Genomic DNA, 65,148 nt, shown 5'->3' on the forward strand with positions numbered 1-65,148 from the left:
TTGTTTGGGAAAGAACTGCTATAGAGGGATAGACACGTGTTCAACTTTTGCCCTGTAAAAAAAAGAGGCATTCAAAAATTAAAATCAAACTTTAAAGAATTGTATACGTTTCGTACAAGAATAATTTGCTGGTAAAATGGTGGACAAGAAAGCTATAACACTAAGTATCGTCTTTACTATTTCAATAAGTTGCATAAGAAACTGTATAAATTAAAATGTTTTTAGAGGACAATTAGGATCCGTTATTCATAATAATGATGAATGATTTTAAAACTATAAATCTCAAATAGACTTATGTTCAAATAGATTGGTGTTATTACAGGATTGCACAAACAGATTGGTTTTATAAGTCAGTTCCTACAACTTAAAATTTATTTAATAATGTGAGGATATGTGTATTTGAACAGATAATGAAACTTTTTATTTCGGACTTTGGGACATTTTAAAATTCTATGCAGTAAAAAGCATTATCGTTTATTTAAAGTTGAATCACTTTTCTTTTTTTCTAAGTTCATTTACTTTTCTTACAAGAAAGTTTTCTTGCTGTTTATCAATTTCTTCAACACATGTAATTTCTTAATCAATAAAAGCGACAGATTGTTTTCCTGTCAGCATTCCAATAATCATCTCACCTTTGGTTAATCTATGAGCACGCACTTTTCATCGAGACTGAAGAAATAGTCAACGACCAAGGATACTAACCCGAAAGAGACATGGAACAAAAACCATTGAGAATCTTTTGGAAGAGGTAGTCCGGATCGTATGAGAGACGAGTCAACATATAGGAGCACGAACCACGATTCCGAGTTTACGAGAAGTTTACCTTGCTCTAACTTAGAGAGCACTTTTCCTTAGCTCGCGTTGTAGCTATCAGTTACGATGGATAATCCGTTAAAGAGCAATTTTGACTTTGATTAGATTTACTATATTCGCAACGTTAATTTCCTGCCCGGGGTTCGCAAACCCTTAACTCTCAACTACTTGGACGACCAGCTGGCCAGAGAGAAGGATGGACGGACATCAATCGAATGGGAGAATCATCGAGAAGAAAACACCGAGATTTACAAGTAAGTGCAAGTAGATTAACCAGTCCTAAAAGTTACCCCATTCTCACCCTTTTCAACCCCTTCGACATCACAATCTGTTTCTTTTGTATATTTTTGATTTTATTTATATTCAACTCAGGTCGGATCCTGTACTTTACGCTTTACCAAATTGAATGTTCACAAAATCCTGGGTGCAACTTGTCAGTTCTGACATTCCCAATTACACAATTAATTAGCACATTATCTGAGCTTTCAGACTGACAAGGGGCGATTGCACATGGCGGAGATGTGGTTTTAGCGGTTAACCTTGTGTGGATGCACACATATTTGTAACCCTCGATGTTTCTCATCTAGCTGAACATAATTAAGATTTATTTTTGCATTAGTTAGTTCGCCGCCCACCGTTAGAATTTGCTGAAATTCTATTTGTTTTACCACCCTCTCTCAACTCTCTCAATCGTTGTGTTATTTTGTTTTTGTGTGCATTTTTAGACATACTATTTGGAGATATTTAGAGAAAATGGTGAATTCTGGCATTATGGCACAAGCTCGACTTACGTCTCTAGATTCGATTGTGCGCTCCACATTTTTTCACGGCAAGTATGAAGAAGACGTTATTCTTTTTGTTGTTTTTTTTTTAGTATTTTCAATCTTACTGCGTCATTTATGAGTTCAGTACAGTGAAGAAGCGTCATTTGCTTCCATATTTATTATAGGACGGGGCCTTGGCGTGGATTTTAGCACTAACTAGGACAGTCGAATTTTATGAACTTGTCGTATGTAGACATAAAGAGACGTATGATTACATTATTTGGGGGGGGGGTTGTAGTTAAGAAGGTTACAGGACACACAATTCGTTCTAGAGATGAAAAAGAAGGGGAACCCATTATGCCATATATTTATGACAAGCTAGATCTCATGTTCAGTTTCGATAAAGCTATGCCAATACAGCAACAAATTAATTTCCTAGTTGAAGGATTATTGCCTCAGTACTTTAGCAATTTCCGAACCAACAGCGAACTTAATGCAAATCTGTTGCTTTAACACCAAAATCTAGTGTTTCAGCGCCTCTTCGTAAGATTAATGATTTAGTGGGAGTTAAGAACATTTTCCAACCAAATGAAAAAATCTGTCCTAAAGCTGAAATTTTTGTCAATGAGTCTAGAGTGGATTCTGTCTATCCTGTGATTAGAGTAGTCAACCCAACCAACAAAAAGTTGTGTTTACAAAAAAATCTTCACTTAGGTGCAGCTATTGACATTAGGCCGGGTGCACATTACCCAAATGATGCAGATAATGCCCAAAATTGTGATTTAGCCAGTAAACAAGACAACAGTAACTTTCCTGCTGGTTTTGACGTCACGCGTGTGGACATCCTAACCCTCAACTTCCTGACGATCAGAAGCAAATGTTTTGTTCTTTTATAGAGGAGTATAAGGATTGTTTTTCTTGGTCAGAGGATGATTTCGGAGTGGCCAAGGGCTACGTACCTGAAATGAAAATGCTAGATGACGTCCCAGTATACACCAATCAGTTTCCAATTCCCTTCCACTTAAGACAAGAAGTAAAAAAACAGGTTGATACCTTGGTCAAACAAGGAGTTATTAGGAGCAGGGGCGTCATTTAGGGGGGCAGACAGGGGCATTTTGCCCCCCTAAGTTTGAGATGTATATAGATTTTATCAATATAATAGTAGTAAGTCACTGAAAAACGCGAAATTTTACTTATATCAAGGGGTCTTGTCCCCCAATCCAAATCTGAAATGACTCTACTGATTAGGAGGTGTGTATCTAGATATCAGGGTTGATATGTTTAAAACAAAATGTTTAAAACAAGTGTTTAAAACATGTTTAAAACGAGGGCTGTTGTTTTATTCAGTTTGTTTTAAACGTTTTAAACAAAATGTTTTAAACGTGTTTTTTTTCGATGGTGGTTGAACATGTTTAAAACAACTAAAATATCAGATTCAGTAAGTTAATTTAATTTTCTAACAAACAACCCATCCTCCGCAGGATTTGTGCATGGAGTAAATTACAAGCAGAGTTATATTCTTATTATAACAGCAATTACTGAACGAAATTCTGCACATCAATGTGCGTATAACTAAACCAACAGAAATTCAAATGAAGTATTTCAACATTTCTTAATTTCCAAGAATAATGGAGGTTAAACACACTATATACTATTCTAAGATCCAAATTCACAAATTCAAAACTTGTGGTATTTTTTGATCACTATCGTTTCCATAATAATGAAGAGTTCTCACATCATAAGCTAGAAGAAATGCTCTGACAAATACAATATAACTCATAGAAAAGAGCAGTGACTAGCCTACAAGAAGCAAATGACATATTTTAACTAAACAGTTTTCAAGATACATCTCTATTTGCAACATGGATAGGTAACAATGATTAGTGCCTATGGCATAACAACACAATTAACTTTTAGACGCCCCGCCAGGGATTTTAACAAAATGGTAGACTCTCACGTTCGGAGCTCTGGTGACCTCCCTAATTATCACAAAGTCATGAGTTATACACCATTGGAAAGCTTATAGACCACAAATTCCAATGAGGTAACATTCGTGAAATTCCCGCCGTATTCGTAGTAAAAAAAAGACATAAAAAACATTAACAATATGAAAATATTGACTTTGCGGGGCCCTGGCAACCCTTGCAGGCCACCCTACGCTGACAAAATGATGAATGCGTAGGCCACATACTTGTGACAATAATGTAAGAAATGGTAGCCATTGCTGCCATTGCGTAATGAATTCGTTTTATGTAGGAAATATTTTCAAAAAAAAAAAAAAAATATGCGCAGAAAACATTCATTGAATTAGACATTCTCTCCCCTCCCCCACTAGTACCACGTCCATATGCAAATCATTTTTGCTGCACACATCATGTATACGAACAAGAATTATGCTTCTAGACCACTTCAGTGAAATATATCTTGTGTTATATGGGACCGTCCCGAAAATAAATGTAAATTAACCAAATTTGACCCCCTCTTCCTCTATAAACAACAAATACACATACAGGTTAGTATCATGTAGGGGACTACCTCATTGCTTCACATACCAAATTTTATGGATGTACCACAAAGGGGGAAGGAATACCCACCAAAACCTGATGAAAAAAAAATTGATGAAAAATTAAAAAACGAACTTCATCCTCCCTTTCTCGGCCGTACATACGTACCCCCTATATACATAAAATGCAACTGAATGAAAGCTTCATCTCTCAAAAATACTTTGGTGCTAAATCATCTTTCTAGCTTAATTATAGGCTGAGCTATTGATGTTTGTTGTAAAAATAAATGATTTTACGTCAAAAAACTTAAACTCCAAAAAATGGCTAACTTTGCCCCCTCCCTTCTCCCCCCATATAAGCAAGAAGTACAAATACACGATATTACCATGTAGTGGCCTACTTGATTGCTTCACGTAACAATTTTTATGAATCTATCCCCCAAGAGGGGGAACGGCCCCCCCAAAAAAAAACTTGAAAAAAAAAACACAAAAACACGATATTTACCCTCCTCCCATATACATAAAATGCACACCAGCAAAGCTGCATCTTACAGGAATAAATTGGTACTAAAACCATCTTCCAGCCTTAATTAGGAACTGAGCCATTGAGGTTTAAAGCCCTGACATAGCAGTTGCGTCAATGGGCGTTTAAAGATTAAGAATGCAGACGACCAGTAGAACGTAACACAAAGAAACTAAACTACATATTCCGTGAACGGAGATCGGGAAAATCCCGATTTGTTTATCCGGAATTGAACATTTGGGCGGATCGAGATTAGGGAAGTTCCCGAAATTTGATCTAGCGGTTGAATATAGATGGCAAGCAATACGTAAGAGTGTAAAAATGTAATATATATGCGTACTTAGATTATTGTTTTAAACAAAATAAACATTTTAAACATGTTTTTTTTGTTTAAAACAAAGTACTTTGTTTTAAACGTTTAAAACGTTTTAAACAAAAAAAACATGTTTTAAACATAAAAAACGTTCTTTTTGATTTTTTTAAAAAAATCATGTTTTTTTTCAACCCTGCTAGATATAATTCACCCATTCTTCATGTGAAAAAGAAGTCTGGATCTTTCAGGTTTCTTTTGGACGCCAGGAGCATTAACCTCCATATAGCACCTGACGGGTTTCCAGTACCATCGGTAGAGGACATTATTTCACATCTTACTAAATGTAGCTACTTGTGCTTCACTGACTTATTCAGCGGTTTTTTCAGTTGAAGGTCGCTTAGGAATATCAACATGTCACTACCTTTCAATTCCAGGAATTGGTTCCTTTTGTTTTACAGCCATCCCACAGGGTCTTGACACTAGTTCCGTTGGTTTAAACAGATTAGTGAAAGTGACATTGGAAGGATTAGAATCTGAACAAGATTTTGGATATCTTGATGATTTTTTCTGGAGTGTAAACACTTTTGAGGACGTTATCAATCTCACCAACAAATCATTTCAACGAAATAGAGAACATGGTCTTAAACTTGCACTAGAAAAAGAAAATTGGCGTATTTTTCATTAACGATTTTGGGACACGATATTTCGTACTATGGCTTGCGAATTTCCAAAAGAATAACTGACTCTTTAAGTAATGATAGAAATAATGCTGCACAGTAATGATAAAATTAATGCTGCTCGTAGATTTATATTTCATAGTAATCCAGGAACGTCATCAAATTGCGGAGGTAAGGAGTGACGTAAGAGTCGAAGTCACTGCGAAACTGGAACAGTTAGTAGCAGTCTTGTCGATTTTTTTAAAACTTAACTCACTCAAATTCTTGTACAAAACATAGTATGGCTGAGTCTCCTAATCAATTTATGTTGAATCCTTAATTATGAGAGACTAATTCTGTACGATATTCTGTTCGTATATTAAGGCGGTATGTTGTTTGTTTTGTATCAAATTATGCAGAGATGTTTAGAAATAAAACAGGTAAAATTAAGGATATGGGCATGACATTAGTGTGAATGACAAAACTCCTATACGTAAGAAGGCTGATGTCTTTTGACTTGGAAAGATCAAAGGTGTTTAGATTTTGTATTGGGCAATCTACTAAAACAAGACGATATTCAACATTCTTATAGTAATTGTGCGCTTCCATGTATTTAAATAAATACTAAAACATGTGATAACAGAATAGTATTAAATTATCAAGAATAAAAAAAACTAGGAAAATTATTTTAATTATCGGTAAATACTTAGAATAAATTATGTTTTGTCCGAAATTGTATTTATGTTGTACAGTTCCATCTAATTATCCTAGTGCTGTATGAAACTTTGTAAATAAGTAAGTAAGTAAATAAATAAATAAATAAATTTGAACGCCTGTAAACCATATCTGCACATCAAACTGACACCTCCACACCATATCTGCACACAATTCATAGAAACTCCACTTTCGTAGGTTTACAGGAGAGAAGAAAATACGTGCTTTTAAAAGTAAAATTTTAAAAACATTAATAAGATGGTAAAAATATTTTTGAATAGTAATCAAGACATTACAAAATGGATTTCAATACTACTCAAATGACAGGATAGGTTACCAAAATAATAATTCACTTTTGTGCTACACACTATTGAAATGAGACACATTCCTGAGACTCTGAGCAAAATGTTTTAAAGCAATTGTTCTTGTGGACATACACTTAGCAAATTATAATAACCTTCAATTTTCTTATTGCAAGCTCTAACTAGAAACACTAAACACTGACATCTAAATTTTAAAATACTAAATATCAAAATAACATTTAATCATTATCACCATCATCAACACTATCACAGCGATGCACGAGCTGCAAAAATGGTATGAGTCAATGAAAACTTGACCCACAACTCACTGACCCACCACCTATTGTGATCCACGAGCCACTTGACCCATCACCAGAACACTGCACGGTAGATTACCCGGCAGGCCCTGCCCGTTTTAAGTATATCAAACTGGACCAGGTCCTAACCGGGCCGGGCACATTCCGGGTCGCACACAAATGCTAGGGCCTGCCCGGACACTGTGAAAGACGAATCGGAAACTAATGTTGTCAGGCTATGTTAATCGTAATATGTTTGGGAAACTGACTCTTCATTCACTACTTCTTTTTCCTCCACTACCCCTGCCTTAGCCACATTTTGTGATCTTACTGGCAGATGCATCTGCCCCTAATTCTATTTAATCTATCTTATTACCATAATTCATCTATGCTCTCTTTCGTTTCCTATTTTCCCAATGAAGTATGGTGCTTATTTTCTTTTAGCCTGATTCCATAGCATTTCATAAGATTCCAATTATTATAGCAGGCTGTAAATTCCTGTTTTAATTGTACTCTCAATATATATATATATATATATATATATATATATATATATATATATATATATATATATATATATATTATTTATATATAGTAGTAATTATACAAGTACACATACATACTACACTGCAGATATATAAATGATACATAATTTTAACAAAACAAATTGACTATAATTACTACACCAAACAAACACAACACACACCGAGTTACTCTTCTTGTAAAATACTGGTAAGTTAAAGACTGCAAAGTACTGTCCTACTTCTACTATTATTACTACGACCACTGCTAATACTACTAGAACTGTTACGACTTCGCGTCAGAGTTGACATGTCTGGTGGTAACGAATTTACCTTCTAAGTACAGAAAAATCGAACAAATGCTGGTAATTATGGCCGTTTTGCGTAGAATGTGAACCAATGCTTGTTCTACGAGGGGCAACGGTGGCTAAGTAGGTAAAGCACTCACATCTGGTGCTAGAGGTCGTCGAATCGATCCCTGATCACGCTATGTGAGCTTTGTGGTGGACAAACACCGTGTGTGTGTGTTCGGGGAGGCCCCGTTTCCTCCCACTGTTTTCATTCCACCAATTCATCCCATCATCATTCATACGGCTTGAGTCGTAGTTATCTAAACAACGTATGATAAAGTGAAGTTCTTGACCTACTAAGTACAATTTGAAACGCTAGTTTTAGACCAAACAGGACGAAACCATGAACTGGTCTGTTCATAAAATCAGCATTTGTAGTAACGTTCAATTAGCAAGGCAGATATTACCAAATGGTGTTTCCTGTTCCTGTATTGTTTATAGTATTATACTACAAATAGGCTATTATAAAACATATAATGATCAAATAAATCACCAAGACGCCAGGGTAGATTAGGCGTTCCTGGAACGTGGCTCAGCATGAGAGCTTTCACCTCTAGTGCAATCTCTAGTCCTTTCACCTCTGGGGTCCCTGGTCCGATCCCAGGTCGCGTTAAGTGAACTTTGTGTTGGACAAACACTGTGTGCATGGTTTTCCTGGGGTTCTTCCGTTTTCTTCCACTTTATTCTTTCCCCCATGCTATTTATCTCTCATCATTATTGTCTCCTTTAGTTTAGTATAGCCGACATAACCATGGGACGTAAAACTCAAAGATTTCATTTCCATTTTTTTGTGTTCCTATTACTGGTAATAGCAGTAGTTGTATTTGCCGTCTTATTAGTATAGTAGTGAGTAATAGTAGTAGTAATAGCAACAATAGCGACAATATTGGAATTAGCACTAGTATTCGTAATCGTAATAGTAATAGTAGTATTAGCAGTAGTATTTGTAGTTTTAGTATTACATAATGTGTAGCAGTTTTACATATCTTCTCTGTTACTCATTACGCACTAAGGAGTGTAGTATAAGTCTTTTTGGTCCATGAGCTGTATTATATAATAAACATGGCTGGGCAGAGCAAGCACAGATAACAAATAGTCAGGCAGAATAAGGATATAGAAAGCAACTCTTAGGTAACGTTTCACGCTGTTTTCTCATTCGAGAAGGACAAATAGACATTGCAATAATATGAGGAAACATTTCTCATTTTCCATTGCATATTGAAGGATTGACTTGACTTATCAAACTTGGTTGTTCTCAGGCCGGTTACGCCCGGCCCGTTTGTGCCCTGCCAATTTAGAGTCCGTCCCGGGGAAAGCCTAGCCCCTTCTCCGACCGGCTCGAGATTCTGGCTGGGCCGGGCCCGGGAAGGGTCGGGTCGGGTCGAGTCGGGTACAAAATACAGATTCAACCGGGCCTAGCTGGGCCATCTTCGGGCGTGGATGTGCAGAGCTTTATCCATCACCCGTCGTGACTCATCATGACCCACTCTGACCCACCAAAAAGCGTCGTCATCAATTCTGACCCATGATCCACGTCGTCCTCTCAACTGAATGAAGAGTTTGCACTTGTAATAAAACAAGGTTGTGAAATTCTCACTAATTGGAATTTTAATTTCTATGGTCAAGCGTTCAAGCAACGCTTTGTTACAATACCGGTAGATCTGACGTTTACGATATAAAGTGGTAAAGTGTTTGTCATGCGCCAAATAAAGATGAATTTCAATTTAATTTTCAAATATAATTATTTTCTTGTTGAATTACAGATAGTTTTCAGTGGAAAATAGGATGAAACTTGAAAGTCTCAAAAATCAAGGTAAATTAGGCTAATGTAAAGGGAACAAAATACTGATAAAATGTTTCAAATAATTAATCATACCCCACAATCAAAATTTGTATGTAAGTTTAGAGTACAAATTGTACGCCTATTTTTTCACAATTCTATGGCTTGATTGCCTTGTGCTCTGAACGCTCTATAAAAAAATCACAAGATTAAGCAATTATTATAATAGAAAACAATTAAAATGCGAAGCACTGTAGTTTTTGTTTCTCAATTCTATTACAAATGGGGCTGACCCGGTCCACCTAACTTGGTTATCCATAGATAGATGATATTTGTGATCGGCATACGAAACAGAAGTTTTCGTCAATAAATTCTTACAATTCTGACGAATGTTTTAATGTGATACAATAAATTTCCAGAATTCAATTCAGGAAGTTTGTTGGAAAACACTAAGGATAACTCAGAATAGATAAAAAAATAACTTAGTAGTTATTAGATAAAAATTGTAACTTCCTACCATCTAATGCTAGATAGTCTCGAACACTATTTCTGCGTTTCGATACAATTAATCTTGAAAAAACATTTCAAAGGCATATGTTTCACCTAAAGAAAAGGCATTCCAGTTAGAAAAATCTTGTTTTGTATGAGTTGTGTCTTAAAACTTTGTAAAAATTCAATCACTTGGTACCACGATAAATCTATTTGCTTTATACAGTCTTAATCTAACTTATTCCAATGGATACTAGGGCTTGATCTAGCTACCCTTCGTTACTTCAAGCATACTTAAGTATCACCAAGTTTCAAACTAGGAGGTAAATAAATAAAACTTTCAAGAAAATAGGCAAATGAATTATAAGACTAAGAAGATAGGACTATCAATAGTTTCCATATACCCTATGCTTAATAAAAACAAATGTAGGTATTCAACTGTTTACAATTTCTAATCAATTCCGTTCTTCATTCAGGGTGTGTAGAAAGTGTGAGATGTGATTCTACGTATGAAAAAAACTAGGTAACCTTATTCTATTCAGAGATCATTGAAATCATTGGAATCATTGCTCACATCTTACGGATCGATTGCCGCATTAGTTCCCCGAATCGTAGTTTTGTAATAGAGTGCTCCAAACTGGAAGCCGTTTTTAGATTTTGTTGCATGAGCTTTCCTGTTTCCTTTCATGCGTAGAGGCACTTAGTACTGCTGTATACTCTATCTAAAACTACTTTATCTACATCATTAATATTTTTTCCATTGCTTTTGTACGAAAAAATTGTTAAGAATTACAATAAGACATTTTTGTAACATTTTTTAATGGCAGCGATCAGACACGTACCCATAAATTCATTTCGGGGAATATTCTGAGCTTTTGCGGACGTCCAAAAATCAAAATGAGGGTAAATTTTAGATGTCAAAAATTTTACGTAAAATTGTAGTACCGGTAGGCATATATTTAAAAAAAATCGGAATTTCAAAGAGAAGGGCTGCACCCAAGTGGCTAACCTTGTGTGTACGTCACTGATAGCACTATCAAACAAATGAAATTATGGTTTACATAGTTCCGTAATCTCTCTTACCTGTTCCTCCTAGTATTGTCTCCTTTACAATTTATTTTGGATTAGTTGCCCTTCATTTCCTCTTGAGTCTAGGGGTGCCATAATCTGATGTTGATGATAAAGTTTTCGGCACTAGATACGTGATCATCACTTTAACATGAACTCAAATGATTTTCGTTTATCACACCATTAGATTCAGCGTTTTCTTTACCCATTTTCTTGGCGTTATTTAACTCTGATGTTGAAGGTAACGATTCTGGGTCAGCAATAGGCATACCCGACTCAGTGTCTCTTCTCCCGTTTTCTCAGTGTTATACTTTTTGATTAACTTGAGAACTCTTCTTGCCCTCGAAGTCATCTTGCATTTCATAAATGAACTGTGTGGGACGACGTGGTAATCAGTAGCTACGCTTCATTCACTACTCTTTTATTTTGTGACATTCTTCCTGAGGAACTAAGAAAAACTACTAAACAATCAAAAGTCGGCAACAAAAGGCTGTCCAAAAATAATTTCCATTGTTGCGGACTAGTACTTGACAAAAATGTAATTTTCACATTTTGCTATGGAGTAAAATGTAGAGCAGACTGAAAAGTCTTGTGATTCGACATTTTATTTTCTAATGTAATAATTATTTAATATTTTATTTATTTGTTTTTAAAATAACGAAACAGCATTGTACTTTTAGTATAAAAATTTCTTGCCCCAACCTAAAGCAATGTTACTCACTAAAGCGTATTTTTGAAAATTCACTTGAGCTTTCGAGTCAAAGAAATATATGAGCCAATACGTTTCTTTAGTTCTGAAAATTGAATGACTTCTTTCGGAACAAAAGAACGTATTGGGTGTAATTCTCCTCTGACTCTAACATCAGTTCGTAAATGAGAGATACGATACTGGCGTTTAACGGCAAGGAGAAGAGATAGAGTTACGTAGATTTGTCTTCTAGTGGGCCTTTCAAAATTAGATAGATGTATAAAGAAAAACGAAAATCCGATTTTTGAAGTTGCGTTCCTCTCATTCTCATATAACGAAGTGTGTACATTTTCATTCTGCGTATTAAGTTGGAGAAATAAGTTCATAAGGCAGAATGTACGCAGAAAGTTAAGCTTTATGTATATATATATATATTGTTATGTATATATATTGTTAGATTTCTTCCAGTCACGTTGCTGTATCATATTTTCAAAATTAATAAAATGTGTGAATAATTCCCACAATTTGGACAATTTTCTCGTAGTTAAACATTGCGTAACAGACACGTTTTCTCGTTATATAACCTGTATTGCTCCACTTGTTACGAACAATGGTTGATACTCAATTCAAAATTCACTACTTAACGCACTAAGATGAGCAAAAACCAAAACATTATATAGATATTCTTTGTCGTGCAACAATTTAATGATTTTTTAGCAGCTTGTATAATGTTTTACAACATTGTTTCCTGCTTTATTATTTCTCAATATTAATAACTTTTACAGTCATATAGTCATATATGTTCTTGTATTCGAGATTAACGCCACATACAACGCCAAGATCGTCAAAATGGTAATGTAAAAATTAAGAAACAGTTTGCTAAACCCCTTTCAAAATAGAATTACTGTATTTCTGTTTAGGTCTGGAATAACAGTGTTTCATGATTTAACTTACATTCATCTCGAAAAACCCATTAAGAACAGTGAGACATATTCAAGACAGTGAGTCCGAGCTCAATCGACTGGAAGTCTCACCAAGCGTGAGTTTATGATAGGTAAACTTCAACAACTCATGGAACTCATTGAGTCAAGGCAGAACGCTGTCTTTCCCTGATATTGTGACTGTTTGAGACCGTCGCGAAACAGTGTAGCAAACAGCGTAAAGGAAAAAAATCGTAAAAAGATGTAAGCTAGAACATGGCTGGGCTTTCTCATCCGGACACACTTTGTTTCACATAGTGTTGTTTAAACAAATGTGGGCCGAAATGTCCCTTATTCACACGAAACAGCCAGAAAATTTGACAAGAAACGTACAAAACGTCGTCCAGAAGTGGGCTTTAATCTCAGTAGATCGTGCTTTTGCTCACCAATCCAAGATGATATCTCCTACACTCCGGAGCGTGCTGCCGAATTGCTGTTCCATAAGAAATAGTCCTTTGTCGTTTATGTAGTCTCCAAACGAGTGTTCGTATCGCGGGTTGCAACTGTGGTTTTTACTGTCCCAAAAGGAATCCCAATATCCTCAAAAAGCATAATGTGTCAAAGCGGATGCACTTCCATGCACAGACACTGTTGCAGTTACTTGTCGCGTAACATGGTCGTGGGGTCTTGCCCTATTATTCTGTTATTCGATTACATGTTCGTTTTGCCCGAGTCTTCTACACTTCGTCCCGTTCATACCATTACACATATGATTTTCGCAGTTACATCAAAGGTTTTCTTTTTGCACTTTACCTTACATTGATATATCATACACACCGCTTCTCATTTTAATACTTTAAGCTATATCCAAGATCGCTGCTTTCAAGATGGTCGCCAAATCAGCGTATCAAAAATGTTGATGTCATTCTCGTGCTGACCATCCTTTCTGTTTTAGACGTAAACGGATATCTTGCAAGGTTGCCTTATACCATATTGTCTCGTAGTACGTTATGTTGCAGAGCATATTTCCGGTGTTTCTGAACGGGGCAGTTCTAATTTGGCATTTTTAAATTTTCTATTATGTATCCTCTGGGCGAAGTTTGAGTCGGATCTGATCCTGCCTTGTTCTGTACGTTGCTAGTGACGTGGAAACTTGGTTAAAGTCGTTCAAGAAAAATGGGACGAGAAATCGAAAATGCAACTTAGAGCGACTAAGAAATATCGACAGCGATGCGAAAGAAGAGATTGAAGAAAAATTCTGTTCAATGAGCGATATGGTCGGCAATGTAGAAAATAGTTGGGGAAAAGTTAAATAGATTCAACTAGATGAACTCCACAATAACATTGGCAGGATAGAAAGAGCACCGAGAAAACCATGGATAACTGAAGCGATGCTTAAGAAGATGGAGGAACGCAGAAGGACAAAAAACACGGATATCAATGAATACAGAATGCTAAATAATCAATTGAGAAGAGAGACGGAGAAAGCCAAAGAAAATTACATTGAACAGATATGAGAAAAAATAATAGAACTTCAACGGTGCGGCAAATATGATCTCATGTATCAGAAAGCACAAGTATTAGGAGGGAAAGCTAATTCCAGAAAGGATAAGGTATCAGAGATGTTATTGAGTTGATGAGAATTATATCAGAACGAGTTCTTGATGAGAAAGAAGACTTATATTTGTGCTTCGTCGACTGGCGAAAAGCTTTCGACCGGGTCAATTGGACGAAAGTTTTGAAATACTGAGAGACCGACTACTCATACGAAACTTGTATATACATAGGATAATGAGTGAAGTTGCGCTTGAAAGAAAAAGAAACCAATGGTGTCGAGATCGCAAGAGGTAGTCAGACGAGGGTGTAGTACGTCGCCACAATTATTTAACATTTACAGTGAATGCCGAAAAAGGAAGCATTATTGGGAACTAGAGATTGCAAAATTGGAGTGCAGTTCATTAACAGATCAGATAAGCAGATGATATGGTTATTATAGCAAAAAAAAACTACAGGAGATGATTGACAAAATTGTTTACAAAGAATTTCAAACCATAAACTGTGAGCTGTGTTCGTAAGTCTTTTTCTTTTCTCATTCCTTCTCCTCCACTCACCCAGAATGCGGTGTTGCCAAAGTTACAATTTTAAGGAATTTTATTCGCACATTTATACATTGAAAAAGTGTACAATTTATTAATAAAATAAAACAAAATTCTTTATACAGAGTTTCTAAATTTACTCTTTTACCAAGGTGTCTCTTAAGACGTATTCTAAAAATATTATTTTGCTTTGTAATTATGGTGTTTCGTGTATCGATTAAGTAGCACCCCAGCTCGATATACCGTCATTTCATATATTCTGTACAAGAACATGATACACTGTATGTAATATTTCCAAATTAATAACATTCCTTAATAGGACAAATTTGTATGACTGTTTTCTTAAAACTTTAGTAAGGTATTCTTACGCTTTTGCATTCAGTTGGAATGCTTTCGTCATCGTTTTGAAGAAAGAAAAGAAATTATAATCGTTAATATGGGAAATATAGCTCACTGGTAGAATTGAGAGGTATCTGAGAGGACGACGAGCGTTTTTAGTCTGTAGAGCATGTGGGTAGAAATAAATAAGAACAAATATTTAAAAAAAGAGAGTCGAGGGTCTCTGTTTAGGAAGAAAGAAAAGGAAGGGGTTAGGGTGTTTAGGACCTTGGATGAGTATTCCGTACTTCAGTTCCTGGGCGTCGACTGGTCGTCTCCATGTCTCGGCCTATGTATAGAATTGGCGTGGGATTTGGTATAGATCTCTCCGGCCGTTGTTCACACTCGCTCCTCGTGTACTTCACCGCTTCTCGTGTGCTACTCTCATCTTCCGGGTCCTGGAACGTTTTTATACCAACCAAAGTAGGAAGATGGCTGTCGAAATTACGGAACACATCCCAACTACGCACGTGTAAGGTTCAGGAAAGTGGAAGGTAAGTTGAATTCTCGATTTATTTAATAATTTGTCAACAGTTACAGAACTACAGTATTAATTTATACGACAATTCCACTTAAATGTTTATCAATGTTTATTCTTAATATTTAATGTTTACTTTCCTAACAAGATTTTTACAATGATACCTTGTAGTACTTTCAAAATTATGCAATTTTAGTGCTTTATTCGTTGCCATTCGAACAGAAGTAGATGACAATGTCAAGTACCTAGTTTTATCAGCATTTAGTACTAAGAGAATATTAATGTGTCATATACGTAATTTTCTCAGCTCTAATTCCACTTTTAAAAGTGTTTTATTCCATGTCCTCGATATAAGTATATAAGAAACAGAACTGACCCTAAGACTGTTTCTTGTGGAATGCCACTGTATAGTTCTCCATTTACTTCGAAAGTTTCCAGTTTGGACAATGTGATTTCTGTTACTTAAATACTTACCAAACCAAGATAATGCTATTTCTCGTATTCCGTATTTCTCAAATTTGAATTTCAGAAATATTTTGTGTGATACTGTACCAAATGCTTCAGCTATATCTAAAAATAATGCAATTACCTTTTTTGTAGAAACATTTACGTATATTCTATAGAAACATTTATAATATATATATATATTATTTCGTATGATATTGAATCAAATGCTTTAGCTATGTCTAAAAAAATGTAATTACGCTTTGTGTTATTTTATCAATGGTTTACTCGTAAATTCTGTTACTTATGTAGCATCTGATGATGTTTCCGAAGCGATAGAAAAACACACTGATTCGCTGAGAAAATGTTACCTTTTCACTAGAAAAATTATATATATATATATATATATATATATATATATATATATATATATATATAGAGAGAGAGAGAGAGAGAGATTGATACTAATATGGAATAATAAATTTGTTCTATGATTATTTTCATCAATTTTTGTACAGGGTCTTTTAGTCAAATAACCTCTTTATTGCTATGACCAAACGAATTAACGTATACATATAACCTAACCACCACGGGAAAGAGTACTGTTCTAAGTTTTATTCCTGGCAGACAGAATTATGACACGTTAAATGTGACTTACGCCTGTCGCGAAACTCCAGCATGTGAACTGTGAAGAACTGGAAAATTTGTGTACAGAAGTTTCTATCGGTAAGTGTCCAGAAAACAAATGATTCCCATTTGCAACTCTTCCGTGTACGAGGAGCACTAGCGAACACATTCTTTTCCAGGAATCTCCATAGGAAAAATTGCAGGGCTTCAAGTCACAACAGGGTGTGTGGTCAGGAACATCCGCAATCAGGGTGCCGGAAATTGACTTGACAGGATTCGATCCTGAAACCTGGAATGGAGATAACTGGCACTCATGTAGTCGAGTTAGGTCTTTTTCTTTCCTGTTGGAACCACTGTGGACGTAAGGGGAACTCTTCTTGGCGCAATTCAGGAAGAAGAAATGTCGCCAACATTTTCTGGTAGTTTTCTGACAGTGATATCATCATGGAGGAATAAGGATCAATCAACCAGGTTGGCTGACAGTGCATACCATGCTTACAGTTTGGCCGGGTGAAGGATGGCCTCCCCGATAACGTGTTGATTTTGCTACCTCTAGAATTGCTGAATCTCAACATTATTGAGCTTGTATGAGGTTTGTTAGAGGATAGAGTGAGGAAACATTTTCCTCCAACATGTATCAGTGCTGAACTTGTCACTACGTTTGAAAATCCCTCTACAACTGGAACAGATTTCTTCCTATCCTTCCCTAGTTGTATTTCTTCTGTACTAGCCGTCAAAGGCGCCACAACACTTTATTGAATACAAAGTGTTTCAGTTTCAATAACGACTACCTGTATCACCTTCTTTAATAGAAGTTCTAGTTCTCTACAGACCTGTTTATGTAAAAACAAACAAACAAAAAAAAAACATGAAACAAGAGTATTAATGATACGAGTTTTGTATTCCAGTAGTTCTTGAAAAATATCCTACACAGAATTTCGTTTAGAGGATTAGTAACCAAGATGATAAGGTACCAGGAAGCAACATTACAATTGGCAAAAGGATTTTGGTATTTTTTCGGTACAAGGCTTACACAGGGATCCTGATTACTTTTCAAACCAGTCGAATTTGATCCAGAAAGATTCAGTGACGGAAACTAACCAAGATTTGGAAATATGTCTATATGTCGTTCAGAGTAGGTCTAAAGGTGTACCTTGGTAAGCGCGATAAACTACATTTCATAGACTAGTTATGATTTTTTTTTCATTACCAACCTGCAATTTTAAATATAGTTAGCTGTTGAAACATTTACTTGTCATGAAAGGGAACTTTTTGGATATACCTTTATTACTGATATCAATAAAACAATTGTATCTTCTTTGACTTTTCCTTGTATTAACAACATCTCGATATCCTTCCCTATCCTGAGTAAGATGTCTTCACTTTCATATACCCCTATATCTTGTAATTTTTTCGTACATTTTAATCTTCTAGATATTTTTCTTCCTGCCATTCTCTATAGGTCATAAAGTGATTCCTTCATGTCTTATAATATTACCAGTCATCTTATGTTGTTTTAGCTACAGTCTTCAGTGGACTTCTTTTGGTTTACTGTTTTCTAAGATTACCCGAATTGGACTTAGAAAATTTTTGATTCAAAAGAGCCATAATCAGTGAGCTCAATCTTTTTGGGAAAAGGTGTACATTAGGGTGTATTGAAAAAACGATTTTCTCGAAAACTTGTTACCATTAGTGGCCATTTTTGGCCAAATGTGTTTAACGTAACAGAGAAAAATTTTCAAGTCAATATCTCAATTTTTTGAGGTGCCGCCACAGGCTTGAAATTTGAAAACAATGATGAAATCGTAGATTTTTAAAACAATAAATGAAATGTTTATTATTTTATACAGTATTACATTTAGTAATAATTGTTTTCTAAATAGTCCAAATATAATAAGGACAGAAATTTAAAATCGTTAGCTCTTGATTATAGGTGCCGCCATCGCGTTGACTTAGAGGCCTAAGGGAAAAATCGATAAACTTATAATATTTGAGTGTGGCAGCTGCCTCCCCTGCACCTCAATTATCAAAAGAAACGGATTACTAAGACATAACAATCAGTTTAAGGTGAATTATCACACTTGAGTGTTGGACTTTAGCAGGTTTGGTACCGTTGATGCGTGATACTGTTTTCTTGCTAGATCCTATTGATTACAAGGCTTTGTTTTTTTATATATATATGTTAGTAAGTGCGCAATTGTTTTGCTTGCAACAGCATGGAATTTGAGAATAAGACTCGATTACGGTCAGAGAACATAACAAACATTATAAAATTATTTACGATGTTATTGGTCTCCAGAAGAGTTTTGTTGTGTTCAACGGTCTAAATTGAAAGTGCGCTGAAACAATTTCTGTGGGAAAGGAAAACAAAGAGGAGGAATTCCAATTCTAAAAAAGATACTCAAGCTTAGGGCAATGCTTACGTAGTTGATTTTAAAATAATTCAAGTTTGGGAGAAGTTATTCATATGTGGAAAAGTTACTTTAAAACAACAACGAATAGTTATCTTAATTTTTCACTATCACGAAAAGATTTATCAGCTCCTAAAATGAGTTAAAAATCAAATCCTACATGTGATGCTAAAATAATACAAAATTTCGAAAATTTACCAGAGAGACCTTACATGATATTGTTTGGTGTACATGTGTTGATCCACTAATTCATTGTAAATGTGAAAAAGAAAGACGACTGCCAAAGTTAGAAGTGACATTTCTTCTTGACTAAAGAACAAAAAGTAAAATGATTATAGGAGGAATAGACAAAAGTGAATCAAAACGTCTAATGAGGCGGTATGAAAGAGACAATAAACGTGGAAATGAACATTTAAAACAAGCTGAACACGCTTTAAACGAAGACACAAATCTCTCTAACAGTTATCACAATTTAGAATGTTTGGGTTCACTTAAAGAATTTCGTCCATCTCCAAGAACTGAAAAAAGATACAAGTTAACCAGCCAGGCAAATGAAAGTTAAACTACCAACGTTCTCTTCTGCGGTTTGCAGGTCAAAAGTGTGCCCGTCATGCTGCGCTCCTAGCTTCTTCATTTTTAGATGTTGGCTCGGTCACTTCTCGGCAAAAGAAGAAAGTTATTGATCCCAACAAGACTGAAAGAAAGAAAAATCATTCATGAAAAATTTCACTGAAGAACTAACTTCTTTTGTAAAGACTTCCGAAAATAAGGGGGTCTTATACCTCTTCGCTCAGGTATCTAACTCTCCATTTCATAACACGGAAATTTTAATATGGTAATTTCTAACAAAGTATTGCAGGTAATGACTTGAAATTTTTAATAGATATAAGAAGACCCATATAAATCTAACCACGGTCTCCAATTTACGTTACATGCGTTAGATTAATGAATGATATGTCCTTCATTAAATTTGGCAAAAGATAATAAAAAATATGCTGTAAAGGGAAGACGGGAGGTTGCTGACCATCTGTTTGCTTGTTAGCAGCATTTAAAAGGACGATCTGACCAGAAAAATCATGTTGTGATTCTCACTTCTCAATGGTTAAAATGGCCTGGACTGGAAGAGCCCAAAACTACTTCTTTCTTTTTTCTTCGCTGTTTGTTTGTTTCTTCCTTGCCCTACAGTTACAAGAAGAAAACTTGTTTGGGTGAGAATTTTGAATTAGCAGCCAAAAAGCAAACAGTAAACGACAGAATGATATCACGGACGGATTAAAGGAAGGGGGGGTCGCACCCTTCAAGAATTTCAATACTTTGAATATTCGGAGTAAGAAACGAGAAATTGCGTAATCTAATAAGAAAAGTGATGAAGTGTGCAGATCAAAACACGTTTCAAGGTTCACAGCACTGTACTCCCCTCCCCTTTCAATCCCCTTCCGAAAGAATTCTACGGGGATTTACGAGATAGATTTCTGGGTGTCGGCATCTATGGCCATGTTAACGTGTTACGTATGAGTATGACGTACCTCGGCGATCAGACGGAAAGGGAAGTAAGAGAACATGGGTAACGAAGCGGCCTGGGAAGTATATATCAAGTTCCACCCCGGCAATTGGCTGGTGTGAATGAAGAAAACCCAGGACAACCTCATGCATAGTGGTTGGCCTGAAAAAGCTTTTTACACTTTCAGGGAAAAGTAGAAGGAAAACAAGGAAGAGAAGGTCGAAGAATAGAAAAATCTTTGTTCTACGTCCCACGTTTATGCCGGCTAGGATAAAGGAGGTGATGATGATCAGAAATGAAGGAAATAGTGGAATGTAAACAATGGGAGGGAACGGAAGCACCCCGATAAAACCCATGCACATGGTGTTTGTCCACTACAAAGTTCACTTGGCGAGAGTTGAGATCGAACCAAGTGCCCCATGCACTAGAGGTAAACGCCCTACCACTGAGTCACAGAGGCCCGACCAAAGATAGAATATCTAGATGTAGTTAAGAAGAAGAGATCTTATTAAATTATGAAACAGATAGGAGAGAGATAAGTTTTAAAATGTCCATGATCAATTGGTCTAATTGGTTTAATTCAATATTTGTATAAATAGTAGTAGTTTTCAAGCTACATATATTGTTCTTTGACTAAATGAATAGTGCAGGTCTCTTCTGGCTCACTCACCACTATTTAACATTAAATTTCAGATGCTCGAAATATTTCTAAAATATTCATTTGTAAGTTTATCATTTGTAAAATAAACATTACATTAATGGTCTATTTAAATTGATATCAAGTTTTTATGACATCCATATATTACGTGTATCTTTCTGAGTTCGCATTACTTACATCACCCCAGAAAACGAACAAATTTTAAAGTTCTGGTTTGAACTTCTCTTACAATAATAAGTAAATACACAAGGAACAAATCCACTCTTATTGACGATGCGGAAGGGGAGGAGATTTTCTGCACGAGGAAGGAATATGTGCGGGTGCAGAGGAGTCTCAAATGGTGGGCGACTGCCCAGGCCTTGCATCTTTAGGGACCTCGCAAAGACCAACGAGCCTAAAACAATTTGGCACTGACTTTTGTCGATGCAACAATAGAAACAATTATGAATTCGGATTTATTTACAGTAAAAAGTACATAAGGCTTCAATAGGTCGCTAGCATAGACGACAGATGGTGAGTTAATTTTAGGATTGCAATAATGAATGTGCATAATCTTTTCTTTCCTTTAATACCAATAACATCGTTGAGACTAATTGATTTCCATAATTTTTTTTTAATCAGCAATTTTTAAAAAGGGGCCAGGGAGGATTCAAACCTTCCTCATCTAAGGCCTCATCGGAATTTGCTATGGTGCTGTGCGAGTGCGATGGTCAAGATTAAGACTAGATAGTAAAAGTATAGATATAACTCAAAGGCTAGGAAACCATCCTCAACGAGAACTTCTTCGGAGCCGTCCCGGTTTGATTCCCAGTGGGGGCACTCGTTCGAAAATGTGTAAAAAGCTTTTTCAGACCAGGCATCTCGAATGAGCTTTTCCTGGGTTATTTTCCCATTCACACCAGCCAAATGCCGGAGTGGTATTTGATTTATAGGCTCCAGGCTGCTTCCTTCCTTCCCATTTTTCTTTCTTCTCTTTCCGTGTGATCGCCGAGGGACGTCATCTCTCATACGTGACACACTAACATGGTCATAGATGCCAACACACAGAAATCTAACTCCTAAATTGCTAAACCCCTAAACCTAACAAGCAATGAGATGGTCAGCAACCTCACGTCTTCCCTTTACAGCATATTTTTTTATTCTCTGTTGCCAAACATAATGAAGAACATACTGCAATCAATCTAACGCGTGTAACGTAAATTGGATACCGTGGTTGGATTTATATGGGTCTTCTTATATCTATTAAAAATTTCAAGTCATTACTTGCAATACTTTGTTAGAAATTACCATAGCAAGTTTACGTGATATCAAATGGATAGTTAGAAACCTGAGCGAAGAGGTATAAGATTCCCTTAAAGGGTTGTATTTTGAAGGAGGCGAGACCAAATTGATAGCTGCTATTGCTGAACGAAATTGATGGCATATCACATAGGATATTGAAGAAAGAAGAACATGTCGTTTTAGCTCAAGAGAAAGATTATAAATATACCGGCCATGTATGCCCATTCTCAGGGACTGGAGACAGCTTCAAGTTAGCAGTTACTCCACTTCAGTAACCAAAATATTGAAATATTGAAACTTGTTGTAGGCTGTGATGGAACGCCAATTAATATTGGAAGACAAAATAAAGTAATGGCCAATATTGAAAATTATTTGGGAAAGCCACTTCAAATAATAATTTGTCAAATGAACTTCCACTTCCACTTAGACAGTCCGTCCATGAAATCGATTGTAACACTACGAGGTCAAATTCATATTAAGGACAAATTGGAATGGCTTTACAAAACTGCGAGTCCTTACACTTGTTGATTTTGATTTTCACTGAATTCAGAAATTCAGTGTTTTGAATTTAAGCACAGTTCAAAAATATCTTCTGTATATTTGTCAAGCTGTTTCTTTGAGTCATTGTTCTGTAAGTTTGGTGAGTCAAGATCCTAAAAGGCTACATCAGGTGAGACAACTGCTAGTAGAATTTTGCGCCTTTACATCAGAACAGAAACTCCGTCAACAGAGCTCAAGATTATGGTTTCTTACATAATGAATATTTATGCTCCTGTATACCTGGTTAGGGTATACCAGTATTAAAAGCGAACTATCGTGCACACAAGCAGCTAAACATTTATGGAACTAATATAATTTTCTAGATTTACGGATTCAGATTCTAAATGAATTATAGATCCAGTGATAATGCGAAATGCATGGTTTAGTTATCCCGAGAATTTACTTCTGGTAATGATATCGGAAACAGATGCGAACATAAAATGGCTCGGCTAGAGAAGGATTTTGAAAGCAAGAACTTTATCCTTATCTGTCAGTGTGAGATAATTCTAAGTTCCTGAGGTCAAATTAGACGCGAAACCCTTATTGACATGGTAAACCGGTCTGAGTGTGTCTTGACGGAGCCACAACTAACACAATAGCTACGCAAAGATGACCTGCAACATAACATACAAATTGCCGCAGTTAAGAGTGAAGAAGTAACAAGTTTTCCTTATCACACTCAACAGTAAATTGGATTATAAAATTAGTGACAGAAGAGGTTTGTTCTGTGCGGGGTGTAGACATTCGCCATGGATTTATTTTGGTAACTTTAAAATCTCGGGAGCGGATACCACTGTTCACAAAGAAATTAGAATACAAACTAAAAATGAAAAACTGAACGTAAATATTAGACAACATTTCAGAACCAGTAATCTGCAAATACTAAATTAAAGATAAACCAGGAGTGAAAGAGCGGGCGGAACTCGAACTACCTCGTGGTGAGTTCTGGGTTATTTCCAATTCAATAAATTTACTTGGAAATAAGTTCAAAGAGCTGCAGGAACTATAACAGTGTATCTCAGTGAGTTTTCTGTAACTTTTAAAATGTTATGTTCTCCAAATGTATAAAAATTTAAATATATTTCATTTTATTGATTTTTGACTCCATTGTGACTGATACCTGACTGAAAAATCACTAACATGTCTAAAAAGTATTTTTACGGAATTTTTAAAAATCACATTAATACACAATATCATGACCCCGACATATATAATTCAGAGGGATGGTGACAACTCAGAAAAATGAAGTAGAATCTTGAAATGTTTTTAAGTTATATTGGGACTGTCTGGAGAACAATTATTACTACGTAAGTGGAGCATGTTGCAAAGTTATAGCTTTTTCACTTGTTGTCCTAAAAATCTACGATTTTATCATTTTTAAGAAAAAATATGCAACCGATGGCGGCACCTAAAAAATGTAAAGTATAGATTTGAAATTTTTCTGTTTTTTATTAACCACATTTGTCCAAAAGTGGCCACTAAGGATAACAATATTTAAAAAACAACGTTGTTTCCGATACACCCTCGTCTACATACATGGAATTAAACCAATTTGTCGAATTGACTGCGGCGAATCTGCGAAAAATGATCCAGACCTAAAGGTAATTCGTACAGATCTAGGTTATTTTTTTTGCGGACTTAGACAGTGGACTTCAGTCTAGGGTTTTGTTCTCAGAACTGTACCATGTCATGAACTTCCAAAGAAATTATAGAAGTTAATACAATATTCATTTTAATCTAATATACTTTTAGACTATGTGGTTCCAATTTTGAAAGCGGCGGGTCTAACACTTGTGGACTTTATAGAGGCATAATAGCATAAATTGAAACTATTCTTCTGACAATGAGTGCACATATGGAGACAATTGGACACAAAACTGAAAACATTCTATAGAACTTCTTATCTTTTTACTATCATAACTAGAAGACTAAAATTACAGATTTATAGTCCTTAATTTTGACAAAGGCTTAAGTTTGAACAAATCACGACTCTTGAAATCATATTTTTAACGAAAGATTCTCATCACATTCGAAAACCTATGAATACCATTCAACTATTTATTAACCACTACTAGTAAATTTGCAAAGGGTTGTGTTGGTAGTAGTATTAGTGTTGTTATTAGATTATTATTTGTAAAATTGAAGTAACAGTTATAGATTCTTTTACTGGAAATTGCATGATTATAGTTTCTATATATTTAACATATTACTTTTCTATTTCAATAGTTATTTCAAGATTTTTGGAGAGAGAACCTCATTTATAGCATACAACGAGGCATTAGATTACATGATATGGATGTGTAAATGTTCTTTTCTTCTGGGCTTTTGAAAAACGTATTTTGCAACCAGGATACAGATTGACCCTTTACGATAGTGATTATACAGTGTCAAGGATATTTTCAACGAAATGTTATATATTAACGCTAAGGACACCAAGAGGTTAAAAAAATTTCACGTAATTAAAGAAACACGTGTATGTTACCTCAAAATTGGTCACATAATTGTTTGTTTCTACACACTAAAGAGCTAAAAAGAAATGCATAAACAGTCAGACTATTTTATATACTACGAAGCGTTTCAGATGTTTGCATAGTTACGTTGGATCAAGTATTTATATTTACTTGTAAGTATATATTTTTAGTCAGGTGTTGCTAAATTTGACAATAATCACTAATTATGATGTAGGTTCTTATTTTCACTCATTATTTAGCAATCATATATAAGTAAATCTTTATTCAAGGGTGACATACGTTGATAACTAATTGAAGGAAGGGTAAAACATTGTTGAAATGAGTCAATGAATACGGGATTAAATTGATTGTTATTTTATAAAGAAATACATAACTACTTAGACACATTTTTCGTAAAGGTTAGAGATATTATACAGATTTCTGTACATGTTTCTGTTGTGCATCACCTTGTTAGGAAACTACACAAGTGTGAAGTTGCCTTCCCCACTTTCAAATTTCAATTCGAAACCCAAATCAATCGTTTGTTTTTGATAGTTATTCATCGTTTCGAAGAAAAAAATGTTTGTTTGGAAGATTTTCAAGAGATATTAACTCGTTTTGAAGAAAAAATTTATGTTTCATAAACATAAAAGGATAGATCTATTAAAAAGTAATGTTGAGATGGGTTCTTGATACATGTTTATTGTTGATTATATTGAAGAAAAGTAGTTGATTTCGAAAAACATAATGATATATTTGAAGGGCTCAAGAGGAAAACATGCTAACTGGCAATTGTGCAATTTTTGAATCTGATACAGTAGTTTGAAGCGTTAAAAAGATAAACGATTAACTCTGCTCCATAGGCCCTTCGCAGACTACGCGACTTCGTGTATCGAAGATACGCGACAGGCTGTCGCTGGACTACACGGTTTCGTGTGACTAAAACAGGCTGAGTCGTCGCATCGCTAATTTTCGACACATGTCTCGTGGAAATGTGACACCTTTTTAGCCGTAACAAGAGGACAATGCACTTTACATAGTTTGTATACATGAAGAGAGAAACGTAAATCGTGAGTGGGAACGAGGAGTCGCTATATATTAAATCTTCAATCCGGTAATTTAGTAAATATGAATTAAAATGAATTAAATTGAATTAATGAATTTTGGAATTCTTGTTTCATATGTATGTTTTAGGATTAACTAATTCATATCGGACTTCAGAACATAGACATCAATGAAATTTAATGACCGTGTCTATAGCGACAACTCCCAGTCACGACCCCTCTTCAGTTTTATTAGAAAGAAGGAAAGAAAGAGTGAGAAAGAAGAGATGGAGGTAGAAGAAAGGAGGGAAAGCGGAAAAAGGAGAAGGAGAAAGGAAAGAGGAACTTTTGATAAGGATTACTGAATAATTATGGAAATATGATAAAGGAACTTGAATAGTTATTAAAAGGTGATTCATATTCGAAGGTTATTACTTGAGGATTAATTCTGAAGTGATCCCGGCGAGAGAAATGTTCCTTAATACCATCCCGAACTGGATCCAGGCAAATGCAAAAGTGGGAGTTGCCCTAACCCATCCCAGGTGACGAGAGGTTCCAATTTAATTGTTTGTCTCTTATTTCGAAATGTTAAATAACCTGTATCCAATATTTAAATATTCAAAATGGAGATCGAACACGCATCTGAATCAGCCAAGGAAAAAAAATAATGGAAAGTATATATTCTCCACAAATAGAAGTTTTGAGATTTCTGAAAGGAGTGTCGATATTCAGGTTTATTCTATTATTTTGACTTTTCTCTCAGATCCGATTTAGACTACTTAAGAATTAGTTATCTTCATGACCTCAGTCATACACTAATACATATAACATGCTATTACACACTAATTAAGAACACTATCATAATAAATCAATATTAATCGCTACCACTTAAAACAAAGTTTATCATTCATTCTCACACATGCACATATATACAGGACAGCGTATCGATATGGGTAAAAATGGTTTTGAAACAAACCATCTAACTAGAATTTAGTTAACATTTATTACATCTCCTGAGAAATTAAACACAGAATTTTATGAACATGCAATAAATATACATATAAACATTTCAATCCACATACGAGATTAAACAATAGCAATGTAATGATGTAAATATATGCGAAAAGTCATGATAATCTTCTTCTAGTGAATGCTATTGGTTGCTTTCAACATGATATTAATTATAGAGATGAAGTGATGGTAATAGAACCGTTGAATGATGTGTACACAACATTGATTCATGTAGCAAAGAGAAAATTGATTTCAGTATTCGTGAAATTCAGAAAGAGAACGTGTGTTCCCACCAATGCTTGTAGTGATTGGCCGATTAATTTAAATCCGTTGAATCGTTTATTCAACGAAAAGACCAAAATGATAGTAGTTAACAATCCGACGGTGCTTTTACAGAATGTAACGCAGTGCGTTGATTTCAATCATCTAAGTGTGACATTGCAAAATTTTGAAACTCCATCAATAGTGCAATACAGTACTATCGTGAACTAAACTAACCTTAATCGAAACCAAATGCAAAACATTCGTGTGAGATTACTGTGTGCCCGATGTAAAAAGTGATGTTAAATTCACGTATATCGGTAACGCAACCGAACCTAATTACAGAAGAAACAAAAACCATGGCAGGACAAATTACCGTGAATATTGTGGAAAGAATAGGTACAGATATGCTAGGAGACACGACATTTCGCCACCAGTAAAACGAATGAAAACTGAACCTAACTAATTGAATTAACTATATAGAAATAAAATTGATCGGGATTAAGTTAGAGCATTTGATACCTTTTGATTGCGAACAATCATTCTTTGATCCCAACACATAGTAATATAGTATTCATAATATTGTAGAATTATTAGCAACACATTAGCCTCCATATAAGCAAGATTGATCAAAATTAAATTAGGTCCTTAGATCATCCTTGATCACCAAAAATCATCACATAATCACCTCATTATAGGAAAATTGATCGAAATAGAGCCAGATCACTGAATTGTCATTTGATCTTATTTGGTCGCCTACAAGCATGATCGCAAAGCGCCTAATGTTGTAGGGGCGCTATCATTCTCCAGGGAAACAAAATAGATCAAAATTGGGCCAAATCGTTCGTTCGGGTTTGACACAATTAGAGTTTTATTGCTGTTCTGAATTCACTTTCGGGCTGTCTCTTTCGTGCATTTCAGTTCCCCAAACAACACAGTTGTGTCATCATCGAGTCATTTCAGTATCAGTTTACAGAACTCTAGTCTCGTGTCTTGATCCATTGTCAGTTCTCTCACATATTTAATCTCCAGCGACACCAACGGAATTAATTTTCTTGGACTTTTCCTAAAGTGTTTTAGTGTTTTATAACACAATCTTATCCCAAATCCTTCATATATATATATATATATATATATATATATATATATATATATATATATATATATATATATATATATATATGTATGTATGTATAATCAGAGAAGAGAGGACGCTACATTGAAATGCCTTGATAACCTTGATAACTCTAGTGATATTATCACGTTTAAGTTGTCTCTATTTAAAGAACTAATTACTGCTAATGGTATGGTAATGCTAATAGCATTACTAATTACTGCCATGAGAACCACGGGGAATATAATTACAGCCTTTCTTTTCATTTTGTATTAACAGTACAGTTTTTATTCCGTACCAGAGTTAGTTGGCGTTGCCCAGTGCCACATTTTTATCTGTTAACAATAATTTCAACATTTTAGCATATCAATCGCTTCTGCATATTTCAAAATATACTCCTTAGAAAACTTTTAAAGCATTCCGTCCCCTAATTACATCTCCAGAGTCCTTTGAACAACAACACATTAATATGATAACCTAATATATTTATTGTTCGACACATGGATACATACGTAGATTTATGTTAGCACACAGCTAAAGATCACACACACACACACACACACACACACATATATATATATATATATATATCAACTGCATTCACTTCCACTGTAAAATTAATAAATGGAATACTTCATCAAAAAAAAATGAAAAAACCGTTAAAGAGCAACTTCGAAAAAAATAAACTGAATATAGAAATGAAATTAACTTTTTTTGAGTAAATAATATCTGATCTGGATTTAATTTTAAACATATGAGTATTACAACGGTTTATAATGGTATTGACAATCTGTACCTATTTTGTTGATATATGATCAGAGGCGTAATAATCAAACATATATACAGTTTAAAAAAGAGAAAATAAGTAATTAAATTAATCGGTTGTCATGTTAAAAATTATTATTGTCACAATATACACGAAAAGAATGGCTGTTGATGTAATATGTATATATTGATAGAAGAATAAATCGACGATATCTGGACACGATTCGTATGATTTAAAAGGACTAAAACGGAAGATTTATGGTCAGTAATCATTAGTTGATGTGTTTAATGTTATAACTCATTAAGATAGATTTGGTATATCAGCGGATTAGGGCTAGAACGAAAAACAAAATAAATCAAGTATTTTCGTTTTATCTGGTGCCGTAGACCCGAGAATCTACTTTAAAGTTCTGAATACAAGTAAGGACGAGGTAGATTTCCAAACATATATCCCTTTTATGAATTTCACCGTTTTGAGAAGTGGGAAGAAAATACAATGAACTAGCGATATGCAAAATTCTGACATAATGGATGATTTAGTGGAAACCATACCCGAAAACACCGAAACCGTGTTTGAACATGGTCAGTCTAATCTTGTTAGCACGATCAGTCAACTACTAACTGCTAAGCTGGAACAGATACAAAAATCGAATGATGAAAAGCTGGAATAGGTACAAAAATCGAATGACGAAAAGTTAGAACAAATATTGACGCAACACAAATCTCTTACAGATAAAATGCAAGGTATACAAGAGAATTTTGATCGCTTGCAACATAATTTGAAAGAGAACTTGCAAGTATTGTTTGAAAAAGTGAATGGTACTGGTGTGAATATGAAAGTAAAACCGGAAGAAGGTTGATGGACGAAATGAAAATATTGAAGAACAGGATGAAAACGATACAACTGAACCTGTGGTGAATGGTGATGCGGAAGATGCTACAATTAAAGAAGAACCATCATCTCCGGCCAAGGAGACCACCACAACTACTACTACAGACGTATCTAAAATTGAAGTGAAAGGTCTGCCGAGATTATACAGGTTAGGGGAATTGAAGAAATTGTTGACAGACGATTTGAAGTTGGGAAGACATACTATTAGGTCACCAAAAAGAGCGAGTCCTTGGATTTATTTGATCTCCAAAACTGAAGAAGACCAACAGAAGGCAGTAAAGACCTTGAATGGATACAGTTGGAAGAAGCAAGTTCTTTCAGCCGAAGTTGCCGAAACCGATCAACGTAAGCGAAAATTGAAAAAGTCTGATGATAAGGATTCTAGAAAGGCGAAGTTGAGTTACCTGTAGAATAAAACAGGCTACAATACCTTTGTGGGATGTTACTCATGAAGGGCATTTGAAGAAGAAGACTGAAGAAATAAAATCTTCACTCACGCGACTGACGGATTTGCTGCTGAGAAGGAATCTGGACTTAGTATGTTGGGCAGAAGAAAGAAAAGATAAGAATGAAGGACTTGCAGACTTTCTGAGGCATTTGCCTATAGGGAAGATTAAGGATGATTTGAAAGATTATTTCCAAAACAGAGAAGGAAACAGTTTGAATGTAACATCGCTCTATTTCCAGACCTTCACTGAAAAGGAAGAAGGTGAGAAACCTCCACCACTGCAGCTGTTGTTCGGAAAACAATATGTGAAAGAAACTATCTGTGACATGAGTTTCTGAATATCTCCAGATTCTTATTTTCAAGTGAATACTTTGGGAGCCAAGCAGCTTTATACTTCCATCGCGGAAGTTGTTGAAGTTGACGAAGAAACTTCCTTCATAGATGTGTGTTGTGCCACTGGAGGAATTGGATTTACTCTTGCTAAGAAATGTGCTCAAATTCTTGGCATAAAAATGTCGAACCAGGCAGTTGAAGATGCAAGAGCCAATGCTATTGAAAGAATGGAACGTTATTCTTTCAGTAGATAAATGGAACCTTCATAAGGTGGGAAAAAAGTCTCCAAATTTGTGTAGAGTTACCCACACTTTGAAGCTTCATTTCATGGACATATCGTTCGCTCAATATGACACGCTGTGACTTCTTCCTTTCGAATTTCGTTACAAAACAGCTTACAAACAGGTATTAATTAACATATTCTTCCAGGTATTATGTGGACAGACAACATTTGAACTTCAGGCACTAACACTACATAGATATTTGATATCCATGTGAATACGTATGTTTCCCGTCCAAGTCTTCACATATTGTAGAGCAATAAAACTAGTATTTGAAACAAAGTTTTTGATGTATTTGAAGCTTGTGCAAAAAGGGTTTGCAGTAATGGTTTAGATTATATTCATCTAAGTCGACAAATATATACTTGATTTATATACTAAATGTCTTATTCTTTTATAGATAATTTGGACTTTCCTTAATTACAAATTTCGTTCTATTTTAACATTATTTTTTTACTTTCGTTTGGAACAATATACACAAAATGTCCTTATACGTTTGAGTTCCCACGTTATATAATCCTATATTTCCATTTTTTTCTCGGCTAGAAGCTCGCGAAAAGATTTTCTCAAAGTCCTTTGTGCAAAAATTAGACGAAGAGTAATTGAAATGTAATTGAAATTATTCATGATAAATATATTATCTTACGTAGAAGTTGCTAGTTTTAGGAGTGAGATTAGTTAAGACAGAACAGTGAGTTCGTTTCATAGTATTAATACAAATTGTTCCTATTTGACCCGTTTCTTGCAAAGAAAGCAAGTACCGTTGTGTGAGAATGGTAAATTGTTTGGTACTGAGTGATTGATATGCATGTATATAATCGATTTTATTAATATAGTACCGTATGTATGTTCGGCATTCGTGAAACATTTGATTATTAACATCTTGAATAATGCAGACCACATAATAAGATTCTAGAAGAAACTCAAATTGTACAATATAATCGTTGTTTTTTATAGTACAAAAATATAGCCAAAGAAATAAAGCGTTGAGAGCACGTGGTAAACAAACCTAATTACCAAAATTGGGAGAAAAAGAGACACAAAATTGTTCGACACATTTAACCCTTAATACCGCAAGGTGTGTCCAATGGACACATAGCTTTGAATTTTAGGAAACTGTATCTTTATTATTTTTAAAATTTTCTTTTCCTTCTAGGGATGCTTCTAACTACTCAATAGCAGTATATTACCAAAGTAAGTTCGTTCTAGGGATGATTCTTGTTGCATACGGCGGGATTAATACTTTTAGTTCGTTAATGCCGCAAGGTGTGTCCAATGGACACATATTTAAAATGTATTGAATAATTGTATTCTCAAATTTTTAAAATCAATTATCAGACGTTTAATTATCCCCTCGTTCTTACTTGCGTTCTTCTTTCATGTTTTCTTCCTTTCTTTGTCTCTTTTTCGATATTTATGTTCATAAAATTTAGTAAAGTATATCTTGTATGTAGTTGCTTTCTTGACAGATGTGGCTGGGATATTGTTATGTGCCTTTAGTAATTCGTGTTTTCCCTCGCTTTTGTGTTGGTGGGTTTTGTTCCAGATTATTTATCTTTTGAAATATTTTCCTTTATGTTTGTGAGTATACTTTATGCGTAAATATGGCAAAAAGAAAATTGAATGTTACAGAAATCGGACAAATACTTGCTGATGATGAAAAGTGTTCAGATTACAGTATAAACTCGGATGAAGAATTGCTATTCGATGAAACACTTGAAAGTGATTCAAGTGCGGCGGATCAAGTGAGTAATGTAAGTGAACATGAAGATCAAGAAAGTGCTTCGGATAGTGATAATGGCATTCAAGTACATTCTCGTTGAAATGTAAGTGAATATGTAAGTAAAAATGGGACCCGTTGGAATAAGGACGTTCCAACTTCTACCAAAATAAAAGCACGAAATAATGTTAGAGGCAGTTGCAATAAAGCAGTTGTTCCTGCTAACTGTGAAATAAAGGCACCTGAATATGTGTTCCACTTATTCGTTGGGGATGACATTATAAGTGATACTGTTTTAAACACAAATGCAGAAGCTAATCGGGTCTATAGGGAAAGAAAGAAGGAAAAGGTGTGGAAGATGTGTCATTCTGAAGAAGTTTTAGCATTTGTTAGACTTCTTATTGCTGCTGGTCATCAGAAATGGAAAAACATGAAGTCCCTATGGAATAAGAAGTACGGTCCACCTTTATTTCGCGCCACTATGAGTTATAATAGATTTATTGATCTACTGTCTTTCTTCAGGTTTGATGATAAAACTACTAGATAGGAAAGAAGGAAGAAGGACAAACTTGCTCCGATTAGAGACATTTGGGAAAAGATTTGCAAAAACTTAACAAAATATTATCTTCCTGGTAGTTGGTTGACAGTCGACGAACAGCTTGTTCCTTTTAAAGGTCGTTGTCCCTTCAAACAATACATGCCGTGAAAGCCGGATAAGTACGGTATGAAAATTTGGTGGATATGTGACTCCAAAACCCATTATTCTTTGGAAGGTATACCGTGTTTACGCAAAGAAGGAAGAAAAACAGCAAATAAGTTAGCTACAGAAGTTGTTTTATCCTTAGCGGAATCATATTATCGAACTAACAGAAATATAACTTGTGACAATTTTTTTACAGACATGGAACTCTGAAAAAAGTTACTAAGAAACGGTCTAACAATAGTAGGCACTGTGAGAAAAAACAAACCATTTGTTCCTGAAGAATCGAACCAAGCAAGAACAGGGTTGAGCAATCATCTTCGGGTTTACAAGTGATTTCACATTAGTTTCCTAATGCTAGAAACCGAAAAAGGCTGTTATTATTTTCTCAAGCATGTACAACACTGACGATATAGTTGTTGATAAAGAAAAGAAGCCAGAAATAATACTGTATTATAATGAAACAAAAGGCGGTGTTGATGGTTTAGATCAATTAGTACACTGCTACTCCTGCAAAAGGAAAACCAATCGATGGCCTCTTGCATTCTTCATGAATCTTCAGGATGTATCTGCTGTTGCCGCCTATGTGGTGTGGTTGAATGCCAATCCTCAGTAGAACATAAGAAAAGCGAACTCGAGACGACATATGTTTCTTGTGGAGTTGGCGAAATCCTCGGTTCTCCCTCAAATCCATCGAAGAAGAAAATTAGGACTTCAGAGACCTGTTCTTACTGCAATCGACGTGACACGTGATGCTTTGGCAGCTCAGTCAAGTGAATCATCCACAGGTGTTGGCACACTGAAATCTACGCCCAAGAGAAGATGTTACATGTGTAACCCCAAAAAGTGCAGAATGCAGAGACAAGTGTGTGATATTTGCAAGAAGAGTATCTGCTCTGAGCACTCAAGTGTTATCAGAAAGTGTCTGAAATGCTCCATGGGTAACTCTTAAAACGTAATGTCAATGATATATCAAAACATACGTACTAAGAAAATATTAAATATTTTCAAAGTTTTTCAAATGAGTCGCTTATCATCTTTAGATACTTGAGGAGGGATACCCTGAACAATATATATATTTTGTCTAGTATTAGAATGTACAATGTAGTCATGTTAAATGTGCGAAATGTTGAATGTTTTGTCAACAATACCAAACAAGTCTATGAAGAAAACATTAGTGTTCAGTTTTTCAAAGTATGTGTTTATCTTTGGTAGTACAGAGATGGAAACACTGGATATATATTTTTCTTTATATTAGAGTATTTTAATGTCCAATGTACAACTTAATCCATGTTATGTCACTAGTATACAAAAATATATCTATGAAGAATAATTTCTCTTTACTTTTACAAATTTGTTGTCGCTTATCTTTCGTAATGCAAAGGGGTTGGAAACACTGAATATTATATATTTGGCTTATGTTAGTATGTATTGATTTTAAATACATATTTCTGCAAAATTGCAGTTAAGAAAAATAAAATATTAAAGTATTGAAAACGAAATGAGGTGAAAAATCTCAATGTGTCCATTGGACACACCTTGCGGTTTTGTGTAACTGAAATACCTTGCGGTATTAAGGGTTAAGCAAATGGAACAGTTAACATTCTCTTTTATTTATGAGAGGTATTTACAATATCTCGACAAGGATGTTTTAAGTTCTGAAAGAAACTTCACATACGGAACTTAAAGATGAAATATGTAAAAATGGCCCAAAGTGAAATTCATTTCCGTATGTATTGTATGTCTCAAATGAGCGAGGGGTCTATGCAAATCCCCGGCTGCAAGTAGTAATTCCAGACTGGTAAGGTACTATGTTATATTTAACAACGAGAAATGAAGACAGATAATTGGATCTTATAAAGAGTAAGTTTCTAAAGCATTAGTCTTAAGTTACAGATTTCTAGAAACAAATTAAGAGCTGGCAGTTTCAGCTGGAAATTAAAATCATTTCCCTAATACTTAACGAAATTAAAAGCTTTTCAACTTTAAAAGAGTTTGTGAGAAATGGTACACCAAAATTTACGACAGGTACAATTACAATTTCAGCGGGACAGCGCCCTCCATCTAGCTCTCGAATAACACAGTGAGAGATAGGTTTAATTATTTTTCTGTGAAGTACTTAGACAAGGGATGAAAAAGCGTGATCGTTTGTATCATGATTCTTTACTGTTCTGCTTAATGACCCTCCAGCTTTTTCTAGTACACTCTTAATCTTATTATCACGAAAGAAATTTCTGTTCTGCACAAAATAGCAGAAAGAAAAATTGAATACTAATTATCTTCCAACAATTGTAATTGCTTTGAGAGTACCTTGATTTTCATATATCACTTCGGCGGCCCTAAAATTAAATTAGGAATAATACACCATCATTACTTTACCACAAGTATATTAACATGATATCTGGCGGCTGTCTATAACTTTACCGATGTTTGGTCTCTGTACACGCTCAAGTGCTTGTTCTTAATTGTAGTTTCCTGTATGAAATATATATAATATTTTTAAAACACTCTATATTGCCTGAAATGTTCCTTCATCGAAAATGTATTCGAACAAAAACAACATTATTTAATTGCAATTCTAATATTAGTTTAGAAACGTAGTGCTATAAGTGCTATCTCACTCAAAGCACAGGCAAATTACCAAAATTGTTATTACTTTAGAAAAAACAAAGGTAATGTAGTAACGTAACTAACATAATGCAAATCTCAAATAATGTGTGAACAGTGCTACAATGGAATATAAATTGGTATTATATTTTATACGATTCGTAGTTAGTGTGCTTTGAAATGTGTGTACTTAATACGATAAAAACTTAGCAGCTTGCTTCATATTGTTTTGGAACATAGATCTACTTGGTTATAGTATAAAAATAATTATTTCTCTAGGTAATGTCCTAAACTACACAATCAAGGTTGAAAAATCTTCTACCATTTAAGAGTATGTCTTTTCCCAATAATAAACAACCAGGTGTATGTATTGTAACGCTTGAACTTAATACATTCGAGCCACATTTTAAATACATAAATTTACTGTGCTTACACTAATAATTATTCGATAGACGGCGGATGGAGATTGGTAGATTAACCACCAAGTACAAGAATGTTTGCTTTATACCTAATCAGTTAACTCTTTACAAGAAAAGAACGTAAATTGCACGTTCTATTTGCCGATTGGCCATTATGTTTTTCATGTTTTACGTTGCGTTCTTCCCCGAATATTTTCCAAAGGCATATATGTAATAGTCCTTAGTGTTTCTGTGATACACATATAATCTGTTAGTCCATATTATATACATTAATATAATTAGGCATGTACCACTAAAATTCTCAACATTTCAAATTTTGTACGTAGAAGTGTTGATTGAATTGCCTTACTATCGAATGTCATTTTTTAAATTACAAATTTCTCTATTTTTATTTTGTGTGAATTATTGTGTAATGATGAAATCAATGTGATAAAGTAAAATGAGAGAGAATTTAACTACTTTTAAGAACATGTTAAAACAAAGCTTGGATTTCTATATCAATCAAATATTTTTTTCAGGTAGTGAAGCTAATTCCTTCAGAAATTCAACATCTAAGGCAGATACAGCGAACAGACGTTACAATGTCAGCATTAATATTGCTGATATTTTTTACTGGAATTTTGTTATTTTACGTTATATGGCAATTCAGCTACTGGAAAATCAGAGGAATTCCGTATTTAAAACCACTTCCTATTTTCGGAAACTGTCAAAGGATGATGATGTTGAGGATTAGTATAGGACAACAATTAGCTGACATCTACACGAAACTTAAAGGGCATAGATATGGTGGATTTTTCATAGGAATGCGACCTGCAATTCTGGTGCGGGATCCAGAATTAATCAAATGCATATTGGTAAAAGATTTTGAAAACTTTAGAAATATGGGTTATGGTGCAGACAACTATGCGGATTCGCTAGCTCCAAATGCACTTTTTTGGATGTTAGATGAGCGATGGAAATTTTACCGTAAATTGTTATCTCCAGCATTTAGTCCTGGCAGGGTTAAGAACATGATGCACTCAATATGTAATTGTGCATCTGAAATTATCAAAGAAATTGAGAAATCTCTTCTTCCTGATGGTCGCACTGAGATTACAAATGTGTGCGAACTATATCCCATGAATGTAATTGTCGGATTTGCTTTTGGTGTTAGTGGACGCGAATTTCAAGATAATGGGTATTTTGATTTAGCTAAGAAAGTGACTGAGAAGACATTCAAGAGAATTATTGTTTTCGTTCTTATGATATTAGCGCCTTGTATTGTGAGAATATTTAGTATCCGCTTTGTTGATAAATATTTAGAGAATGTATTCATAGAACTAACGTATAAATTCTTTGACATGGTTGAAAGAAACGAAATATCAGGAAAAAATGTGGTAACCTTGTTGAAGAAGTTACACGATGAAACAAAATTTAAAGCGAGAGAAAATAATAAAAATGTTGCTAAAAAGAGAAACATAAAAATACCAATAACTGAAGTGGGTAAGTATTAATTCTCAAATTATTGTATTGTTATTATTATTGCCCACTATTGCTCACATTTTATAGATTTTTATGGTATGAGGCCCATTTCCTACTGAACTAAATGTTTCTGCTAGATTATACAGGATTAAGTAAGTTGAGTAGTTTCTAACTAGTGATTTTTATTTGAAAAGAAAGTCTTACAAAGCAGTGTTATCAATCTTTTTATTTACTTTCTAATCACCGGTCTAATATAGAAATGTGAAAAGTTGTTTTCAGATGTATGATAACGAATGCGTTTTCTAGGTGGCAGCACATAAGTATACACCAGAGAAGTTATTGTGGCGAATTCCAAAGTATAGTGTATTGGCTTGCAAAGAGAATGATTTTCTAGCTTGCCTTTATGGCCATGGGACTCCGTAAATTACAGTCACTTGAGAGAACTAAATTTTGCTCTTTCGATTTGGGTTATGATTATAACAAAATGGGTAAACAGACCAAGACAAAAGATTTAATTTGTCAAAGAATGGGATTAATGCTGTATTGAATTTCAACAAAATGTGCATCCCTGTTGTGGCTAAACAGTCCAACATTCGATAACTTGGATACCTGGTGCCTTGGTGTAGCTTTGATATAATGCAAAATATGTTTTTCATGGTGCAACGACAGAGCGCTCTATCTCAAAGAACGATAGCGAGAGTATTACAAGTTTTTCCGCAACCATAAACCACATAACTGTATGAGTAAAATCTGGTAAAGAAGTACAAGGTTCATGTTAATATGCTTCTTCCCTCACACATACTGAAGACTAAACGAACAAAAGAAAGCTCTACGAATGCCATCTTGGGACAAGTGAAAGTTTGTAGTGACTTTGAAGGAGACATGGATGTATGTGTCAGAATGTAACACAAAAAAGCTATCTTCTGTCGTCTCCGTGATTCCAGAGGACGTTCTGATTTGATACGTGAATTTCTACGGTTCTTGACAGTTTTTGTGGTTATTTCCATACTTGCTGTGCAGACTGAACACGTCGTTTCTTTCCGGCCGAGCATTTTAGAGCCACTATACTACCTTAATATTCTGTCCCTGTGTAGCAGCGATACATCTCGTGTTGTCATTTACTGGGACAAGACATCCAATCATATGGCGAAGTCACTAGTCACGTATATGGAGGGGTGACACATGTATGATAACACATGGATCCTCTTGTACAGATAAATTCATGTAAAATTCTCTAATATGTCCCCTGTGAATATGTGAGGTTATGATCGTTGAAAGGAATGCTGACTGGCAAAAGCCACAGATACTAAATAGTCTTTGTAAAGTTTGTCAATAGAACTAAACATTCTTCATCAAAATGTGCTCTAATTCAGTCTCCTTCAGTGGAAACTCAGACGCATACTGTGATAATAAACACACAAGGCTTACAAAACGAACACAGCAACAAAAGTTGTTCTGGTGTTTCTTAAGGTGGAAGGAGAGCCAAACTTTTACCATTAATCTGAAACGACCTTCTGTTATAATATATGGAGTGAAGACACTACAATGTGAATTGTTTCTAATAAGCACTATTCATTAGAATTAACGAGAAACAATCCTACATAATAAAGGAATGGCTGCTCAAATTGTCTTAAATTTATGTAAAAATAAATAAAAATTATGGATTTAAAAATGTTAGAGTCTACGCTTAAAGTATAGCTCTAGATATTTATTGTTTTGAGCTAACTGACTCGTTTTACTCGGGAAATAGAATTACATAAGGTTCCACCTGTATCACTCATTTATAGGCAGGGAGATTGTTAGAAAATACTACGTTTAAGCTTAATGAAACTTAGGAAATTACACTATAGATATTCACACTCTATTAGTAACTCTATGTCTGCCACCAGATTTAAATCCCTCACATTTTAAATAATTTCTCCATTGACTTTAAATAACTGTTGTTTAAGTATCAAATGCATTTTCCACGCTAATAACTATTAATAAAAATAAAATAATGTAAATATCTTTCATCTATATCAAGACCTGTGTTTATCTGAGATTCAGATTTTGAAGGTACCAACTGCTAAAAAATACTAGTGATGCTTGCATTCTTGAAGCGAGAGATTTTCTCTCTCTCTCTCTCTCTTTCTCTCAGTAATTGCAACCTCAAACTATATGAACAATTCTTTAATGCCTGACAAAAAATCTCATGAAAATATGCACAATATGATACAAAATCAGCATGAGTTTATTGACGTCATTGTGAAATACTGATAAAATCGGAGATGAGTGGTTAATACCACAACTTAATTATTTACTTATTTCAGTTTCTGCAAAGTGAATGATTCTGAAACCTTAAAGAAAATAATCAGCATATTTCACCAAAATCGAAAAGTTGTAAGGGAAATTACCTTTTAACATGTTTTTCCTTTGAAGGGGAAGTAATCCATCGGGGGAGAAGGAATCCATCCCACATGAGGGGGTCGAATTCACTGCTCATTCTTGTATAACTTCAATTCCAAATAATGGGGATTATGGATAAGTGACAAAGAAAATAAATATTTTATTGTACTAACACCGAATAAATTTTAGAAAATTCATTATGGAACTCAAAAAGAAATCGGTAGAGGGAATAGGAGGGTAAAAGCACATCTTTTATGCTTTACTGATTTTAACTCTGCAGAGAGGATGATTGTTGGTCTGAGAAAAATGTCTTACAAATTACGCCAAAACCGAATATTTTTAAACGAAAATTATCGTGGAACATATTTTTGAAATTGAAGGGAGTGAATAAGTGGTTGAATGCGTGGCTTTTATGCTTGGTATGATTTAATCCTAAGCCGTGGAGATATTTCCTATTCCATAAAGATAATAGACAATAAATTTTGTTATAATTGAAAAAGTTTGTTAAATGTTTACATGGTTTATTTTCGAACTTTATCCTGAAAATATCTGTGTGAACTTGCTACAAGTGGTTGATTTTACTCTGTTATCTCTTTATACTTGATAGATTACAAGCGTAAACAATATAATTATTTCTGCAATTGTAAGAAAGACACCTACCACGATTAACCAAAGTCAATTAAGGTTTACGAGAGTTATCGTGAAGCAGAAACACAAATGAACAGACATGCAAATGCCAATCTAGTCCAACAGTAGAAGTTTTACTAATGATCCCCTCAATTATTAAGTACTCTCAAGAGTATGAAATTTATATATAACAGTTCATTTTCATGTTTACTATCCCAATTTGATTCTAATCTATTTATACATCTTTCGTTTACCATAATTTTTTGTTCTTTTAGCATTTCTTGTTATTCTATCACAATTTCTTCTTATCTTGATAGTATTTCTCTTCCTATTAATTCTGTTAAGAGCTTATGATCATTATGAATTAGTTTAAGTTGACCATATGTGTAAATAAATGTGTATATTTATTACACAAATTGTTCTAATAAATTATTTTTATTATATATATATATATGTACAGGGGTTAGACAAAAATCTAAAACGTTTGCACAAGTGTGAAAATCATACTTGGTATGGTGCGGGGCCTCCTTTTGCGTCCAAAACAGCTTGGATCCGACGTGGAATGGAGTACACAGCTCCTGAATCGTGGTGCGTTTGAATTTTGTACCACTGTTCCTACAAAACATGCTCCAGTTCCTTAAGGGATGCTGGTGGAGGGTAATAAGACAAAATACGCCTTTCTAACTCAGACCACAATAGTTCAATGATGTTCAGATTTTTGATTGTGGGACCCAGGGATGGTGTGATAGCTCCTGGTTATGCTCCTCAAACCATGATTTCACCGTTTTTGCAGCGTGACAGGGTGCCAAATCATCTTGGTAGATGCTATCACCATCAGGGAACAATATTTGGGCCATGGGTAGAACGTGGTCCCCCAAAATGGCCTCATACGGCTTATTCATCATTTCATCCAGGGCTATGATGGGACCTGCTGAAAACCACGATATCACTGCCCATACTGTAACAGAACCACCCCCATGCTTTACAGTTGGGAGCAGACAGTCTGTATCATAGGCCTGCGACGGTGTTCTCCATACGACCGGTTGTTGGAAACAAGGTGAAGGTCGATTCATCGGACCACATCACGTGTTTCCCCTGCTCATGAGTACACGCTTTGTGGCCCTTGCACCACTGGATACGCCTCTTTGCATTTACTGTGACCAGGGGTTTGGCGATAGCGGCCCTGCCATGAAGTTTCATTTTATGAAGTTCCCGTTTCACTGTTTTCGATAAAACTGTGTTTCGTATGCCGAAATTGAGTTCAGATGTAATTTTCATTGCAGTGATCTTCTTTTTAGCTGCTACAATCCATTTAATTCCCCATCCGGTCCCTATCTGATAGGATTTTCCTTCGACCACTGTTGTGCTTTGCAGACGTCGTTTGCCCATGAATTGTGTATGGCCTCGTGACATTGGACACAGTGCCTTTCGATACCCCACAATGTTCGCCACTATTGGCACTGAAGCTCCAACCAGACGGGCACCAACGAAGTCTGTCTCTTTGGAAGTCTGCCAGGGCGCCCATTTTACCGCACCACTACACATCACGACACTCACAAGTGAACTGGTTACTGCTGATAGAAGAGGAAGGTCCACATGACACATTGGAAACAAAAAACGATCGACAACCGCAACACGTGTTGTATAGTGGAGGGCCAAACTTACATGTCCTGTTTGAAGTAATTTTAGATTTTTTGTCCAGCCCTATACATATAAAACTTTATATCAACTAAAGTGTAATAAATTTAAACAATGTATTTTTTAATTTGATCTAGATACGTCAGATAATGTTCTTGCTGGTTCGTTGGCTGGAATATTTGTCGGTGGTTTCGAAACAACAAGTAACACCTTGATATATGTCTGTCACCAGCTTGCAGTATACAGTGAGTTTCAGGATAGACTTCGAAATGAAGTAGATGAATTTCTCAGAAAATGCGATGGTGAATTGACCTATGAAGAAGTACAAAGTCTTCAAGAACTTGATAAAGTAATATCAGGTATGTTCATCTTACAGAACTATAAATATAATTGCTGTATCCAATCTAATAACAATAGTACTAACAATGAACAGACATGAACGTGTCATTAGGACATCCGAATGAAACCTAGTCCATTTGATAAACACAACAAAGATAAGTTCATTCACAAAAAATTAGTTGCCATGGACAACGGAGTAAGTCTCTAGGGTTCTTTAGCTCTGTTAGTATAAAGAAAATCGTAGACTTGCAGTGAAGTAGTTATTACATCAACATTGTTCATTGAAAAGTCATGGTTTATAGTTCTTTCTTCTCAGCATAAAACAAGATTTTCAGAGGTACTATGTACTGGGGCCCATCATGTACTTGAATAGGGAAAATTGGGAGAATGTCGTGAAAATTTCTCTCTCATCAATTTTGGACCCCTCTTTAGTTGACCCTGGTAAAAACACAGAATCCAGGTGTTTCTCGAGAAACACTATAGGAGATGAGAAATGTGTGTTTCAAGTATTGTATTGATAGACGGAGTAGGTATGAGTGGAAAGGGTGCATTCGTATACAAGTATTTCCTTCATATCTATTCCTTTTATCAATACGGAATTTCGTTCGGATTTCGCAGCTAATGCAATTTTACCTGTTGTCTCAGCTCTGCTAGTTCAGACCATTATTTGTCGAATAATGGTTTGTTCCTACGTATTTCCGAGTGTCCCAATTTTTGTTTTCTTGATATTTTAATGCTATCTTTGATTTCAATCCAAGTATTCTCAACACAAGTGCACTAGTTCATCAAATGTTTCTTTGATCATTCGATACATTAATTTCAACTTAATTATTTAAAAAAAAATCATGGGTATTATTGTCATGGGAAATGAAATTCTAAGTCTTCACAAATTCTTAACAGGCCCAGTACTTTTTCTTAGGTTTACCTTACTAGCAATTTATCAGAAATAGCTGCAACAGTTACAGCGCACAGTACGTAACTACATACGTGCTTATAAACTTCGATGTTGCGTAAAAACATGTAACAAACTCTCAGACATTAATCATCCTTCCAAGTACTGGAAACGATTCAATGCGCTGTGTGGCAAATACACCAGGACGCCATATCCTCTTTTAATCCAAAACTCACCTGCACAAGACGATGTAGAAAAAGCAAACGCTTTTGCTGACAATCTACAACACATATTCACACCACAACCTCCTGAGCATGCATCTCATCCTGTCGAAAAGATCAATCTCGCTGCTTACCAGTTACAACCCAGCATAATTCATTCTCTTCCGCTTGACACACCATTAGCTTCTCCTATTACTGTGGACGATATCAGAACCGTAGTTACCCGGAAAAGTAATTCTGCACCTGGCTTTGACAACATCACGTATCGACATATCAAGGAAAGTTTTCTCTCTTTACTAACCCTTCTAGCTACGATTTACACTTTTATTCTTCGCACTGGATATTACCCAACCACCTGGAAAATGTCGAAAACCCTAATGTTTCCAAAGCCAAACAAGCCATTGGACGATGTTTCCTCATATCTTCCCATACAGCTCACATCCACATTCAGTAAAATCCTGGAACGAATCTTGGTCAAACGCCTTCATCAATATCTCGCCGAACACCACATACTTCCTATTTATCAAGCCGGATTTCGACCTGCTTTCTCCATCAATGATCAACTGCTACGTCTGTCTAGTTTGATCACTAATCATTATAATTCTATCAAACCGTCTTGTCTTGTTTTGTTCGATTTAGAAAAACCATTTGACAAGGTCTGGCATCTGGGTCTCATTTACAAACTTATTCGCCTTTATATTCCTATCCTTTATATTCGAATCATTTACAATTTTCTGACTGGCCGACTTGCATATGTTTCTATCCACAATAAGTTATCACATCCCATTTTTCTCCTCTCTGGTGTTCCACAAGGTTCCATTATCTCCACTTCTATACCTTCTGTTTGTCACCGATTTGCCTCCACTTCCGGACAAAGTGCACATATTTCAATACGCTGACGATACTGCCTTTCTTGCACTGGGTAATACCATGCAACAAATTAATACGCTTCTGCAGACAGCTATAGACAATTTCTGTCTCTGGTGCACGAAGTGGCATCTTCACATTAACGCTCTAAAAACACAAGCGGTCGTATTTCTACCACCCAAAAAGTCAACTAGAATTCGCCGCAACCCAAATAGACTAAACATTCAGGTTGACCAGGTTCCCATACAAGCCAGTAAAACAGCAACATATCTAGGTGTAACATTCGATCGACATCTAATTTGGAAGCTGCATCTGGCATCAATTACTTGTAAAGCATACAATCGTTTAAATTTACTGAAACGTTTAACTGGCACTACTTGGGGTTTAAAACCAGCCACTGTTCTCACTACTTATAAAACATTTCTCCGTCCAACTCTCACACATGGCCACACAGCCTGGGTATCTGCCCCAACCAGTTTTTACCACAAACTCCTAATAGTTGAACGTCATGCCTTCCGAATTGCACATAGAATAAAATTACCCAGCCCTACCCAACATCTTTACAGTCTTATCACATTCCCTACATTGCAGTACCATATCGAAAAACTCAGACTTACTTATCTCACTAAACGTTACCACGATCATCATCCTCTTCTTATAGATGCCATGCACCATTTAGCAGTTCATCCCACGCCTTCTCGATATATGCATACGCCACTGTCATTATTATTCACCCTGTATTGTTACACACTGCCACCGAATCACCCCGACTTAAACCTCCTCGATGATTTCCATACTCATTTTCATCACCCATTCATAACTCAATCTACTGCACAGTGATTCTCCTCTCACTAATATGGGCTCCCCCTGTCCACATCGTAGCCTAGAGCCGCCCCTAGGCAAGAAGATGCTCATTTGTCTAATTAACATTTCCTATGTGTTGTGGCGTGTTTTGCACCTCATCTCATCTCTCACCCCCATCGTCATACAAATCGCTACTATTTTGGTCTAGTGTTTAAATTATTTCCTTCTGCATCTGACTAATAACTCTCATTATCTCTTAACCATCGCTTCTTGATTTGTCATCCTGTTTCTATGTGTTTTACATTTTTCTTCTCATACTTCGTACATTATATGTTATGTATATTATATATTATCTTTGTATTATTTTGTATGTCTACCAACCCAAATGTTAAGGCTGCAAAAGCCTTAAGTCCTGTGTTTATTTATAGATTACTAAATAAAAATAAGTTGATATCTACCTTCCCATAGACCATCCTTCATACATCCAGTAACAATTCTCCATAAAATTCCCTTCCCTAAAAGAGGGCGTAACCCTCTAACAGGGTGCTAGCCGCTGGCTAGCTTTAAAAAAAGCTGCATACATTGAAAAGAAAAATAATGCAGCTACTTTCAGTCTTCAAAGGTGATTACGTTCCTTGATTCTGAATTGATAACGGAAAAAAGTTCGCAGGTGTCAAGATAGGAGTCGTGTTTTGTCTGTTGTGAATCTATTATAACAGAACTATCTGCATTAGTAAGTTTTAGAACATTTCCTTCAGAACATTTCCAAAGACTTTCAAAGTTTATCTTTTCTGCGTGCTAGCCACCAACTTTTACATTATAAATATATATATAAAGCAATCATAATTTTAATATGTATTTACAGTAAAAGAAAAACATGAGGTATGTAGGTCACATAATGTAGGACTTACCATTATCTTCAGAAGTACACGGTAGTGGTCTGTGATCCTTTTAAATATGTAAACAGCCATCAAACAGCTGGATATAGTGATCAGCATTCACTGATCGGTTTATGTACGAAGTGTTCAGAGTTCCTGTCACAAGAACGCTTTAAAAGGCTACGAAATCACCAGAAAACTTCAAGGTGCTTTGCTGACAACTGAAAGACATAATTGCATGGAGTTGGCACCATACATGAATCTCACCATTAGCTCGAATAACTGGATGTGCAATTTGTCAGATTGTGTGACACGTTCGAGTACTCTTATTGACTAAGTAACATTGTCAATATCCCAGGTTAGGTGGTATTTTCTGTGACTTGTTAGTAATAGAGGGATTGTGTTTTGGTAATCTGCTTCCGTATCACATGGGCGCTAATGAAATCTCCAGTGACGTTGGATACGTATTTGATAGGTGCGATATTGATTTCTGCTGTCAATTAAGGTAGTGTGGCTTATTAATTGCCTAGGAGAACTCTAACAAGACGCTGTTGGTCGTGAACATTAAGTACCAAAGTTGGACACTGTTCTCTCCATGCGTAATCAATGATCTACACGTGATGTTCCCATTTCTCTAGTACCAACTTTTGTGTCCCGTTCAAACACCATTAGTCTTCACTTGTCTTTATCAGTTGCGGCTTCATTTGTCTTACTTTGAATACAGGTAATCTAGCTGAGACGCAGCTATCCATTTAGACCAGCGTTTCCCAACCGGTGTGCCGCGAATGGACTGCTGGTGTGCCGCTAGGAAATCGAAACAAAATTATTAATTATATAGGAACTAAATTGAAAAACATAGGGAACAAATGTATATTTTTGTGTTTCACATGACTATGAATTTATACCATGAAAAAATTACTGTAATTGTAATATATTATTCTACATCTATTTCTGTGTAGCAGACAGTATTTCGGCTCGTACACATTTCCACGGTTAGCTGCTATGTTACGCTTCAATTGAGAGTCATACTAACACCGAGAAATGGAAGCACTTGTACAGTACGCGTCTACTGAACGTTCATAGAACACTCATTCGCACGTGAATGACAGAACAACACTTTGTTCAACAAGTGTGTTTTGACTTCGACGCATCGCAAGCTTTGTGATTGCAATTGTATGCACCGGTTTTGGTTAAAACAAATAAGTTAAAAGTACAAGACATTTGTTTGTTCGTTCGTTATTTAGTGATCTTCGTTCTTAGTGAAAGGTTGGATACAGTTTTCGAAAAAAAAGCGTATTTTTAAAAATCTGTGTCCTATATTTCATTGCAATTGTTTTCTATTTTAAAATTAGAATAAAAAAGCATAATGAATTAGCATAGGGGAAAACCAGTGATCGAGCTTTCATCTCTGTGAGAAAGAGATCAGTAATTACAGAAAAAATTACCATGGTATTTTATATTTGCAAATAATAATAATAATATCTATCAGTGTGCCGCGAGAATTCAAGTTACACCCGCAGTGTGCCGCCAGTTGAAAAAGGTTGGGAAACGCTGATTTAGACTGTTGAATCCCATACACCCATAGGAGCACAATTTGAAAGGAGTGTCAAGAAAAGAGTTTGTGGAAGTAGTGAGATTTGTTGTCGTCACTCCTCTCTCTCTCTCTCTCTCTGTCTCTGTCTCTTTTCTTCATTTACTTCATTCCCACTTATTATTACTGCGTTGTAGTATATCCTTTAGTTACAGCGTTCTTATTAATTACAGGTTGAGCCTAATAACATACTTGATTTTTCTTTATAGAGGTTCTTCGGAAGTACCCAATTATTTCCTTCTTTCTCAGAATATCCAACCAAACATATCAGATTCCAGGAGAAAAAGTGACTATTGAGAAAGGAACTCTGGTATTTATTCCTGTTCATGCCTTACATAGAGACCCTGAATACTTTCCTAATCCTGAGAAATTTGACCCAGAAAGGTTCAGTGAAGAAAACAAAGGAACATTTAATCGCGATGTTTATTTGCCATTCGGAGCTGGTCCACGAATGTGTATTGGTAAGTCCAGTATATTTGTAAAGCAGTATATGAATAGACTTACGTACAGTAATGTACATGAAATAGCTATATTGAAACAGGTAATTGAAGGTCTTGAGAAGGTAATTGAAATAGAACTAAAATTGTCTCGTTTGAGATTTATTCTGGAACGTTATAATAACTGTTACAGGTATAATTTCTTTTGATACAAAATTAAACTCCTTACTTTAAAGCTTCAAGTAGCTATCCAACCAAATTATTAAAGTTCAGTTATCCTCAATTAAGTCAATCGTTTCAGAAACCTGACTTTTCTATAAAAGTCTATTTTCGGTAAAATGGGATAGTAAAGCTTCATGCCCCCAACTCTTGACTTCCTGTTATTATCCACTAAAGAAAATTCTGTACAACGGAAAAGCCAGGTATCTCTTGTGAATGTTATTTAAATCATAAAGTGAAAATAAACTTTCCTGAATTAGTCAGATTTCTCAAACGACTTATTTACCAATTATTATTTATGTAACTTTTCAAGTATTTGATTGGTAAGAAACCACAATTGACTTTAAAAAAAACATCTACTCTTAATGAAAATCAAATGTTGTGCCAATCGCATCTAAATTAACCGTAATATCTAGTAGCAATACACGAGCAAAATTCCTATTGTTATTTCCACTAATTACTCGCGTTACATGTTTCTCATTAACTACACATCATTTATCGTTCATGTTTTAATTGAGATACTGATTTTTTATAATATTTTTCATTGATTTTAAGGTGCAAATGAATTGAGTAGTGCAGTGAATACATAAAATTCCACAAAAATTATTGCAAAATACGTATCTAATTATTCTTTATGTATCATTCTTTTTCATGTTTTCTAAATGAAAAATATCATCACAGATTCTTGTAGTCAACTATCAATACAAAAGCTTCATATTAGACTTGAAAGTAATTCAATTAATTCTAATATTTCTTCATGAGAAAATTCAGCGACGAAATATCATGCTACTCTAAGACAGTAGTGTATTTTGTTTTTTAAAAAGTTATATAATTCATACCGCCACATATTTAAATACTTTTAAGTTTTGTTACATGTTAATTATGTCTCAAAATAGAGCGTATATAAATAGTGGTCCATATTTATTTATCAATTTTGTAAATTACTACATTTATGACTTATGGGAGCAAATAGTAAATTAAAGTAAGCCATAAATGTCTTGAAAGATCTAAATGTTTTATATATTATTTTGATTTATTTATATTACAATGCAACGTTAAGAAGTAAATTCTACAATATCTGATGCATTTAGGAGTTACTGTAGATTGAGCATTGTGATACTTCAGTTTGTGTTTATTAGTTACGGTGTTCCTTCAAACGTTTATTATAATGCTCAACAAAGCATAGTCATATCGGGTGTTTAGAGTAAAATAGAATCAAGAACAATTAAGGCAGTTGTGAGAGAAGTACATATTAAATTTCAAACTATTTTTTTCCATTATGAGAGTTATTTGCAGATCTGGACATGAACGTTTTATTTTCTAAAAAAAACTTTAGGTAAAGATCTTAAAGATGTCCAAAGTAAGCAAGAGTGAACTTGATTCACTTGTGAACTGAACACGTTATACCTACGTAAGCAATAGAAATTCTCTTCTTAAAAATATTTCTATAGTTGTAGCGTCTAAGTCAACGGACTATTGTACACTGTATTTTAAAGTCGCTCTTAATTAGATATTCTCATTGCTTACTAACTCTAAGGAATATGGAACCTGAATGTCCAATGCAGCACTCAAGGATCTACTTCTTATTAATATTATCATTTCTGCGACTTCCATCTTGATTTTGTATTGCCATCTGTTCGAAATGTGAATTGTCTTAATCTGCTTTCTCGTTTATTTTAATATTTTTAAAGTATTCTGCCTTGTAGTAACAACGTTCATAATAAAGTTTCATACAGAATAAGTGCGCAGACGAATAATGTAAACTGAAAATGTGTTTTTTCTGAGGTGATTTAGGCATATCCTTTCTCTTCAAATCTCAGTAATACTATAACACACTCATGGTACGAGTATTGTACAGAGTATGGTTGCAGACAGGGTCGGAATTCTGATTAGGCTTAGTAGAGTGTAGCCTAGAGAGACTGAAGAGCAAATGTTCACATTTTTTGAAGCGGCAAACTTCGTAAAACAAAATGTATGTCTTTATTTATACTCACAAGACTGAAAGGGAATAGAAAATTAGTAACATTTTCATTTACAAGAATACATTGCCATGTGTTTTTTATTATTGAGCATTGAAGTATTACTAAACACAAGAAGTCCATGTTTATTCAATAGAAAACCATACGTATCGACTTCGGTATCTCAGGCGTGGTAAAAATAGGGTCCAAATAGAAAAAATAAACTTGGAATGAACTCACTTTGTATTCATTTCTTGTACCATTAATGCCATTAAATATAAGAAATTTAATAAACTAATTTTAAGGTAATTCATTGTCTTTATATAAATCTTTTCTTGCAACCAATGTATCGTATCATAGACCAAAGTAGTACAGAATCGTATTAGTACAAAATAACAAATTTGCGTACTTTTTTCCCGGAAGAGGTCACTAATCCCAAAAGAAATCTAGGCTGACAAAAGTTATACCTAGCATTCTAATTTCAGAAATTTCTATTTCTATTCATTTTCATAAAATAAACATTATACATTGTGCGAATATGGTTTGATTTCGTACAATTTCTTTTTGTATTTACATATAAGAGTACTTATACTACTAGACAGAGTTTCTATACGTAATTCAAAGTCACAAAAAAAGATGGCAAAATAGACCAACTGAATTACTATCTCTATATGGTTAAAATGAAAAAAAAAAACAGGTGAATGTTTTGTCGTGTGTTTTCGTGACCTTGAGCCGCCAATAGAAAATCTCTCTACTCTAGTAAAGCTTGCTTATTTTTAAGTGATTATCTTTAAATAAAACTTATCTTTTCGTAAAATACAACATTTTGAAACGTACTTTGGACAGTTTAAATATCATAAAAGAAAGTTTTCAGGCACCATACGTTCTAAAGTTTTCGGCAGAGGGCAAATCACCTGGTAGGGGTAGGAAAATAGACCTACTTTACAAGCAGAAAAACTTTAATTTCAGCCCCGGATGTAGCTTTATATTGCGATTACATATGGAATCCGTGATAGTACGAGGAAATACAAACTACCGTTGAGTAAGCAATTTTTTTTTACATGGTAGAAACTTAAATATTCTAGCAGATTAAATGGTTCGTTAACTTTATAGTATCATTTAGAACTATGTAATTGCGAACTTATAGTTGTAAGTTATTAGTACATCGTTCAATACTCGGTTATTGTTAGTTGTTGTTGAATAGGTTTTCAAGAATACATCTCTCATAAAACTAGACTTAATATGCACTAATACAGAACATCTCCCACTCTCACTTTCATACTGACAGGGCCATGAGCACACTATCAGTGTAATGACTTACTAGACGACTAATCTATAAATTTATAGATCATTCTTTTACCAAATTGTGCCTGATAAACTTAATTTTTCATCCTACAATAAGATTACTTGAGGCAATAGATATAAAAAAAATACAACCAAGGTAGTTCGTTTAATTCAAATATGATTAGCATCTTTGCCCTATTTTACTTATGACAAATGCATAAAATATTTTATCGGTTATTTTTTTTACAAGTTTAAGAACACGAACAAATTTTAAATTTTAAAATGTCACAGGGCAGCGGTGACTCAGTGGTAGAGCGTTCTCTTTTGTTGCATGCAGTCCTTGGTTCGATCCCAGCTCGCGCCAAGTGAACTTTGTAGTGAACAAACACCGTGTGCGTGAGTTTGTCGGGCTTCTCTCATTTCTTTCTACTATCTCCATTCCACCATTTCATTGATTTCTCATCATCCACGTTTCCTTTAGCTGTCTACACGCTTCCACCACTCCACAGGAAGTTCTTACATTTCCTATATATTGTGTCTGGTTGAATGCAAGGCATGCTAGTAGTCAAAATACATTTGCAAAAGTGGGATACACGTGCTGCTTTAAGGTATTGTAAAACGACCCTTACTTTGAAAACGGTCCTTATATATATATATTATGTTTTGCATTAGGGGAAAGGAGGGTAAGTTGACGAGGTGTTTAAGATGACGAATTGTCAATTTCAGAATCCTGAAGTGATATGGCAACACAGCCTTCATGCGGTTCGGAAGGCACTAGTGCCACACGTGTTGGGAGATAGAAACTATTCCAATCGGCCGTGTTCCAGTTGACCAGGAGTGGTTTGACTGTTTGCACGTCGGTTCGTTGTAAGATTCCGGTGTCAGAAAATAACGTCTGAAGCTATTGTGGTAAGTCCCCAGGACATGATTTCTGTTTTTTCGAAACAATGTAGTATATTAATTACATCAATAGCTCAATGTAACTCAGAAATAACTTGATGACAGATTTGTCTCTTTTGCAATAAAAAATGGCTGTTTCGTGTAAGATGACGAATCAAATAGGCGGACAAGATGGCGAATTCGTCATCTTGCCCGAGCTGCGTGAGCCTAACATGGGAGCAATTTGGAAGAATAGTTTATGACTATGTTGAGACTATGAAGATTCCTCACCGATTCAACCAAGAAAAGAAGGCCAGCAAGGACTTCATCAAGACCTTTATGAATAAATTTCATTACTCTCTGCGAAAAGCGGAACTACATCTGCAGGGAGGCTAACTGCTTTCAATAAAACAAATGTTGAATCATTCTTTAATGTCTATAAAGATGTTTTAAATGAGAAACACTTTGAATCTCATCAGATTTTTAACATGGATGAAACGGGCTGTTTAACTGTACCCACGAAAACCCCAAACGTATTAAGTTCAAAAGGAAATCGAAGAGTAATTAAAGTTTCTTCTGCTGAAAGAGGTGTGAATGTAAGTGTAGGTTGTCGTTTTAGTGCTGTTGGCAACTACGTCTCACCATTCTTTATTTTCCCCAAGGTGCGTATGCAGGAACACTTTTTGAACAATGCTCCTCCTGGCTCTGCTGGTATCTGGAATGAGTCCCATCCCATATTACCTTACAGGCAGTTTACGTGTGCAGAGAAAATCATATTAGCCTCTTAGGATTTCCTCCGCACACAAGCCACCGGATGCAGCCTTTGGATGTTGCTCTGTATGGTTCATTGAAAACTGCATATAGCCGTGCTTGTGATGACTACTTGATGGCTCCTCCAGGTGAGAGAATCAGCATAAAGAATGTTGCTGCCATTCAATGTGGCGTGGCATATAGTAGGGTGGCCACGATCAGTCACGCAGTAAAGGGTTTCCGTGCTACAGGGTTAGTGCCATTAAATTTTCAGATTTTCAGTGATTCTGATTTCGAGCCATCATTGACAACCGAAAACCAATATGTTCCTGAAGTTACAGCGACCGCAGCAACTGAAATAAATGCCACGGAACATTCAACAACTACAATGTCTAACTCAGCATATGCATCATCTGTATCAGTACCTAAACCTTCTATTCCAAAATTGTCTCCTTCCTTTGCGCAATCTAACCAAATACAATCTGAACCTGCATCAACACTTGCAGAACCCGATTCTTCCATTTTTGAACCCGGACCATCTCATGCAGACCCTGGACCTCAAATGTGAAATCATACAATGGTCTACCCCTTCTTCCTAAAGCAGTTAACGAAGGAAGGAAACAGCGAAAGAAGCTGCCTTCGTTGCTTATCACCAGCAGTCCTGTCAAAAGAACTCTGGAAGAAAGGAAAGCCGGGAAATAAGCGAAAAAGAAGACAAAAGAAGATACGCGTACCCAGAAAAAAGGAACACGGAAACGAAAAGACAAATCTCCGTAATATACAAAGAAGACATGCATTCAGTCGACTCCTCTGACTCTTCTATATCAGTGACTTATATGGACGAAGACGACGATTCCGATGTTTTGGGGGAAGAAGTGTGTGTGTAGTATGTAATGAATATGGTAAAAGTGAAACGTGGTTCGCTTGTAATATGTGTCAGAATTGGGCCCATGTTGCTTGTACTGAATTGTCTGTAACAGAAACAAAATTCAAAGCATACATCTGTGACTTTTGTCCTTGAAATCGCATTGCGCTTGTGTTCATATTCTTCTATTCATGTTATTATTTGTGTATTCTGCAAAATACTGCGTTTGAAATACAATAATCAGTCCAGTTCTGTTCTCGCTTTTTGTCTCGTCATCTTACCCACCTATGGAAGTCATCTTACCCGCATAGGAGGGTAAGATGACGAAAATGATATGGGGTCAATAAAAGTGAAATATCATCGTAACTTTTGAATTTAAAACCATCAAACAATTAACAGAGTAAAACGAAAGTCTAATAATTGCCGTGAACATAAAATCGAAACATTTCATCAACACAAGGCTGACAAAACATGCATAGAAGCTTACTATCGTCAACTTACCCTCCCTTCCCCTATATGTCTTTGACTACCACTAATAGTTATGAAATTCGTTATTAAACGTTTGAAATGCTGCTAAAGTTATACAGGATTAAAAGTAATTCTCTTTACGACAGTCGTACAATATCATCAATATCGTGTATATGAAATAATTTAATGGACTTAAAACAACAAAAATTGCAAGGTTATCTTATCTTTCATTACTAGCTTTCTGGCTTCACTAGATACACTAATAAAACGGGCTAGAAACAGCATTTCAGCAGAATTATAATTGTAATGGCAATAGTCACAAAAGACACTTTATCTTAGTAATTATATTTGTATATGAAAAAATTTAGCGAAATGAAAATTACTAATATTTAGCTTAACACGCTTTTATTGTTGCTATTTAACAGGTCGTCAACTTGCCGTGATGGAGTTAAAAATTGCTCTTATTTACATTCTGGCTCATTTTGAACTCCATCCTTGCAAGGGCATTCCAGAGGAGCTAGGCATCAATCCAAAAGGGCCCTTTGCTAGTCCTAAAGAGGATCCATGGATAACATTCATAAGAAGGAAGAACAATGTCAAACCAAAAGCATAAAAAGAATAATTATTAATGTAACCCAAAAGCATAAAAAGCATAAGAGCAATTTACACGTATGGTTCGTACCTTGAACATGGTTGTGGTTGTCTAAGGGTCCAAAAGAAACTAATTTTAAAAGCATAATAAAGCATAATTTTAGAAAATAAAGCATAAATCATAATATAAAATGTATAGCACAATTGTTGGAAAATTCTGTTTAACTGCAAGTTTAACATACTGTATTGATATTTTTTATTAAAAGAAAACAATATTTACAATGCAAAATAATTGAGAATGTAACAATGCAACAACGAAAAGCTTATTTTTATTTTTGTAAACTTTTCGGTGTAATCCTTTGATGTGGAGAAAAGAAAAAAAGGAAAAGAAGAAGAAACCTTTCTGCCAACAATGAATAGTACACAAGTATTCCACACTATATTCTTGTGTGTATCTCTTGAACTTTAGGACTTTCAGCATTTTTGATGGCATCTTTTACTTTCCCTTAAGGTGCACACAAATGATAAAAAGAACTGACTCGAGTAGAGCATATCTCTTTACAGTGCATTATGAAAGTAACTGGTTGCATAAAATATTAATAAATAGATCAAGATATTTAGAATATTCAATGTATAGTAAATATTATACATTATACACGATTAATGTAAAAAAATAGAAATTAACAATAAGGTATAATAAAGCATAATTTGGAAAAAATAAAGCATAAATAAACAAAAAATAAAGCATAATATGGGTTGCTCTAATAATTATGGTTTGTAGATCGAATTATCGATATGATTATTCTAAACAGCAGTGTGTATGTAAATACGTTCTGAATAAATCGTGATGTGGATGTTAAAATATCGTTGACTACTATTTCGTTGAAAACCTTGTGCTTAGATCTAAGCTTTTTCCCTTTCATGTTTTTATTTTGAGAAACACACTACTTATTCTAGAAAACATTAAGGCTATAATTTTGTATTGGGCGGAAATAATATTTAATTACTACTGTAAGGTGACAAACTATAAAAGGTGGGTTACATGCGTAATTCTTGTAGTTTTTGGACTTAACGTGCAACCGTATATAACATCCTGTAGCAAAGGTATAGCTGAAAACGTATGTGTTGTACGCATTGTCCGTGTAAGTGTAATGACGTCAGGCATGTGATGTCATCTGCAGTAACAGTGTATACGGAGGTAACATCTAGCTTTGTGACGTCAGGACTGTATATAGCATATGGGTTAATAATGACGACACACACTGACTATCAGGATGGAGCATTATGCCCCATACGTACATCCAAATACAGTATACGTATTGTACGTATGTATTATACAGATTTTTCTTATGTCGCACACAGCTTGTCCAGATACAGCATACATAATATTCGTATGCACCACAAGCTGACAGACTGTCTGCATGCAGCATATCAATTATACGTGTCTGTACAGATTGGCAATATGTAATGTATGGATTGGATGTATGCAGCTTATAGGTTGTCCATATGAAATATACGGATTTTACCTGTATCTCATACGTATTACCTTCTTGTAATATATGAATTGGACAATGCAGGATCTAGATTGTATGTACAGCGCACCATTATTGAAGTGCTGCAACATACTGCAAAATGCATGATGTATTCTTACTGTAATGTTGTCACATATGATTTACTCTGTATGAAAACAAACATAGCTTAAAATATGGTTGATCTCCTTTGTGCCAATAATAATATAATTAACAATACGACACTTTTCAAATCTTAGTTTGGAGCAGAGAAACTGTCCAGTGGAACTGTGAATTTACATTCCTGCTAATTCGTTGGAAAGCTATTCCAAAGTCAAGGGTTGAAAAGTGGCACAAGCGTTATTTAAAATTATTGGCACAAAGGAGGTTAACCATATGTTAAACTATTTTCGTTTTCATACAGAGTAAATCAATATGTGACAATATTACTGTAATAATTTATCATAGTTTTGCAGTAAGTTAGTTGCAGTGCAAAATGCACAACCAAGTACAATTCTATATTCAAATTTAAACAAGATTTACATACAGTCATTTATTAAGCTGTTATCATCCATTGCTTGTACTATATAAATACGACTTTACCTCATTCTTTTCCTTAATAGTATCCTCTTCCAAAATGTAGAAGAAAATGTAGAAATGTCGCCATTAAAAATGCAACACGAAGAAGGAGACAGAGTCGCTGCGCCAAAGTTTCTAGGTCAATACCCAATAGTAAGTGTAGAATATGCTTAAACTTACCGCTGTATTCACTGTGCTACAACGTGGTGACAGCGGAGCAGAACTGGCGATAGTTAGTGTCTTGGAGCCCAACATTGACAACCAAAACGACTGCAACACAGCGAGGCATCCAGAGTATGTTCTTTTCTGCTCTGGGAAGCCATGCGTCTTCGATCCAATGCCACAGCTCATCAACTATAGCTGGCGGAGTTCGTAGGTATGAGAGATGTTGTGCAGTCATATCGATCAAACATATTTATCCTTTCTTGCTCTACACATTCTGCAAATTTGGAATTTCGTGGATGTCTCCTTCTTAGTGCAACATTTTAGCCAACGAGTAGTGTAACAGTCTCATACATTACTTAAAAAAGAGCGATGATTCTCAGAATTACTCGGAAGTTTCTAGTTTACAATTATATGTATATATATATAGTGTTTGAAAACAACACCGACAACTTTTGGTAGGTGATTCCTGACACCAAGATAGGGCAAAAAGTATAGACCATCCTGGGTGCACAAGTGCTTCCTTTCGGAGTTATAAGCTGCCGAAAACATGAAACATTGAACTTTGAAGGCCCACAGTTCCAAAACTGTAGGGCGTACCGTAGGTGGGTCAAGACTTCACTGAGGAACTAATAGTGCATTATCCAAAAATGCATGTTTCAGAGTCCTAAGACACTCGTGAAGCAATTTTTTTAGAGGGAGTTTGGCTACGGTCATATAATTTGAAATACTCTTCAGCTGTCTCTATAAAAATTGTTGCGTAAGTACAGCAGGGTTCTGAAACTTATGTATAGGTATAGGGCACATACTAGTTCCTAAAGTGAAGTCTTGATCCCACTACGGTAGGTCCCAGAGTTTTGGAGCTATGAACCTTTAAAGTTAATTTTTTCATGTTTCCGAAAGGAAGCATTTGTGCACGCAGGTTGGTCTATACTTTTTGTCTCATCTTGATGTTAGGAATCACCTCCCAAATGCTGTCGGTGTTGTTTTGAAACACCCTGTATATTATATATTGTGGACTTACCCCGTGCTATTGTCTGAGTTCCTTGGATGTTAAAGCGGGACAACATGGGATAGTCCCCTTCTGTCCACCTTCCAGGATCAACGGGAAATCTGAAAACCTTAAACAAGTCATATGCGACAGGTAAAGCACTTGAAATAACAAATCAGAATTAATAATGGTTTTGCTCCTATATTTTGTATTAGCAACTGTGTTTTAAAGTAAGTTTAAAGTAAGTAAGATAAGTTTTAAAGTGTGTGTCTAGTAACGGGTGAGTCAATCCTGCCAGATCTCAATAATCACATTACTGGACATTATACCACTGATAACTAAACCAGAGAAGGAACACATACCTGATGGATCCTGGTCGTCCTCCAACGTACGAATGGTGAACTGGGCCTGCAGTGGTTACCTCTTGAAGAAGTTGGCGATGGATGTTGTCCTCCTTCGAGAGCGATGATGTTTCCTCTGCGACTACCTCCTATATGACCATTTGTAAACCTTAAGTATCTCAAGATTCTTGGAGTAGAAGTAGCTGGTGATGACTCCGTCAGCTCGTAAAACTCCTCGAAGAACTTTTATTTTCTCTTTTGATGCTTCGGCCTCCTTCCTCTATCGGACTCTATTCTCTCGGCTTACGCACCATTTCTCCCACTCTCTCTCGAGACCGCCGACCTCCTAGTTTTGTTCTGCTTCCCCCTCCTAGGATTTAGCCTCACCATCCTTACGTCAGAGGTTCGTTGTTCTCTGCTCCAGCAAACTTGTCATTTTCCTCATAGTTCATTAGCGATAAGATACTCCAGAATGTCCGCGTCGGCGATACTAACAGTTTTGACATACCCAAAATTGTGTTGGTGTTAACAAATTACTTACAAAGTTTTATGATCTAAATTTCCTTAATTCTTTCCAGTTAGTAACTATTTCGGATTCTTTTTCTCCTTTACGAAAGTTGCAATATTGCGCCGCGTCGTGTCTTCCTTAATACCAGAGTTATATAATCATTACATCAATATTAACGCACAACTCGTAACTTGTGTAATGTTTTTATTGTTTAACTTTTCTTTACTTCATACCTCATACTGCTACAATGAGCCATAAGATAATTTTTAATTTTCAAGGAAACATAGAGATAATTAATAAAATAGAAAATTGAATAAAATAAATGTTGAGAATATATGCTCTGCTCTACAATATATATATTATATATAATGTAAAACGGTTATATCAGCCTTTGCAATTAAGAGCAGGAAAATAAGTATAGCTAATGGAACACTGATTTTAGCCAGATAATAATTAATAAACTCAACCTACAGTCAGTAGCGTTAGTTGAATGGTATTGTCTATGAGTAACAAATCATCTGATCTCATTTCATGTTGATTTTTGCATTTGTTTAATGCTAAAAATGTATTTTGTCGCTGATCGAACCCAGTACTATATATATACTGACAAGGTGTACGTTAGTCACAGGGGTACATACGCGAAACACTAAACTATTCGATTGACACCTGCTGACTTGTCAACACTAGAGAAAGTTACAAAGTGATAAAAATAAATACGGAACATAGTTCATTCAAAGTCATGAAAAAAAGTCATTTTTTTTTATAAAATGACATGGCGAGTGGATTTTATCTGATCCCAAACGGTTATCGTCGAATATACAGGGTTACAAGACACTCTGATTAGCCACATTAAGTAGACCACAAGGATTTATCTCTGTACAAGCGGTGTTTTCTTCATCATCTCAGTGGCCAAGTCGGAACAGCACACACCTAGTAATCAAAGGTTGGTGGTTCGCGCCCACCACCAGCTGCTTTCTTTTTTACTTCTTTTAAGTGATTTTCAGAATCATATTAATTTAAACAAATTACGCAATAACATATTTTGGGGAAGTAATTTCCGCTTACGGTATGGGGAAGAGCATACATAGAACATACTAGGTAAGTTCCTCAGATACACACGTGTCCAAAATTGTTGTCGCATGTCTATAATTATGTTGTAGTAATAATATAATTTGATAACGAATTCGCCCAGTATGTCTTATAATGTTAGTATGTGTATAATCGGCAAAGACATGTATGCATCAAATTTCATGTCAAAAGAGCAGTAAATAAAAACAATAAAACGAAAATCAAACTTTCTTGTCCAGTTAGCAACATTTCGTTTTACTCATTTTAATTTTCGTATTTATAATTCTTTTCCTATGAAATTTACCACACATATACATTTCCCGATTATACACACAGTATCGTTAGTAAAAGTGCCCTGCAGAATCATTATCGAATTATATTCTTGCAAGAAGACAGTTATAGATATGCGACAATCATTTTGGACATGAGTGTACATGTCAGGCGTGTACCTAGGGGCGGACATAGGCTGTGACTATCACTTGCCGTCCATGTGATTTCTCTCTCTTAGGTACATAAGGCGCATACTGGGCACATTCCCATGTACCTGAGGGAACATATGCATATGCCTGTTATGTACTTGTGCTGTTAGGGTTGTAACATTGTACAACAAATGTTTTCATGTAGGAGTAGCTTCCCATAAAACATGTAAATATGAAATAACTAATAATTTGACGTAGTATTGATTGAAAAAGTAAGTTTATGTAGGGTTTTCGAAACTGTTGACCTGCTAGATCTAAGTTAAGGATTGTAAGGACGATTTAGGATAAATGGTCTATCCTTTAAGTGCATCAACTCTGTAAATGCTGATATCGCTAATTAAATTATAATTAACAATGTTTTCGTTCTTAAATATTATAATACAATAGTGTATAATATTTTATACGACAATGTATAATAAGTTAATATATTTCTTTCTTCTGTTTCTTATTAAGTTTAAATTTACACGTAACATTAACGGTCATACATGCATTTGTTTATTTAATCTGTTTCTGTTGTGTTGCCTCACTATGTCTACGTGACACAACGCAAAATGAACATATACAGGATGTTAAAAAAAAATGTCGCAATATTTTCGGAACAGATTTCTCACATCAAAATAAAAAAAAACTTTCGTATGGACCTATGCTCAAAAGTGGATAATTTCTGAGTTAATGGGTGCTGAAAACGTGAAACAAATGAATTTTAAAATTTCATAGCTCCATTTTTATGGGACTTATCGTAGTCGGGTCAAGACATCACTGAGAAACTGGTATGTCAACTATCCAAATATCCGTATTTAAGCGTGCTCCAGTACGTGCAGGGGGCGCGATGGCTCAGCGAGTTGCTGTTAAACTGCGCTAGTGGTAGGACGTGTTGTCCTGTGTAGTGTTTTGTTCCCAGTTTGACGTGCTTTAGCTTTACCACTACGTGTGGTTTATTTGTGTAAGTGATAAACTATTACTATGTCTCAGCTCTTTAGAAAAAATACCATCAAATGTGTATTTGATAAGAACAAACGTAATAATCGCCCTTCACCCATAAATGAATCGAAAGTTTATTTAAAGAGGACTGCCATGACATTGTTGCGCTCCAACTTCACTGTGATGAATATGCCGTGTTTGTGACTTTTAATACTGATGCAAGTTTTGAAAAATGTTAAGTAAGTTCGATCCTATGATACCATTTAAGCACAGTGATGTCCAACCCATCAACGCAATGCAAAATATTACAAGGGTAAGAGTATTTAATTTACCTAATCACCTAGATAATGACGTTATTGTGCAAATTCTGACTGAATATGGAACAGTGAAACATATAACCAATGAGATATGGTCTCAAAATTATCCCCTTGCAGTGTCCAATGGAATACGAACTGTGCATATTACCCTTAAGAAAACGATCCCTTCACGTTTACTCTTTAACGGCTTTCGTGGCTTCATGTTATATGAAGGCCAGCCTGTAATATGTTTTTTTCTGTTGATCATGAACTCATCGACTTAGTGACTGTGATAAGAAAAGAAGACAAGAACAGAATGGCCCTCATACATACCCGCAAAATTCAGGTTTTTGACATGGTTGAATTTTCAGTCCATCCTAATTCTTCATCTGTCCTAAGTCTTTTTCCTTTCTTTACTGGAGGCAAAAGCGCTTCTTCCATTCGCTTATTGATAACAAATTTTGACAGAAAAATAATCTGCTTGTAATTCGTATGCATCATTGTCCGAATCATTTGTTATCTCAACAATATCCTCTTTCGACAGGCGAGACGGTTGCGAACGAAATGTACTTAGAAACCTGTAACTCCATTGAATGTGAAAGAACAAAACGCTTACGATAAATCTCGAAGCAAAATGATCATTCCTTCTTCAGCTTAGTGAGAATTTGAGCAAAATGCATCGCACTTGTTATGAAGGAAAAGAAAACCCAACTGCTTTCTAAAATAATTTATTTATTTCGTTCTGCATCCAAGATAGGGTTATGACATGTTTTCCTGGCCACACGCCTGGAAAACATATAATAAATTCTACACGCCAATAGGAGTCATATAAACAAGAGAAATAAAGTGTGCATAAAACACTGAAACATAAACAAGGAAATAGAGTACACGACACAATAACTCTTTCTCTAATTTCTTTCTCTTGCTCGAACGAAAACAAAAGGAGAAGATTGCCCCGATCGTTCCCCTGGATCCGCCCCTGCAAGAGAATGTTGTTTCTTTTGCTAATCTGCAGAAAATTAGCAACAGATCTGGTCGTTGGGACATACATTTCACATTAGAAAGTATGCAATGCTTCTGTATACGAGTTATTTTACTATTTCAGCTATGTTCACTTGTTCACTTCTTGAACACGCTTTCTCTCTGTCTCTTACTTTGTGATGATCAGATGTGTAGCTAGCAATAAAGCCTAGAGGGGGCTAGGGTCCCACCGTGGTGTAGTGTATGAAACACCACCTATTAAAGGAGCGACGGGGAATATCGGGAGGATAAAGTTTACTGGGATATAGACGGCGGTCATGGGTCCCGGGTAACGTACAAACTCACGAGAGGGCTGGAGGAATCTCGCCCATTAAAAACTTCATAAAATGTTATTTTTACTTAATTTCCACTTGAGAAGAAACATTTCCCCACTTCCCCGTCACCTAGGTTAGGACAATTTCGCACCCAAGTTCCAGGTCCAGCGTACTAACAATAACCACTAAACAGCAATAAAAATGACGGAAATATGAAATGTAAGGTTTTACATTACTGTTTTATATAGATGAAAATATTTGTCTAACGATATGCAGTTTGTATTGGGTAAAAATTCAATAATCTTTTGCAATTACTTCCATGAGTTCTTTTTTCTTAACTTTTGATTTTTTTACGTGGGATTAGACTTGGATCTATGTGGGCTTAGCCACCTCTAGAACCCCCTTAGCTACGCCACTAGTGAAGATAAATCTTTTAAATTCTACATTTTGCTTTTATGCTGTTCCTACAACAGAATTAACAAAGGGATGCATTAGGATGCCTAAGTGCGTACAGCAGGATTCCTAAAGTCCATCAAGACAATTCTTACAACTTTTTTTTTTTATTTTTCATGTTTTTAGGAGTATGTTATAAAATTTCAAAATGTAGCACGTTTCGTAACATGTTCCGTACCTTGTGTTGGGACGTGACGCTTTGTTCAGTTTGTTTTCGATATTGTGCATTAGCAAC

At 35.2% G+C, this 65,148-nt stretch overlaps 1 protein-coding gene across 1 annotated transcript; it reads left to right on the forward strand.

Annotated features, from left to right (window-relative positions):
• The first annotated feature begins 20,651 nt into the window (after positions 1–20,651).
• Positions 20,652–31,685, forward strand: LOC145667792 (uncharacterized). The gene is made up of 4 exons (XM_081735229.1): positions 20,652–20,684; positions 30,614–30,995; positions 31,105–31,359; positions 31,447–31,685. The coding sequence occupies exons 1-4, from the start codon at positions 20,652–20,654 to the stop codon at positions 31,683–31,685; spliced, it is 909 nt and encodes a 302-aa protein (XP_081591355.1).
• Positions 31,686–65,148: the final 33,463 nt, after the last annotated feature.

Source organism: Thermobia domestica, chromosome 13 (assembly GCF_964235325.1).
Source record: "Thermobia domestica chromosome 13, izTheDome1.hap1.1, whole genome shotgun sequence".
NCBI classification, from domain to species: Eukaryota; Metazoa; Arthropoda; class Insecta; order Zygentoma; family Lepismatidae; genus Thermobia; species Thermobia domestica.

Excerpts from the sequence above, each read along its gene's own strand:
- LOC145667792 (XM_081735229.1), top strand. The coding sequence starts at position 20,652 with ATGACGTACCTCGGCGATCAGACGGAAAGGGAA. Across the intron at positions 20,685-30,613 it reads GCGATCAGACGGAAAGGGAA|GTTGATGGACGAAATGAAAA; the intron begins GTAAGAGAACAT and ends AACCGGAAGAAG. Across the intron at positions 31,360-31,446 it reads CTTCACTGAAAAGGAAGAAG|ATTCTTATTTTCAAGTGAAT; the intron begins GTGAGAAACCTC and ends GAATATCTCCAG.